Below are 72,089 nucleotides of genomic sequence, written 5' to 3'. Positions count from 1 at the left end.
TAGATATTTCCATGTTTACATATACAGCAGTGGAGATATTTCCATGTTTATACAGAGAGCAGTGGAGATATTTCCATGTTCCTACTGATGACTGTGTAGGTATTTCCATGTTTATACAGATGGCTTTGTAGATATTTCCATGTCTATAGAGATAGCAGTGCAGATATTTCAATGTTTATACAGATAGTGGTGTATACATTTCCATGTTTATACAGATCGTGGTGTAGATATTTCCATGTTTATACAGATACCGGTGTAGATATTTCCATGTTTATACAGACTGCAGTGTAGATATTTCCATGTTTATAGAGATAGCATTGTAGATATTTCCAAGTTTGTACAGATGGATGTGTTGAAGTTTCCATTTATACACAGATTGCCGTGTAGGTATTTCCATGTGTATACAGATGGCATTGTAGATATTTCCAAGTTTATACAGAAGGTGGTGTAGATATTTCCATGTTTATACAGATGACTGTATAGTTATTTCCATGTTTATACAGATGGCTGTGTAGATATTTCCTTGTTTTTTCAGACAGCGGTGTAGATATTTCCATGTTTATACAGGTAGCGGTGTAGATATTTCCATGTTTACATAGATAGTGGTGTAGTTATTTCCATCTTTTCACAGATTGCCATGTAGATATTTCCATGTTTACGCAGATAGCTGTGTAGATATTTCCAAGTTTACACAGATAGCTGTGTAGATATTTCCATATTTACACACATTCCATTGTAGATATTTCCATGTTTATACAGATTGCAGTGTAGATATGTCCATGTTTATACAGAAAACGGTGTAGATATTTTCATGTTTATACAGATAGCGGTGGAGATATTTCCATCTTTATAGAGATTGCGGTATAAATATTTCCATGTTTATACAGATAGCGGTGTAGGTATTTCCAGGTTTACAGAGATAGCAGTGTAGATATTTCCATCTTTGCACAGATTGCTGTGTAGATATTTCCGTTTTTACACAGATAGCTGTGTAGATATTTCCAAGTTTACACAGATAGCTGTGTAGATATTTCCATGTTTACACAGATAGCGTTGTAGATGTTTCCATGTTTATACAGATAGCGGTGTAGATATTTCCATGTTTATACAGATAGCGGTGTAGATATTTCCATGTTTATTCAGATAGGGGTGGAGATATTTCCCTGTTTATGCAGATAGCGATGTAGATATTTCCATGTTTATACAGTTAGCGGTGTAGATATTTCCATGTTTATAGAGATAGCAGTGTAGATATTTCCATGTTTATACAAATGGCTGTGTAGATATTTCCATGTGTGTACAGATGGCGGTGTAGATATTTCCATGTTTATACAGATCGCGCTGTAGATATTTCCATGTTTATACAAATGGCAGTGTAGATATTTCCATGTTTATACATATATCGGTGTAGATATTTCCATGTTTACAGAGATAGCGTTGTAAGTATTTCCATCTTTGCACAGATTGCGGTGTAGGTATTGCCAAATTTACACAGACAGCGGTGTAGTTATTTCCAAGTTTACCCAGATAGCTGTGTAGATATTTCCATGTTTACAGAGATAGAATTGTAGATATTTCCGTGTTTATACAGATTGCGGTGTAGTTATTTCCATGTTGATACAGATAGCGGTGTAGATATTTCCATGTTTATACAGGTAGCGGTGTAGAAATTCCCATGTTTATACAGATCGCTTTGTAGACATTTACATTTTTCTACAGATGTCAGTGTAGATATTTCCAAGTTTATACAGATGCTAGTGTAGATGTTTACATGTTTATACAGATGTCTGTGTACATATTTCCTTGTTTATGCAGATGGCGGTGTAGATATTTCCATGTTTATAGAGAAGGCGGTGTAATTATTTCTATGTTTATAGAGATAGTGGTGTAAACATCTCCATGTTTATAGAGATGGTGGTGTAAGTATTTTCATGTTTTTAGAGATAACGGTGTAGATATTTCCATATTTCTACAGATGACGGTGTAGATATTTCCATGTTTGCACAGATGGCAGTGTAGATATTTCCATGTTTTTAGAGATAGCGGTGTAGCTATTTTCATGTTTATACAGATTGCGGTGGAGATATGTCCATGTTTATACAGATAGCGGAGTAGATATTTCCATGTTTATATAGATAGCGGTGTAGGTATTTCCATGTTTATAAACATAGCAGTGTAGATATTTCCATGTTTATATAGATGGCGATATCGATATTTCCATGTTTATACCGATAGCGGTGTTAGTATTTCCACGTTTATACAGATAGCGATGTATATATTTCCATGTTTATACAGCACGCGGTGCAGATATTTATATGTTTATACAGATGGCATTGTAGATATTTCCTTATTCACACAGATGGCGGTGTAGATGTTTCCATGTTTATACAGATGACTGTATAGGTATTTCCATGTTTTTACAGATGGCAGTGCAGATATTTCCATGTTTATAGAGATAGCGGTGTAGATATTTTCATGTTTATACAGATTGCTGTGGAGATATGTCCATGTTTATACAGATAGCAATGGAGATATTTCCACGTTAATACACATAGCGGTGTAGATATTTCCATGTTTATACAGATAGCGGTGTAGATATTTTCATGTTTATGCAGATGGCTGTGCCGATATTTCCATGTTTATACAGAGTTCTCTGTAGATATTTCCAAGTTTATATACATGACAGTGTAGATATTTCCAGGTTTATAAGGATGACTGTATAGATATTTCCATGTTAATACAGATGGCGGTGTAGATATTTCCATGTTTATAGAGATAGCGGTGTAGATATTTCCATGTTTATTGAGATAGCGGTGTAAATATTTCCATATTTATGCAGATAGTGGTGTAGATATTTCCATGTTTTTACAGATAGCGGTGTAGATATTTCCATCTTTATTCAGAGAGTGCTGTACATATTTCCATGTTTATACAGATCACTGTGTAGATATTTCCATGTTTATACAGATAACGTTGTAGGTATTTCCATCTTTATACAAACGGCGGTGTAGATATTTCCATGTTCCTACACATGACTGTGTAGTTATTTCCATGTTTATACAGACGGCGGTGTAGATATTTCCATATTTATAGAGATAGCAGTGTAGATATATCCAGGTTTATACAGATAGTGGTGTAAATATTTCCATGTTTATACAGATACCGGTGTAGATATTTCCATGTTTATACAGACTGCAGTGTAGGTATTTCTATGTTTATACAGATAGCGGTGTAGATATTTCCATGTTTGTACAGATGGCGGTGTTGATATTTCCATCTGTACACAGATTGCCGTGTAGATATTTCCATCATTATACAGATGGCGTTGTAGATATTTCCATGGATATGCAGATGGCGGTGTGGACATTTCCATGTTTATAGAGATAGCGGTGTAGGTATTTCCATGTTTATATAGCTGGCGTTGTAGATATTTCCATGTTTGTACCGATAGCGGTGTTGGTATTTCCATTTTTATACAGATAGCGATGTAGATATTTTCATGTTCATACAGGTCGTGGTGGAGATATTTATATGTTTACAGATGGCATTGTAGATATATCCTTATTCACACAGATGGCGGTGTAGATGTTTCCATGTTTATATAGATGGCGGAGTAGTTAGTTCCATGTTTATGGAGATGGCAGTGTAGATATTTTCATGCTTATAGAGATGGCGGTGTAGATATTTCCATGTTTATAGAGATAGCAGCGTAGATATTTACACGTTTATACACATGGCTGTGTAGATATTTCCATGTGTATACAGATGGCATTGTAGATATTTCCATATTTATACAGATGACTGTATAGGTATTTCCATGTTTTTACAGATGGCAGTGCAGATATTTCCATGTTTATAGAAATAGCGGTGTAGATATTTCCATGTTTGTACAGATGGCGGTGTAGATATTTCCATGTTTATAGAGATAGCGGTGTAGATATTTTCATGTTTATACAGATACCGCTGTAGATATTTCCATGTTTATACAGATGGCGGTGTAGATATTTCCATGTTTATAGAGATGGTGGTGTAGATATTTCCATGTTTATAGACATAGCGGTGTAGATATATCCATGTTCATAGAGATAGCATCGAGGATATTTCCATGTTTATACAGATAGCAGTGTAGTTATTTCCATTTATATAGAGATAGCGGTTTACATATTTCATATATATACAGATAGCGGTGTAGATATTTCCATCTTTATACAGATTGCGGTGTAGATATTTCCATGTTTATACACATGACTGTGTAGATATTTCCATGTTTATACAGATGGCTTTGTAGATATTTCCATGTTTATAGAGATAGCGGTGCAGATATTTCCATGTTTATACAGATAGCGGTGAAAATATTTCCATGTTTATACAGATCGTGGTGTAGGTATTTCCATGTTTATACAGATACCGGTGTAGATATTTTCATGTTTATACAGACCGCAGTGTAGATGTTTCCATGTTTATAGAGATAGCGGTGTAGATATTTCCATGTTTGAACAGATGGCGGTGTTGGTGTTTCCAACTATACTCAGATTGCCGTGTAGGTATTTCCATGTGTATACAGATGGCATTGTAGATATTTCCATGTTTATACAGTTGGTGGTGTAGATATTTCCATGTTTATACAGATGACTGTATAGGTATTTCCATGTTTTTACAGATGGCATTGTAGATATTTCCATTTTTATAGAGATAGCAGTGTAGATATTTCCATGTTTATACAGATTGTGGTGTAGATATTTCTATGTTTATAGAGGTAGTGGTGTAGATATTTCCATATTTATACAGATAACGGTGTAGAAATTTCCATGTTTATACAGATAGCGATGTAAATATTTCCATGTTTAAACAGATCACGGTGTAGATATTTCCATGTTTATAGAGATAGCGGTGTAGATATTTCCGTGTTTATACAGATAGCGGTTTAGATATTTCCATGTTTATACAGACCGCGATTTAGATATTTCCATGTTTATACAGACCGCGGTGTAGATATTTCCATGTTTATGCAGATAGCGGTGCAGATATTTCCATGTTTGTACAGGTGGCGGTGTAGATGTTTCCATCTATACACAGATTGCCGTGTAGGTATTTCCATGTTTATACAGATGGCATTGTAGATATTTCCGTGTGTATAAATATTGTGGTGTAGATATTTCTATGTTTATAGAGGTAGTGGTGTAGATATTTCCATATTTATACAGATAACGGTGTAGAAATTTCCATGTTTATACAGATAGCGATGTAAATATTTCCATGTTTATACAGATCATGGTGTAGATATTTCCATGTTTATAGAGATAGCGGTGTAGATATTTCCATGTTAATACAGATAGCGGTATAGATATTTCCATGTTTATACAGACCGCGGTGTAGATATTTCCATGTTTATAGAGATAGCTGTGCAGATATTTCCATGTTTGTACAGACGGTGGTGTTGATATTTCCATCTATACACAGATGACCGTGTAGATATTTCCATGTTTATACAGATGGCGGCGCAGATATTTCTATGGATATGTAGATGGTGGTGTAGATATTTCCATGTATATACAGATAGCAGTGTACTTATTTCCATGTTTATGTAGAGACTGGTGGGGATATTTCCATGTATTTACACATGGCTGTGTAGATATTTCCATGTTTATACAGATGGCGGTGTAGATATTTCCATGTTTATACAGATAAGTTTGTAAGTATTTTCATGTTTATACAGATGGCGGTGTAGATATTTCGATGTTGATAGAGATTGCAGTGGAGATATTTCCATGTTTATACAGTTAGCGGTGTAGATATTTCCATGTTTATACAGATCGCGGTGTAGATATTTCCATGTTTATAGAGATGGCGGTGTAGATATTTCCATGTTCATAGAGATAGCGGTGTTGATTTTTCCATGTTTATTGAGATAGCTGTGTGGATATTTCCATGTTTATACAGATAGGGGTGTAGATATTTCCATGTTTATTTAGATTGCGGTGTAGATATTTGCATGTTTATACAGATCACGGTGTAGATATTTCCATGTTTATACAGATCGCGGTGTAGATATTTCCATGTTTATAGAGAAAGCAGTGGAGATATTTCCATGTTTATACACATAGCGGTGTACATATTTCCATGTTTATAGAGACTGCGGTGTAGGTATTTCCTTGTTTATACAGATAGCGGTGCAGATATTTCCATGGTTATACAGATGCCTAGGCAGATATTTCCATATTTATACAGAGGGCTGTGTAGATATTTCCATGCTTATACAGATGGCAGTGTAGATATTTCCATGTTCCTACACATGACTGTGTAGGTATTTCCATGTTCATACAGATGGCTTTGTAGATATTTCCATGTTTATACTGATAGCGGTGTAGTTATTTCCATGTTTATACAGATAGCGGTGTAGATATTTCCATGTTTATACAGACCGCGGTGTAGATATTTCCATGTTTATACAGACCGCGTTGTAGATATTTCCATGTTGATACAGATAGCGGTGTATATATTTCCATGTTTGTACAGATGGCGGTGTTGATATTTCCATCTATACACAGATGACCGTGTAGATATTTCCATGTTTATACAGACGGCGGTGTATATATTTCCGTGTTTATACAGATCGCGGTGTTGGTATTTCCATGTTTATACAGATCATGGTTTAGATATTTCCATGTTTATACACAACGCGGTGTTGATATTATCATGTTTATAGGGATAGCGGTGCAAATATTTCCACGTTTATACTGATAGCCGTGAAGTTATTAGCATGTTTATACAGATAGCGGTGTAGATATTTCCTTGTATAAACAGAAGTCTGTGTATATATTTCCATGTTTAAACAGATGGCGGTGTAGATAATTCCCTGTTTATACAAATAGCGGTGTAGATATTTCCATGTTTTTACACATAGCGGTGTAGATATTTTCATGTATATACAGATGGCTGTGTAGATATTTCCATGTTTATACAGATGGCGGTGTAGATATTTCTATGTTTATAGAGATAGCTGTGTAGATATTTCCATGTTTATACAGATAGCGGTCTAGATATTTCCATGTTTATACAGATCGCGGTGTAGATATTTCCATGTTTATACAGATCGCGGTGTAGATATTTCCATGTTTCTACAGATCGCGGTGTAGATATTTCCATGTTTATACAGATAGCGGTGTAGATATTTCCATGTTTATACAGATGGTGGTGTAGATATTTCCATGTTTATAGAGATGGCGGTGTAGATATTTCCTTGTTTATACAGATAGCGGTGTAGATATTTCAATGTATATACAGATAGCGGTGTAGATATTTCCAAGTTTACACAGATAGCCGTGGAGATATTTCCCTGTTTATACAGATAGCGGTTTAGATATTTCCACGTTTATAGAGATAGCGGTATAGATATTTCCATGTTTATACAGATGGCTGTGTAGATTTTCCATGTGTATAGAGATGGCAGTGTAGATATTTCCATGTTTATACATATAGCGGTGTAGATGTTTCCATGTTTACAGATATAGCGGTAAGGATATTTCCATGTTTGCACAGATTGCGGTGTAGACATTGCAAACTTTACACAGATAGCGGTGTGGATATTTCCAACTTTACACAGATACCTGTGTCGATATTTCCATGTTTACAGAGATATCATTGTAGATATTTCCATGTTTATACACATAGCGGAGTAGTTATTTACATGTTGATACAGATAGTGGTGTAGATATTTTCAGGGTTATACAGATAGTGGTGTAGATATTTCCACGTTTTACAGATAGCTGTGTAGATATTTCCCTGTTTACACAGATAGCGTTATAAATATTTCCATGTTTACATAGATAGCTTTGTAGATATTTCCATGCTTACACAGATTGCGGTGTAGATATTTCCAAGTTTACACAGATAGCTGTGTAGATATTTCCATGTTTACACAGATAGCATTGTAGATATTTCATTGTTTATAGAGATAGCGGTGTAGGTATTTCCATGTTTTTAAAGATACCGGAGTAGGTATTCCCGTGTTTATAAAGATAGCGGTGGAGATATTTCCATGTTTATACAGATAGCGGTGTAAAAATTTCCATGTTTATACAGATAGCGGTGTAGTTATTTCCATGTTTATACAGATAGCGGTGTAGATATTTCCATGTTTATATAGACTGCGGTGTAGATATTTCCACGTTTGCACAGATTCCTGTGTAGATATTTCCATGTTTATACAGATTGCGGTGTAGTTATTTCCATGTTGATACAGATAGCGGAGTAGATATTTCCATGTTTATACAGGTAGGGGTGTAGAAATTCCCATGTATATACAGATCACTTTGTAGATATTTCCATCTTTCCACAGATGTCAGTGTAGACATTTCCAAGTTTATACAGATGTCTGTGTATATATTTCCAAGTTTATGCAGATGGCGGTGTAGATATTTCCCTGTTTATAGAGATGGCGGTGTAGTTATATCTATGTTTATAGAGATGGTGGTGTAAATATTTTCATATTAATAGAGATAGCGGTGTAGATAACTCCATGTTTATACAGATAGCGGTGTTGCTATTCAATGTTTATACAGATAGCGGTGTAGATATTTCCTTGTTTATACAGCTCGCGGTGTAGATATTTCCATCTTTATACAGATGGGAGTGGAGATATTTCCATGTTTATACAGATAGCAGTGTATATATTTCCATGTCTACAGAGATAGCGGTGTAGGTATTTCCATATTTATACAGATTGCGGTGTAGATATTTCCATCTTTATACAGATGGCGGTGTAGATATTTCCATGTTTATACAGATAGAAGTTAAGAAATTTCCATGTTTATACAGATAGTGGTGTAGATATTTCCAAGTTTATTCAGAGGGCGGTGTAGATACATCCATGTTTCTAAAGATGGCGGTGTAGATATTTTCATGTTTATAGAGATGGCGGTGTAGATATTTCCATGTTTATATAGATGGCAGTGTAGGTATTTTCTTGTTTATGTAGATGGCGTTGTAGATACCTCCATGTTTAAAGAGATGGCGGTGTGTATATTTCCATGTTGATGGGGATAGCGGTGTAGATATTTCCATGTTTATAGAGATAGCGGTGTAGTTATTTCCATGTTTATTGAGATATCGGTGTAGATATTTTCAAGTTTACACAGATTGCGCTGGAGATATGTCCATGTTTATACAGATAGCAATGGAGATATTTCCACGATAATACTCATAGCAGTGTAGATATTTCCATGTTTATACAGATAGCGGTGTAGATATTTCCATGTTTATACAGATGGCTGTGCCGATATTTCCATGTTTATACAGAGTTCTCTGTAGATATTTACATGTTTATATAGATGACAGTGTAGATATTGCCAGGTTTATACAGATGACTCTGTAGATATTTCCATGTTAATACAGATGGCGGTGTAGATATTTCCTTGTTTATAGAGACAGTGGTGTAGATATTTCCATGTTTATAGAGATAGCCATGTAGATGTTTCCATGTTTATACTGATAGCGCTGTAGATATTTCCATGTTTATACAGATAGCGGTGTAGATATTTCCATGTTTATACAGATAGCGGTGTAGAAAATTCCATGTATATAAAGATAGCAGTGTAGATATTTCCATATTTATAGTGATATCGGTGTAGATATTTCCATGTTTATATATATAGCAGCATAGATATTTCCATGTTCATGAAGATTGCGGTGTAGGTATTTCCATGTTTATATAGATACCTGTGTAAATATTTCCATGTTTATACAGATCGCAGTGTAGATATTTCCAAGTTTATACAGATGGCGGTGTAAATATTTCCATGTTTATACAGATCGCATTGTAGATATTTCCATGTTTTTACAGATCGAAGTGTAGATATTTCCATGTTTATACAGATGGAGGTGTAGATATTTCCATGTTTATACAGATGACTTTGTAGATATTTCCATGTTTTTCAGATGGCGGTGTTGACATTTCCATGTTTATACAGATAGTGGTGCGGCTATTTCCATGTTTATACAGATAGCGTTGTAGACATTTCGATGTTTATAGAGATAGCGGTGTAGATATTTCCATATTTAAACAGATTGCATTGTATATATTTCCATGTTTATACAGATAGCGTTGTAGGTATTTCCATGTTCATACAGATTGCGGTGTAGGTATTTCCGTGTTTATAGAAATAGCCGTGTAGATATGTCCATGTTTATACAGATAATGTTGTAGGTATTTCCCTGTTTATACAGATAGCGGTGGAGGTATTTCCATGTTTACATAGATAGCGCTGGATATACATCCATGTTTATACAGATGGTGGTGTAGATATTTCAAAGTTTATGAAGAAAGCGGTGTAGATATTTCCATGTTTATACATATAGCGGTGTAGATATTTCCATGTTTATAAACATTGCGGTGTAGGTATTTCCATGTTTATAGAGATAGCAGTGTAGATATTTCCATGTTTATACAGATGGCTGTGTAGATACTTACATGTGTTTAGAGATGGGAGTGTAGATATTTCCATGTTTATACACATGGAGGTGTAGATATTACCATGTTTATAGAGATGACTGTGTAGATATTTCCATGTTTATACAGATTGCGGTGTAGATATTTCCATGTTTATACAGATAGTGGTGTAGACATTTCGATGTTTATAGAGATAGCGGTGTAGATATTTCCATGTTTATACAGATAGCGGTGTAGATATTGCCAGGTTTACAGAGATAGAGCTGTAGATATTTCAGTATTTGCACAGATTGCGGTGTAGATATTTCCATCTTTACACAGATAGCAGAGTACATATCTCCATGTTTACACAGACATCTGTGTAGATATTTCCATGTTTACACAGATAGTGTTGTAGATATTTCCATGTTTATAGAGATAGCGGTGTAGATATTTCCATGTTTATACAGATAGCGGTGTAGATATTTCCATGTTTATACAGATAGCAGTGGAGATATTTCCATGTTTATACAGATTGTGGTGGAGATATTTCCATGTTTATAGAGATAGCGGTGTAGATATTTCCATGTTTATAGAGATAGCAGTGTAGATATTTCGATGTTTATATAGATGGCGGTGCAGGTATTTCCATGTTTATAGAGATGGCGTTGTAGATATTTCTATGTTTATAGAGATAGCGGTGTTGGTATTTCCATGTTTATAGAGATGGCGTTGTAAGTATTTCCATGTTTATAGAGATAGCAGTGAAGATATTTCCATGTTTATACATATAGCGGTGTAGATATTTCCATATTTATAGAGATAGCAGTGTATATATTTCCATGTTTATACAGATAGCGGTGAAGATATATCCATGTTTATACAGATAGCTGTGGAGATATTTCCATTTTTACACAGATCGGGGTGTAGATATTTTCATGTTTATACAGATAGCGTTGTACATATTTCCAAGTTTGTACAGATAGCCATGTAGGTATTTCCATGTTTATGTAGATAGCAGTGTAGATATTTGCATGTTTATACCCATAGCGGTGGATATATTTCCACGTTTACAGAGATTGTGGTGGAGATATTTCCATGTTTATGCTGATGGCTGTGTAGATATTTCCATGTGTATTCAGATGGCAGTGTAGATTTCCCATGTTTATACTGATGGAGGTGTATATATTTCCTTGTTAATAGAGATAGCGGTGGAGATATTTCCATGTTTATACAGATAGCGATGTAGATATTTCCGTGTTTATACAGACAGCAGTGTAGGTATTTCCATGTTTATACAGATAGCGGTGAAGATATTTACATGTTTATAGAGATAGCGGTGTAGATATTTCCATGTTTATACAGATAGCGGTGGAGATATTTCCATGTTTATACAGATAGCGGTGGAGATATTGCCTTATTTATACAGATGGCGGTGTAGATATTTCCGAGTTTCTACACATAGCGGTGTAGATATTTCCATGTTTATACACATAGAAGTAGAGATATTTCCATGTTTATACATATTGCATAGTACGTATTTCCAGGTTTATAGAGATAGCGGTGTAGCTATTTCCATGTTTACACAGACGGCTGTGTAGCTATTTCCATGTGTATACAGATGGCAGTGTAGATATTTCCATGTTTATACAGATGGTGGTGTAGGTATTTCCATGTTTACACAGATGACTGTGAAGATATTTTCATATTTTTACACATGGCGGTGTAGATATTTCATTGTTTATACAGATAGCTGTGTGGCTATTTCCATGTTTATACAGATAGCAGTGGAGCTAATTCCATGTTTATAGAGAAGGCTGTGTAGATATTTTCATGTTTATACAGATGGCAGAGTAGATATTTCCATGTTTATACAGATAGTGGTGTAGATATTTCCATGTTTATACAAATGTCTGTGTTGCTAATTCCATGTTTATACAGATGGCCGTGTATATATTTCCGTGTTTATAGAGATAGCCATGTAGATGTTTCCATGTTTATACAGATAGCGGTGTAGACATTTCCATGTTTATAGAGATAGCAGTGTTGGTATTTCCATGTTTATACAGAAAGCGGTGAAGATATTTCCATGTTTATAGAGATAGCGGTGTAGATATTTCCATGTTTATACAGATAGCGGTGGAGATATTTCCATGTTTATACAGATGGCGGTGGAGATATTTCCATGTTTATACAGATAGCGCTGTAGATATTTCCATTTTTATACAGAAAGCGGTGTAGATATTTCCATGTTTATACAGATAGCGCTGTAGATATTTCCATGTTCATACAGATTGCCGTGTAGGTATTTCCGTGTTTATAGAAATAGCCGTGTAGATATGTCCATGTTTATATAGATAATGTTGTAGATATTTCCCTGTTTATACAGATAGCGGTGGAGGTATTTCCATGTTTATATAGATAGCGCAGGATATACATCCATGTTTATACAGATGGCGGTGTAGATATTTCAAAGTTTATGAAGAAAGCGGTGTAGATATTTCCATGTTTACACAGATAGCGGTGTAGATATTTCCATGTTTATAAACATTGCGGTGTAGGTATTTCCATGTTTATAGAGATAGCGGTGTAGATATTTCCATGTTTATACAGATAGCGGTGTACATATTGCCATGTTTACAGAGATAGAGCTGTAGATATTTCAGTATTTGCACAGATTGCGGTGTAGATATTTCCATCTTTACACAGATAGCGGAGTACATATCTCCATGTTTACACAGACAGCTGTGTAGATATTTCCATGTTTACACAGATAGTGTTGTAGATATTTCCATGTTTATACAGATATATGTCCATGTTTACACAGATTGTGGTGTAGATATTTTCATGTTTATACAGATACCAGTGTAGATATTTCCATGTTTCTACAGACCGCAGTGTAGATATTTCCATTTTTATAGAGATAGCAGTGTAGATATTTCCAAGTTTGTACAGATGGCGGTGTTGATGTTTCCATCTATACAAAGATTGCCCTGTAGGTAATTCCATGTGTATACAGATGGCATTGTAGATATTTCCATGTTTTTACAGATGGCAGTGTAGATATTTCAATGTTTATAGATATGGCGCTGTGTATATTTCCATGTTTATACAGATCGCGGTGTACATATTTCCATGTTTATACAGATTGCGGTGGAGATATTTCCATGTTTTTACAGATATTGGTGTAGATATTTTCATGTTTACACAGATTACGGTGTAGATATTTCCATCTTTCTACAGATGGCATTTTTGATATTTCCATGTTTATACAGATGGCGGTGTAGATATTTCCATGTTTATATAGATGGTGGTGTAGATATTACCATGTTTATACATATGGCGGTATAGATGTTTCCATGTTTATACAGATGGCGGAGTAGTTAGTCCCATGTTTATGGAGATGGCAGTGTAGATATTTTCATGTATATAGAGATTGCGGTGTAGATATTTCCATGTTTATAGAGATAGCAGTGTAGATATTTACATGTTTATACACATGGCTGTGTAGATATTTCCATGTGTATACAGATGGCATTGTAGATATTTCCATGTTTATACAGATGACTATATAGGTATTTCCTTGTTTTTACAGATGGCAGTGCAGATATTTCTATGTTTATAGAGATAGCGGTGTAGATATTTCCATGTTTGTACAGATGGCGGTGTTGATATTTCCATCTATACACAGATGGCCGTGTAGATATTTCCATGTTTATACAGACGGCGGCGTAGATATTTCCATGGACATGCAGATGGCGGTGTAGATATTTCCATGTTTATACAGATAGCGGTGAAGATATTTCCATGTTTACACAGATGGTGGTGTAGATATTTCCGTGTTTATACACATGGCGGTGTAGATACTTCCATCTTTATGGAGATGGCAGTGTAGATAATTTCATGTTTATAGAGATGGCGGTGTAGATATTTCCATGTGTATAGAGATAGCGGTGTAGATATTTCCATCTTTCTACCGATGGCAGTGTAGATAATTCCATGTTTATACAGATGGCGGTGTAGATATTTCCATATTTATACAGATGTCTGTGTAGATATTTCCATGTGTATACATATGGTATTGTAGGTATTTCCATGTTTTTACAGATGGTGCTGTAGATATTTCCATGTTTATTCAGATGACTGTGTAGATATTTCCATGTTTTTACAGATGGCAGTGTAGATATTTCAATGTTTATAGAGATGGAGCTGTAGATATTTCCAAGTCTATACAGATCGCGGTGTAGATATTTCCATGTTTATACAGATATCAGTGTACATATTTCCATGTTTTTACAGATATCGGTGTAGATATTTCCATGTTTACACAGATTGCGGTGTAGATATTTCCATCTTTCTACAGATGGCATTGTAGATATTTCCATGTTTATACAGATGGCGGTGTAGATATTTCCATGTTTATATAGATGGTGGTGTAGATATTACCATGTTTATACAGATAGCGGTGTAGATATTTCCATGTTTATACAGATCGCGGTGAAGATATTTCCATGTTTATACAGATCGCGGTGTAGATATTTCCATGTTTATACAGATCGCAGTGTAGATATTTCCATGTTTATACAGATAGCGGTGTAGATATTTCCATGTTAATACAGATAGCGGTGTAGGTATTTCCATGTTCATAGAGATAGCGGTGTAGGTATTTCCATGTTTATTGCCATAGCGGTGTAGATATTTCCATGTTTATATAGATGGCGTTGTAGATATTTCCATGTTTATACCGATAGCGGTGTTGGTATTTCCACGTTTATACAGATAGTGATGTAGATATTTCCATGTTTATACAGCTCGCGGTGCAGATACTTATATCTTTATACAGATGGCATTGTAGATATTTCCTTATTCACACTGATGGCGGTGTAGATGTTTCCATGTTTATAGAGATGGCGGAGTAGTTAGTTCCATGTTTACGGAGATGGCAGTGTAGATATTTTCATGTTTATAGAGATGGCGGTGTAGATATTTCCATGTTTATAGAGATAGCAGTGTAGATATTTACATGTTTATACAGATGGCTGTGTAGATATTTCCATGTGTATACAGATGGCATTTTAGATATTTCCATGTTTGTACAGATGACTGTATAGGTATTTCCAAGTTTTTACAGATGGCTGTGCCGATATTTCCATGTTTATAGAGATACCGGTGTAGATATTTCCATGTTTGTACAGTTGGCGGTGTTGATATTTCTATCTACACACAGATGGCCGTGTAGATGTTTCCATGTTTATACAGATGGCGTCGTAGATATTTCCATGGACATGCAGATGGCGGTGTAGATATTTCCATGTTTATACAGATAGCGGTGTAGATATTTCCATATTTTCACAGATGGTGGTGTATATATTTCCGTGTTTATACACATGGCGGAGTAGATACTTCCATCTTTATGGAGATGGCAGTGTAGATATTTTCACGTTTATAGAGAAGGCGGTGTAGATATTTCCATGTTTATAGAGATAGCATTGTAGATATTTACATGTTTATACAGATGGCTGTGTAGATATTTCCATGTGTATACAGATGGCATTGTAGATGTTTCCATGTTTATACAGAGGACTGTATAGGTATTTCCATGTTTTTACAGATGGCAGTGCAGATATTTCCATGTTTATAGAGATAGCGGTGTAGATATTTCCATGTTTGTACAGATGGCGGTGTTGATATTTCCATCTATACACAGATGGCCATGTAGATATTTCCATGTTTATACAGATGGCAGCGTAGATATTTCCATGGACATGCAGATGGCGGTGTAGATATTTCCATGTTTATACAGATAGCGGTGTAGATATTTCCATGTTTTCACAGATGGTGGTGTAGATACTTCCGTGTTTATACACATGGCGGAGTAGATACTTCCATCTTTATGGAGATGGCAGTGTAGATATTTTCATGTTTATAGAGACGGGGGTGTAGATATTTCCATATTTATAAAGATCGCGGTGTAGATATTTCCATCTTTCTACAGATGTCAGTGTAGATATTTCCATGTTTATACAGATGGCGGTGTAGATATTTCCATATTTATACAGATGACTGTGTAGATATTTCCATGTTTTTACAGATGGCAGTGTAGATATTTCAATGTTTATAGAGATAGCGCTGTAGATATTTCCATGTTTATACAGATAACGGTGGAGGTATTTCCATGTTTATATAGACAGCAATGGAGATATTTCCACGTTTATACACATAGCGGTGTACATATTTCCATGTTTATAGAGACAGCGGTGTAGGTATTTCCATGTTTATACAGATAGCGGTACAGATATTTCCATGTTTATACAGATGCCTATGCAGACATTTCCATATTTATACAGAGGGCTGTGTAGATATTTCTATGTTTATACAGATGGCAGTGTAGATATTTCCATGTTCCTACACATGACTGTGTAGGTATTTCCATGTTTATACAGATGGCTTTGCAGATATTTCCATGTTTATAGAGATAGCGGTGCAGATATTTCCAAGTTTATACAGATAGCGGTGTATATATTTCCATGTTTATACAGATAGCAGTGTAGATATTTCCACTTTTACAGACATAGCGGTTTAGCTATTTCATATTTATACACATAGCGGTGTAGATATTTCCATGTTTATACAGATTGCGGTGTAGATATTTCCATGTTTATACAGATAGCGGTGTAGATATTTGCACGTTTATACAGCTGGCGGTGTAGATATTTCCATCTTTCAATAAATGGCAGTGTAGATATTTCCATGTTTTTAGAGATGGCGGTGTAGATATTTCCATGTTTATATCGATGGCAGTGTAGATATTCTCTTGTTTATGTAGATGGCGTTGTAGATAGCTCCATGTTTAAAGAGATGGCGGTGTGTATATTTCCATGTTGATGGAGATAGCGGTGTAGATATTTCCATGTTTATAGACATAGCGGTGTAGTTATTTCCATGTTTATATAGATAGCGGTGTAGATATTTCCATGTTTCTACAGATGACTGTGTAGATATTTCCATGTTTGTACAGATGGCAGTGTAGATATTTCCATGTTTATAGAGATAGCGGTGTAGATATTTTCATGTTTATACATATTGCGGTGGAGATATGTCCATGTTTATACAGATAGCAATGGAGATATTTCCACGTTAATACACATAGCGGTGTAGATATTTCCATATTTATACAGATAGCGGTGTAGATATTTACATGTTTTTACAGATGTCTGTGCCGATATTTCCATGTTTATTCAGATTTCTCTGTAGATATTTCCATGTTTATATAGATGACAGTGTAGATATTTCCAGGTTTATACAGATGACTGTGTAGATATTTCCATGTTAATACAGAGGGCGGTGTAGATATTTCCATGTTTATAGGGATAGCGGTGTAGATATTTCCATGTTTATAGAGATAGCGGCTTAAATATTTCCATCTTTATACAGATAGTGGTGTAGATATTTCCATGTTTATACAGATAGCGGTGTAGATACAGCCATGTTTCTGAATATGGCAGTGTAGATATTTTCATGTTTACATAGATGGCGGTGTAGATATTTCCATGTTTACAGAGATTGCGGTGTAGTTATTTCCATATTTATAGTGCAAGTGGTGTAGGTATTTCCATGTTTATAGAGATAGCGGTGTAGACATTTCCATATTTATATAGGTAGCGGTGTAGATATTTCCATGTTTATACAGACGGCGGTGTAGGTATTTCCATGTTTATACAGATGGCGGTGTAGATATTTCCATATTTATACAGATGTCTGTGTAGATATTTCCATGTTTTTACAGACGGCAGTGTAGATATTTCAATGTTTATAGAGATGGCACTGTAGATATTTCCATGTTTGTACAGATAACGGTGGAGATATTTCCATGTTTATACAGACAGCAGTGGAGATATTTCCACGTTTATACAAAGCGGTGTACATATTTCCATGTTTATAGAGACAGCGTTGTAGGTATTTCCATGTTGATACAGATAGCGGTGCAGATATTTCCATGTTTATACAGATGCCTATGCAGATATTTCCATATTTATACAGAGGGCTGTGTAGATATTTCTATGTTTATACAGATGGCAGTGTAGATATTTCCATGTTCCTACACATGACTGTGTAGGTATTTCCATGTTTATACAGATGGCTTTGTAGATATTTCCATGTTTATAGAGATAGCGGTGCAGATATTTCCATGTTTATACAGATAGCGGTGTATATATTTCCATGTTTATACACATAGCAGTGTAGATATTTCCACTTTTACAGAGATAGCGGTTTAGATATTTCATATTTATACAGATAGCGGTGTAGATATTTCCATGTTTATACAGATTGCGGTGTAGATATTTCCATGTTTATACAGATAGCGGTGTAGATATTTCCACGTTTATACAGCTGGCGGTGTAGATATTTCCATCTTTCAATAAATGGCAGTGTAGATATTTCCATGTTTTTAGAGATGGCGGTGTAGATATTTCCATGTTTATATAGATGGCAGTGTAGATATTCTCTTGTTTATGTAGATGGCGTTGTAGATACCTCCATGTTTAAAGAGATGGCGGTGTGTATATTTCCATGTTGATGGAGATAGCGGTGTAGATATTTCCATGTTTATAGAGATAGCGGTGTAGTTATTTCCATGTTTAACGAGATAGCGGTGTAGATATTTCCATGTTTCTACAGATGACTTTGTAGATATTTCCATGTTTGTACAGATGGCAGTGTAGATATTTCCATGTTTATAGAGATAGAGGTGTAGATATTTTTATGTTTATACAGATTGCGGTGGAGATATGTCCATGTTTATACAGATAGCAATGGAGATATTTCGACGTTAATACACATAGCGGTGTAGATATTTCCATGTTTATACAGATAGCGGTGTAGATATTTACATGTTTATACAGATGGCTGTGCCGATATTTCCATGTTTATTCAGAGTTCTCTGTAGATATTTCCATGTTTATATAGATGACAGTGTAGATATTTCCAGGTTTATACAGATGACTGTGTAGATATTTCCATGTTAATACAGATGGCGGTGTAGATATTTCCATGTTTATAGGGATAGCGGTGTAGATATTTCTACGTTTATAGAGATAGCGGTTTAAATATTTCCATCTTTATACAGATAGTGGTGTAGATATTTCCATGTTTATACAGATGGCGGTGTAGATACAGCCATGTTTCTGAATATGGCAGTGTAGATATTTTCATGTTTACATAGATGGCGGTGTAGATATTTCCATGTTTACAGAGATTGCGGTGTACATATTTCCATATTTATAGTGCAAGTGGTGTAGGTATTTCCATGTTTATAGAGATAGCGGTGTAGACATTTCAATATTTATATAGGTAGCGGTGTAGGTATTTCCATGTTTATAAAGATGGCGGTGTAGATATTTCGATGTTTCTAAAGATGGCGGTGTCGATATTTCCTTGTTTATACAGAGAGCGGTGTAGATATTTCCATGTATATACAGATAGCGGTGTAGATATTTCCATGTTTACACAGATAGCGGTGGAGATATTTCCATGATTATACAGATAGCTGTGTAGATATTTCCATGTTTATAGAGATAGCGGTGTAGCTATATCCATGTTTATACAGAAGGCTGTGTAGATATTTCCATGTGTATACAGATGGCGGTGTAGATATTTCCATGTTTATACATATAGCAGTGTAGATATTTCCATGTTTACAGATATAGCGGTAACGATATTTCCATCTTTGCACAGATGGCAGTGTAGACATTGCAAACTTTACACAGATAGCGGGGTAGATATTTCCAAGTTTACACAGATACCTGTGTCGATATTTCCATGTTTACAGAGATATCATTGTAGATATTTCCATGTTTATACAGATAGCGGTGTAGTTATTTACATGTTGATACAGATAGCGGTGTAGATATTTTCAGGGTTATACAGATAGTGGTGTAGATATTTCCACGTTTTACAGATAGCTGTGTAGATATTTCCCTGTTTACACAGATAGCATTGTAAATATTTCCATGTTTACACAGATAGCGTTGTAAATATTTCCATGTTTACACAGATTGCGGTGTAGATATTTCCAAGTTTACACAGATAGCTGTGTAGGTATTTCCATGTTTACACAGATAGCGTTGTAGATATTTTATTGTTTATAGAGATAGCGGTGTAGTTATTTCCATGTTTTTAAAGATACCGGTGTAGGTATTTCCATGTTTAAAAGGTAGCGGTGGAGATATTTCCATGTTTATACAGATAGCGGTGTATAAATTTCCATGTTTATACAGATAGCGGTGTAGTTATTTCCATGTTTATACAGAGAGTGGAGTAGATATTTCCATGTTTATAGAGACTGCGGTGTAGATATTTCCATCTTTGCACAGATTGCTGTGTAGATATTTCCATGTTTATACAGATACCGGTGTAGTTATTTCCATGTTGATACAGATAGTTTTGTAGATATTTCCATGTTTATATAGGTAGCGGTGTAGAAATTCCCATGTTTATACAGATCTCTTTGAAGATATTTCCATCTTTCTACAGATGTCAGTGTAGATATTTCCAAGTTTATAAAGATGTCTGTGTAGATATTTCCTTGCTTATACAGACAGCGGTGCAGATATTTCCATGTTTATAGAGGTAGCGGTGTAGATATTTCCATGTTTACAGAGATAGCGGTGTAGTTATTTCCATCTTTGCACAGATTGCCGTGTAGATATTTCCATGTTTACGCAGATAGCTGTGTAGATATTTCCAAGTTTACACAGATAGCTGTGTAGATATTTCCATGTTTACACACATAGCGTTGTAGATATTTCCATGTTTATACAGATTGTGGTGTAGATATGTTCATGTTTATTCAGAAAGCGGTGTAGATATTTTCATGTTTATACAGATAGCGGTGGAGATATTTCCATGTTTATAGAGACTGCGGTATAGATATTCCCATGTTTATACAGATAGCGGTGTAGATATTTCCATGTTTACAGAGATAGCAGTGTAGATATTTCCATCTTTGCACAGATTGCTGTGTAGATATTTCCATGTTTACACAGATAGCGTTGTAGATATTTCCATGTTTATACAGATAGCGGTGTAGATATTTCCATGTTTATACAGATAGCGGTGTAGATACTTTCATGTTTATACTGATAGCGGTGGAGATATATCCCTGTTTATACAGATAGCGATGTAGATATTTCCTTGTTTGTACAGATAGCGGTGTAGATATTTCCAGGTTCATAGAGTTGGCGGTCTAGTTATTTCTAAGTTTATAGAGATTGCGGTGTAAATATTTCCATGTTTTTAGAGATGGTGGTGTAAGTCTTTTCATGTTTATAGAGATAGCGGTGTAGATATTTCCATGTTTATACAGATAGCGGTGTTGGTATTTACATGTTTATACAGATAGCGGTGTAGATATTTCCATGTTTATACAGCTCACGGTGTAGATATTTCCATCTTTATACAGAAGGCAGTGTAGATATTTCCATGTTTATACAGATAGCGGGGTAGATATTTCCATGTCTATAGAGATAGCGTTGTAGTTATTTCCATATTTATACAGATTGCGGTGTAGATATTTCCATCTTTATACAGAAGGCGCTGTAGATATTTCCATGTTTATACAGATGGCAGTGAAAATATTTCCATGTTTATACAGATAGTGGTGTAGATATTTCCATGTTTATACAGATGGCGGTGTAGATACATCTATGTTTCTGAAGATGGCGGTGTCGATATTTTCATGTTTATAGAGATGGAGGTGTAGATATTTCCATGTATATAGAGATAGCAGTCTAGATATTTTCATGTTTATAGAGAAAGCGTTGTAGATATTTCCATGTTTATAGAGATAGCAGTGTAGATATTTCCATACTTATACAGATAGCGGTGTAGGTATTTCCATGTTTATACAGATTGCGGTGTAGATATTTCCATGTTTCTACAAATAACGGTGTAGATATTTCCTTGTTTATGCAGACAGCGGTGTAGATATTTCCATGTTTATACAGGTAGCGGTGTAGATATTTCCAAGTTTACAGAGATAGCGGTGTAGTTATTTCCTTCTTTGCACACATTGCCGTGTAGATATTTCCATGTTTACGCAGATAGCTGTGTAGATATTTCCGTGTTTATACAGATTGCGGTGTAGTTATTTCCATGTTGATACAGATAGCGGTGTAGATATTTCCATGTTTATACAGGTAGCAGTGTAGAAATTCCCATGTTTATACAGATCGCTTTGTAGACATTTCCATTTTTCTACAAATGTCAGTGTAGATATTTCCAAGTTTACACAGATAGCTGTGGAGATATTTCCATGTTTACACACATACCGTGGTAGATATTTCCATGTTTATACAGATTGCGGTGTAGATATGTCCATGATTATACAGATAGCGGTGTAGATATTTTCATGTTTATACGGATAGCGGTGGAGATATTTCATGTTTATAGAGACAGCGGTATAGATATTTTCATGTTTATACAGACAGCGGTGTAGATATTTCCATGTTTACAGAAATAGCAGTGTAGATATTTCCATCTTTGCACAGATTGCTGTGCAGATATTTCCATTTTTACACACATAGCTGTGTAGATATTTCCAAGTTTACACAGATAGCTGTGTAGATATTTCCATGTTTATACAGATAGCATTGTATATATTTCCATGTTTACACAGATAGCGTTGTAGATATTTCCATGTTTATACAGATAGCGGTGTAGATATTTCCAAGTTTATACAGATGGCAGTGTTGATATTTCCATGTTTATACAGATGTCTGTGTAGATATTTCCATGTTTATGCAGATGGCGGTGTAGATATTTCCATGTTTATAGGGATGGCGGTGTAGATATTTCTATGTTTATAGAGATAGCGGTGTAAATATTTCCATGCTTATAGAGATGGTGGTGTAGGTATTTTCATGTTTATAGAGATAGCGGTGTAGATATTTCCATGTTTATACAGATAACGGTGTCGGTATTTCCATGTTTATACAGATAGCGGTGTAGATATTATCATGTTTATAAAGCTCGCGGTGTAGATATTTCCATGTTTATACAGATGGCAGTGTAGATATTTCCATGTTTTTACAGATAGCGGTGTAGGTATTTACATGTCTATAGAGGTAGCGGCGTAGGTATTTCCATATTTATACAGATTGCGGTGTAGATATTTCCATCTTCATACAGATGGCGGTGTAGATATTTCCATGTTTATACACATGGCAGTGAAGATATTTCCATGTTTATACAGATAGTGGTGTACATATTTCCATGTTTATACAGATGGCGGTGTAGATACATCCATGTTTCTGAAGATGGCGGTGTAGATATTTTCATGTTTATAGAGATGGCGGTGTAGATATTTCCATGTATATAGAGATTGCAGTGTAGATATTTCCATGTTTATAGAGAAAGCGGTGTAGGTATTTCCACGTTTATAGAGATAGTGGTGTGGATATTTCCATATTTATACAGATAGCGGTGTAGGTATTTCCATGTTTATACAGATGGCGGTGTAGATATTTCCTTGCTTATACAGATAGCGGTGTAGATATTTCCATGTTTATACAGATATCGGTGTAGATATTTCCAGGATTATACAGAGAGCGGTGTAGATATTTCCACGTTTTACAGATAGTGGTGTAGATATTTCCATCTTTATACAGATAGCGGTGCAGATATTTCCATGTTTACACAAATAGCCGTGTAGATATTTCTATGTATACACAGATAGAGTTGCAGATATTTCCATGTTTATAAAGCTAGCGGTGCAGATATTTCCATCTTTATACAGATAGCGGTGTGGGTATATCCATGTTTATACAGATAGCAGTATAGATATTTCCATGTTTATAGAGATGACTGTCTAGATATTTCCATGTTTATACAGCTTTCCGTGTAGATATTTCCATGTTTATACAGATAGCCGTGTAGATATTTCCATGTTTATACAGATAGCTGTGTAGATATTTCCATGTTTATACACACAGCAATGTAGATATTTCTATGTTTATAGAGATAGCGGTGTAGATATTTTCATGTTCATACAAACAACAGTGTATATTTTTTCATGTTTATGGAGATAGCGGTGTAGATATTTCCAGTTTTATAGACATAGCGGTGTAAATATTTCCAAGTTTTAACAGATAGCGGTGTAAATATTTCCATGATTATACAGATAGCGGTGTAAATATTTTCATGTTTATAGACATAGCGGTGTAGATATTTCCATGTTTTTAGAGATAGCGGTGTAAATATTTACATGTTTATACAGACAGCCGTGTAAATGTTTACACGTTTATAGGGATAGCGGTGTAGATATTCCCACGTTTATACACATAGCGGTGTAGATATTTCCCCGTTTATAGAGATAGCGGTGTAGATATTTCCACGTTTATACAGATAGCAGTGAAGATAATTCCAATTTTATACAGATTGCGGTGTAGAAATTTCCAAGATTATACACATAGCAGTGCAGATATTTCCACGTTTATACACATACCGGTGTAGATATTTCCATGTTTATACAGATAGCGGTGTAGATATTTCCACGTTTGTAGAGATAGCGATGTAGATATTTCCACGTCTATACAGATAGCGGTGTAGGTATTTCCACGTTAATACAGATAACGGTGTAGATATTTCCAGGTTTATAGAGACAGCGGTGTAGATATTTCCATGTTTCTACAGATAGCGGTGTAGATATTTCCATGTTTATAGAGACAGCGGTGTAGATATTTCCATGTTTATACAGATTGCGGTGAAGATAGTTCCATGTTTATACAGTCAGTGGTGTAGATATTTCCATGTTTAAACAGATAGCCGTGTATATATTTCCATGTTTATACAGACAGCGGTGTAGATATTTCCATATTTTACAGATAGTGGTGTAGATATTTCCATGTTTATAGAGATAGCGGTGTAGATATTTCCATGTTTATAGAGATAGCTTTGTAAATATTTCCATGTTTATACAGATAGCGGTGTAAGTATTTCCATGTTTATAGAGATAGCGGTGTAGATATTTCCATGTTTATACACATAGCGGTGTAGATATTTCGACATTTATGCTTATAGCGGTTTAGATATTTCCAGGTTTATAGAGTTAGCGGTGTAGATATTCCCACGTTTATAGAGATAGCGGTGTAGATATTTCCATGTTTTTAGAGATAGCGGTGTATATATTTCCACGTTTATAGAGATAGCGGTGTAGATATTTCCATGTTTCTAGAGACAGCGGTGTAGATATTTCCATGTTCATAGAGATAGCGGTGTAGATATTTCCATGTTTATAGAGTCAGTTATATAGATATTTGCGTGTTTATAGAGATAGCATTGTAGATATTTCCATGTTTATAGATACAGTGGTGTAGATATTTTCATGTTTATACAGATAGAGGTGTAGATATTTCCATGTTTATAGAGACAGCAGTGTAGATATTTCCATGTTTATACAGATAGCGGTGTAGATATTTCCATGTTTATAGAGATAGCGGTGTAGATATTTCCATGTTTATAGAGATAGCGGTGTAGATATTTCCATGTTTATAGAGACGGCGGTGTAAATAGTTCCATGTTTATACAGATAGCGTTGTAAATGTTTACACATTTACAGAGATAGCGGTGTAGATATTTCCACGTTTACAGAGATTTTAAGAAAAGTTATTTTATGAAGACCAAACAAGTCATTGGGGTACCTACCTTATGTCTTTTTTTACATTGAGGCTGTTAAAAATACCCCTACCCTAACCAAAACCCTGACAAATAGAGCCAGGAAAGGCCATGCAATAAAGGATTCTTGGGCTTGTATGCCTGATAACAAAAACTTATCACAGAAGGCTGCAAAAAACACAATCTTGCACAAAGCCCATTGCAACTTTGCACACAACAATGCTTTTGAAGGATATTTGCCCAACAACTGCCTGTCCAACCTGGGCCTGGCATCACCTTTGTTATTGATCTTTGTAGCCAAGGATAGTCATTTCCAAATGATCATATAATCTTCCTCATTTTTTCTTTTGTCTTCCTTTACCTCCGTGAATATGCATATAGTTTACTCTGGCTTGCCTGTTTCTATTGCAAGGCTCTGTTTCCAAACGAATATCTTTTTCTTGTGGAGAGCCTCTCTCTGTTTGTTATTTAGGTTGATAAGAGAAATGTGAACATTTGAGAGCTCAGGTAAAAGGCCTTAGTCTACAGTGAAACTTTTTTGCACCCTTAGATGCTTACTTCCACTACAACTTGCAGGTGGGCCTTGAAAAGTTCTTGGAATAAGTTTGAGCTTTGGTCTTCTCCGATTCATTTAGCATAGCTTCTCAAAATGTGGTCCCTGGACCCACAGCATCAGCATCACCTGGAGATTGTTAGAAATGCAAATCATCGGGCCTCATTCCAGACCCTCAGCTGGAAACTCTAGGGGCATGGCCAGACCCTCTGTAGCTGAACAAGCCATCCAGGTGGTTTTGATGCAGCTAAAGTTTTGGAACAACTAATGTAGCCCCATTTGGAAAACTTGGCTCTACAGGCCTCCCTAGCTGGTAAGCTGCTAGCATTTTTTGTTTGTTTGTTTCTTTGTTTTGATACAGGGTCTTGCTCTGTTGACCAGACCGTGACCTCCTGGGTTCAAGCGAGGACTCAGCCTCCTGAGTAGCCGGGACTACAGGTATGTGCCACCACCATGCCCAACTACTTTTTGTATTTTTTTTTTTTTTTTGTAGGGATGGGGTTTTAGCCCAGGCTAGTCTCAAACTCCTGGACTCAAGCAATCTGCCCACTTTGGCCTCACGAAGTGCTGGGATTATAGGCATGGGCCACCACTCCTGGCCCAAAGTTCATATTTTAACTCCTAACCTAAATTATTTTAAAAACAAAATTCTCCTTGGACTCAAACCAGGTCAGAGTGACATGATCATGTGCCTGTTTTGTGCAGGGTGAAGTGAGATTATTATCTAGGAAATAGCTGAAATGTCCTGAGGGTGACAAAGAGGAGCTGTGTTTTCAGCCAAATATCAGAACCAGGGCCACTGCCTGCCACTGAACCCCAGCGGGGACCCCTACTTTGTGTTTATCTGTGGTGGCTACGCTTGCCCACCTGGGTGGGAACCCCGAGAATGACTCCAGACTTTTCCAGGGACTGCATGCCAGGGTATTTTTACAATTTATGTGTAGACTTTGTTCGGGTGGAAAAGTTATTTTATGAAGACGAAACAAGCAATTGGGGTACCTACCTTATGGCATTTTTTACATTGAGAGTGTTAAAAATACCCCTCCCCTAACCAAAACCCTGACAAATAGAGCCAGGGAAGGCCATGCAAAAAGGATTCTTGGGCTTGTATGCCTGATAACAAAAACTTATCACAGAAGACTGCAAAAAACACAATCTTGCACAAAGCCCATTGCAACTTTGCACACAACAATGCTTCTGAAGGATATTTGCCCAACAACTGCCTGTCCAACCTGGGCCTGGCATCACCTTTGTTATTGATCTTTGTAGCCAAGGATAATCATTTCCAAATGATCATATAATCTTCCTCATTTTTTCTTTCGTCTTCCTTTACCTCCGTGAATATGCATATAGTTTACTCTGGCTTGCCTGTTTCTATTGCAAGGCTCTGTTTCCAAACGAATATCTTTTTCTTGTGGAGAGCCTCTCTCTGTTTGTTATTTAGGTTGATAAGAGAAATGTGAACATTTGAGAGCTCAGGTAAAAGGCCTTAGTCTACAGTGAAACTTTTTTGCACCCTTAGATGCTTACTTCCACTACAACTTGCAGGTGGGCCTTGAAAAGTTCTTGGAATAAGTGAGCTTTGGTCTTCTCCGATTCATTTAGCATAGCTTCTCAAAATGTGGTCCCTGGACCCACAGCATCAGCATCACCTGGAGATTGTTAGAAATGCAAATCATCGGGCCTCATTCCAGACCCTCAGCTGGAAACTCTAGGGGCATGGCCAGACCCTCTGTAGCTGAACAAGCCATCCAGGTGGTTTTGATGCAGCTAAAGTTCTGGAACAACTAATGTAGCCCCATTTGGAAAACTTGCCTCTACAGGCCTCCCTAGCTGGTAAGCTGCTAGCATTTTTTGTTTGTTTGTTTCTTTGTTTTGATACAGGGTCTTGCTCTGTTGACCAGACCGTGACCTCCTGGGTTGAAGTGAGGACTCAGCCTCCTGAGTAGCCGGGACTACAGGTATGTGCCACCACCATGCCCAACTACTTTTTGTATTTTTTTTTTTTTTTGTAGGGATGGGGTTTTAGCCCAGGCTAATCTCAAACTCCTGGACTCAAGCAATCTGCCCACTTTGGCCTCACGAACTGCTGGGATTATAGGCATGAGCCACTGTGCCCAGCCCTGCCAGCTTTGTATAAGCTGAGGAGTTTTTAAAAATACCTAGACTCAGGGCAAACCCCAGACACTTAAGTCAGATTCTCTGGGAGGTGAAGCCCAGGCACTGGTATTTTTAAAGTCTCTACACATGGTTCTAATGTGCTGCTAAGTTAGAGAACCGCTGATCTAGACCAGGCCTTTTCAAACTTAATGTGCACGTGAATTACCTGGACCTTTTTAAAATGCAGATTCAGTCTGCATAGGCCTGGGGTGGAGCCTGAGCTTCTGCATTTTTAACAAGTCTCTATAGGATGCTGCTGCATCTGGGCTGCTAACTACACTTGGAGATAGGAGGTTCTGGAGAGCAGAGGAAAGAGCATGAACCATAACCTAGGGGCTGGTAGTCCTGACTTCTGAGCCAAGGTTTGCCTTTATGTGGCTGGCAACTTGCTTGGACTCCTACCTCAATTCTTTGGGCCCAAGGTTTGTCCTGCCTCAGGAGGATGTCAAGAAAATTGAGTGAGTAATGGAGAATTGTTTCTTAAAGTGTGTGCAGATGCTCCATGAATTTAGAGAGTATGTGGATGCACATTAGTGAATTTTAATAGTTGTGACCCTCTTGTTATGAGTACTTAGAACAAGTAATAATGGCTTTTGATGTATAGTAGTAAGAAAGCTTCCTTTTAAAAGGCGTGTATTTCAGTTTCAAAAGTGGGTCTATTTAAAAATATATGAAATAAATAATAGTAGAGGTAATTGACAGATCAAAATTAGGAAGGCAGGATGAGAATGACTCAAGTTTGGGAAATGCTGAGAAAGCAGATGCCCAAGGGCTATGAAAACTTAAAAAAATAGGTAGCACTTGATTTTGATTGGCTGAATGAGATGATGTGTTTGATTATTTATGGGGTTGGCATTTGGCAACATGCACTGGGTGGCTGGGATCACTGTTTATTAAAAAATATTTGAGTCTCCACTTTGCACTAGATACTCTTTTAGTCTCTTGGAAAAGGGATTGGGGGGCAGGCAGGATAAAAACAAATCATTTATGCCCACAAGAAAATTGCAGGAAGATAAAAGTCATGAAATAAACTCTATGCTTCTAATTTAATATTTTTGATAGATTATGAGAAAAAAGTTTTGCTCACTATCAGCTAGGAAAGCTGTCTTAGCACAACCATTCATTCTTGCACAAATCAAAATCAAGACGAGCCAGATTTAATTTAATATTTTTTCACAGATTATGAGAAAAAAGTTCTAATTTAATTTTTTTATAGATTATGAGAAAAAAGTTTCGCTCTCTATCAGCTAGGAAAGCTGTCTTAGCACAACCATTCATTCTTGCACAAATCAAAATCAAGATGAGCCAGAAGGCTCCATTCTGACAGCTTCTAATGGAGAAGCTACATTTACTGGACATGGGGAAAGTTGCTGGGCTCTAAGGACTGTGCATTTCTTGAACTAGATAAATGGTCTTGGTGTAGCATAATACCAAAACTTCTTGTCGCAGCCTGTAAGGACAGAACTCAATCAGCCTGAAAAGGAAGTCAGTGACTCCGACTCAACACAGGAATGTTCTGTGATTCCTAAAGAAGGATGTAGGAGTGTGGCACAATTCAACCACAGTCTGTGGCCCTGTGCCTCTGCCTTGACATGAGTGGGATTTCCCAGCTGGTCATTTTCTTCTTATCTAAGACATTGGGAACAAATTACTTGACCTCCTCTGGGCTTCAGTACTCCCACTCATCAAATTAGAGGACTGGGCAGTCGCTAGGCTCTCTTTAGGCATCATATTTTACTTTCTGTGATTTTAAATTTGAGAAGGGGTGTCTAAGGGAGAATACATAGGGGAGGGGGAAAGGCTTAGTAAAAGTGTAGTTAGACACTGAATTTTTAAGAATTGCATTTTGTAATAATACCTTTACCTAATCAGGACTGACAATCTTACCTGATGACAGCACATGGAGGAATGGCTGCATTCAAAAATAAAAATGAAATAAAACAAGACCTTATTTGAACTTAGCAATAATGCTGATTCCTCTTTTTGATTTGAGGAGATAATAGCTGTTGTAAATGCTTGAATTGGGTCTGCCCAGGCAAAACAGAGTCAAGAGTCCATGTCGGATGAATTTTAACAATGTAGACAATAGAAAGGATTGCTTAAACTGCCCCTTTTTTACCAAAACACATTTACAAATGAAAGAACAACACTTCCATTTTTTAAAAACATTTTTTGAGATGAAGTCTTGCTTTGTCACCCAGAGTGGAGTGCAGTGGTGCGATCTTGGCTCACTGCAAACTTTGCCTCCCGGGTTCAAGTGATTCTCCTGCCTCATCCTCCCGAGTAGCTGGGACTACAGGCGCCCACCACCATTCCTAGCTAATTTTTGTATTTTTAGTAGAGACAGGGTTTCACCATGTTGGCCAGGCTGGTCTCGAACTCCTGACCCCAGGTGATCTGCCGACCTCGGCCTCTGAAAGTGCTGGGATTACAGGCGTGAGCCAACAGGCGTGGCCAAAAAATTTCCATTTTTAATTGCAGGGTCTGGGGAATTAAAATGCATCCGTAATTTCTTGCATCTCTCCGCTCGGGCTTGCATGAATGCAGAGGGATGGGGAGGACTTCTTGAGGCAAGCATCCCCCTCTTGTCGCCTGCCATCTGGAGAGAGAGGGCTGTGATTTATCTCACTTTAATCAGGAAGGACCCGATGGGTAGATGGAGAGGTCTGACGGCTTTGTTGCTCCATGTGGGAAAGAAACGGACAGAGTGAATTTGTGTATGATCCCTAAGGAGAAAGCGTCTTTGTGCTCTATTTCATTTTGACCTGGAGCCCCTGAAAGCAAGCTAGTTACAAGTTGAAATAGGCCGTTACTAAAGTGTGATTTTGTTTGTGTATGAGCCTTGATTACAAAGGGGAAAAAAACCCGCTTAATTTACATACACCACATGTAGCGCAGGATCCCCTGGGCTGTCTTTTCAGGTATCAGGAAACTTTGATGAAAGTCGCTTGCCTCATCTAGGACTCATTTGATATTGTTTAGCAGAGCCTGGTATTAACATTTCCTTCCAACTGTTTACTGGAATCTGTGTGTTCCCTTCAAGTGATGCATACTAGGTGCACAGGCTTCCTGCCACTGTCATCCTAATCTTTCCATGCAGACAGGAGCAGAGGGGAGAGCGCTGAGCCAGGCCCCAGCTTGCTTTTCTTTCCTGACACAGCCCGGCTCCGCTGCCCTTCTCAGCTCTTGCTCTAGGTGGTGCTGTTTGACCATTTTCTTCATGTGACCCTCCACTCGGTAATATAAATTCATTCGGAGGATGACCTGATATCAAAAAAAATTCCTTTTGATTAGTAGAATCAACTTGTTCCTTCACACGATACTCTTCCCACTGAGACACATGGAGACAATTCTGACTCCAGGTTTGCAACCTTGAGATTTCTCTCAGATGCAATAAAAAAAACAAAAAAGCATTTTGAGTGGCACAGTGATGCCTAGTGCATGATCATGTTTGTCTGCTCAAACATTAAAGGGAAACTTGTGGGTTTGAGGATGCCCAGCAGCACGACAGCTGCCAATGTAAATGAGCCGTATAGAGAGAGAGGGGGCGGGAGGGGACTACAAACTTCAGAATATGAGCTGTTCGTTTATAAGTTAAAAAAAAAAAGTCAAAAGGGAGCCCAGGATGGTGCAAGAAAGAGGAGAAAGGAAGATTTTCCTTGCAGCTAATCAGGAGAGTTCATAAGGGCTGATTACATGAGTGGAAGCCTTAAGTTCTTTTTTTAAAAAAATGTGAAAATTTGCATGTATGTATGTATGTATGTATAGCTTCGTGTATTACCATTATTATTGCAAACAGCAAATGGATTTACTTCCTTTATCTCATGGGCTCCTTCCCACTCACTTCTGGCAGCACATTTTCCTTTCTCCTTCATCCCAGAACACCAAAGAACAGATGGGCTTCCTAACCCTGGCTCCAGGGGACTTTATACAATGTAAACAGTGCACCTCTAACATGGTTCACTGCTTAGAGAACGTGTGTCCCATTTTAAAACTGTGACTCCTTTATATTTTGCAGTGCTTATTTTAATAAGAGACATTGGACTTGTGACTTATTTTTCATGGAGGAGTGAGCTTAATGGTTGAAAGTAATCGATAAACTTGTTTTTCCTCTGATGCCATCAGCCAAGATCCTATGGCAATAGTAAGAGGATGACACTGGGCTGGCACCCCCTCCATAACATATTTGGACCATGTTTTCCCCCCAGAATGCACATGCAATAGCTTTGGTTTGGTAAGAGAGAGATGGTGTACTTGGTTTCCTTCTGTCACACTTTTGGTGAAATGAATTAGACTTTTAAATCAGGAAATTCAGCGAGATGAGTTAGATTTTTACACAAGAGCAGTGGAGGACTTCCAGCTGGTTGGGGGAATGATACGGAAATATCTTGCTAAATCAGGGTCTGGTGGAATGCTGCTCCCCTGGCAGGCTCCTCTTCACAGGGAGCAATCTGTGGGTTGCTTATAGAACCGAGCGAGCAGGAGGCATAGCATGGTCTTGCTCAGGGGAAGACCCGGTGTTCAGATGTTTGTCATTAGGAACTGGGTGTGGGCTTTTTCAAGTTAAACTGAAGCAGCAGTTCTATTAGGAAGAGCCTCCCAGATCAGCATCTTCTGTTTCTGGATACTCTCCCTTTGAAAAGCCAGATTTCAGCAAAAAGCTTTGCTAATGGTGAAATTGCACAACTGAAACCCTATGGGAGCAATGGGAAAGATGGAGAAAGAGGTGGTTATATCATGTACTTCAACCGTTTATTTAGAGGCTGTTGACGTTAGAATAACAAGCCAAGACAAACAAAAATACTCATTTTGGATGAAAATATTGTCTTTTCATGTTATTATAGATAGCTGAGTCCTAAGACTTCTACAGAAACACATTTTCCTAATGAGTGGCTGATTTTTCTGGTTGTGCAAGTAATGTCCAAATTATTGTACAAATTTTTGGCTCAGGAGCAAACATTGTATTGCATATTGAGCTAATCACTTGCCCTTTCTAAGGTAAGCCCTTACCTCTGCTTTCCCTTCATCTTGTCATTTCTGTTTGTTGGGTACAGGTTTCCTGTTGGTTCTTTCTGTTGGCTCTGATGTAACATGAATGAAGTTCTTAACATCCTTTCAGACATAAACACAACTTAACTCATTGTTTCTGAGTTCATATAGAGGTTTTCTTGCCCCTGAGACTTTCGTGTCAGACAGCTGGATGTTGCTGTGTTCAAGGCTCTATCTGTTGATTTTGTATCCTACAACTTTACTGATTTCACCTATCAGTTCAGTTCTAACAGTTTTCAAATTTTATTTATTTGTTTTTGTTTTTTAAATATTGTATGTTTCATTTTAGAGTCAGGAGGGTAGATGTACAGGTTTCTTAAACAGGTATATTGCATGGTGCTGAGGTTTGGGCTTCTAATGATCCCACCACCCAAGCAGTGAGCATAGTAATCGATAGGTAGTTTTTCAACCCTTGCTCCCACCATCCTTCCCTCCCACCTTTGGAGTCCCCCAGTGTCTATTGTTCCCTTCTTTGTGTTGAGTTCTAACCTTTTTTTAGTGAAGTTTGTAGGGTTTTCTATATATAACAAGATCATGCCGTCAGTAGAGACAGTTTCACTTCTTCCTTTCCTATTAGGATGCCTTTTATTTCTTTCTTTTGCCTAATTACCCTGAGAAGTGGTGTCTGTGGGCATCCTTGTCTTGTTCCTGATGGTAGAGGAAAAGTTTCAACTTTTCACCATTGATCATGGTGTTAGCTATGGGTTTGTCATATATGGCCTTTATTTTGTTGGGATACAGTCCCTCAATACGTGATCTGTTGGGTGTTTTTTTTTTCACCATGAAAGGGTTTCGAATTTTGTCAAAAACTTTTTCTATATCTATTGTGATGGCCATATAGGTTCTATCCTTTATTTTTCTAATATGGTATATTGTATGTATTGATTTGCTTATGTTGAACCATGACATGATCATGGTGAATGATTCTTTCAATGTGCTATTGAATTTGGTTTGCTAGGATTTTGTTGAGGATTTTTGCATCTATGTAGATCAAGGATATTGGCCTGTCATTTTCCTTTCTTGTAGTGTTCTTGTCTGGCTTTGGAATCAGGGTAATGCTGGCCCTGTAAGATGAGTTTGGAAGTATTCCCTCCACTTCAGCTTTTTGGAAGAGTTTGAGAAGGACTGGTATTAGTTCTTCTTAAAATATTTGGTAGAATTAATCTGGGAAGCCATCTGGTTTTGGGTTTTTCATTGATAGGAGACATTTTCTTACGGATTCAAACTCCTTGCTTGCTATTAGTCTGTTCAGATTTTTAAATTTCTTCATGAGTCAATCTTGGTAGGTTTTATGTGTCTGGGAATTTATCCATTTCTTCTAGATGATCCAATTAGTTAGTGTGTAATTATACCTAGCAGTTTCTTAGGATCCTTTGTATTTCTGTGATATTGGCTATGATGTTTCATCTTTCATTTCTGATTTTATGCTGTATTGAAAACATGAGGCATAGCAGGTAGGGGGCACTGGTCAGGACTTGGGGTATAAACTGGCAGATGTTAAGGTGGGTGATTCTGGTTAACTCAGAAACTCCGAAGTCCCGTGTGGAAGAATTAACTGCCTGTACTCACCTAGTAATGTATATCCTTGGTCAAAAAAGATCCAGCTGAGAATGTTGGATGAAGGGACCAAATCAATATTCATCATTATATTGAAAACAAGTCAGATTGGCTGTGGTCTTTTGACAGCAGGTCAGTGGCTAAGTCTATTTGAACAAAGTTAGGGCAGGTTCAAGGGAGAATCCTGAGATCGGTATTCTTTGTTCCATACAAACTTGCCTTTCAGTTTCTTCTCCCCATGCCTCCAGGATGTCCCTGCACGGCCCGTAGGGCCCCCTCCTTCAGTACCTTGCCTTACGAAGGGGAGAAAATGAGTTTTCCAATGTTAGCATATATTTAGCCTTCCAAAATTTTCTATTTCTATTTTAGGGGAGCTCTAGGAAAACAGCAGATTACTCTAAATCCCCAGGTAAAAATCTGAAATGGTGGAATTTCATATGACCAGGAGACATATTTTGGGGCAAGTGGGCTTTTCACAATCACTTGGACATGAAGGCATCTGCTTCTTCTATGCCTAAAATAGGCCTTCAATTTAGTAGTTTAATTCCTCTCCCTCTTTTTCAAATTTCAAGACAATACATGTAGTGACTGAACAATTTGGATCCAAGTTTCACTATTTAACTGCCAGTGTGACCTTGGGCGAGTCACTTAATCTTTTCAAGGCTCAATTTCATCATGTAAAGTAGAAGTACAAACAATCCCTGACTTAGAATATTTTGACTTATGATTTTTCAACTTTAAGATAGCTTGAAAGCAATACACATTCAGCAGAAGCTGTACTTTGAGTACTCATACAACCATTCTGTTTTCCACTTTCAGTACAGTATTCATTATATTACATGAGATATTCAAAGCTCACTTTATTATAAAATGGGCTTTCTGTTAGATGATTTTGCCTAACTGTAGGTTAATGTGAGTGTTTAAGGTAGGCCGAGCTAAGCTATGATGTTTAGTAGGTTAAGTGTATTAAATGCATTTTCAGCTTACAATATTTTCATAAGTTTATTGGAATATAACCCCATTGTAAATTGAGGGGTATTTGTAATAATGATATCTCTTCAAGGAGACTTTGTGAGCCTCTCATAGGAAAATGCGTACACAGATGCATATAAATATATAAACTTTCTGTTCCATACATATGATATTCTTTAAGGATATTCAAAAATCTGGAAACAGTTGCCTCCAGGGAGATAAATGGTAGTGGGTTGGGAAACTTTTAACTGTATACGCTTTTGTACATTTTGCATTTTGAATCAGATGAATGTATAATCTACATAAAATATTAAGATTAAAACATCACCGAATAACTTATCAGGAGTTTGGTGAACATAAGGGAAGGCCTCCTATGGTGGCTGTATTTTATTCAGTGTTGGTCACTGTTGGGCACTTCATAGAGCTTATTTCATTTCATCCTCACAAGCGCCGTAGGAGGAAGGGGCCCCAGAGGGATTCATGGTTAGAATAGCAGAGTAGGAGCATTTGGCAGCTATATTCTGTGTAGGTGATAACTTTAAAGATATTTCTGTTATAAAATGTTTCAAACATACAAAAAATATAGAGAAGCAGTTTTCTATAGTTATTAAATATTCTTAATGGGTAGTCACAGAAATTATCATCCAAAGTGGGATATTCTTGAGAGAAAAAGGAGGTTCTATTTATAATTATGGTGGGATAACAAACTAAAGATGAACAGCTCTGGACAAACTGGGTTGTATGGTTCCTGGAAAACAAGGATTACTGTAAATGTGAGTCCCGCCTTGTGCTTCTCTCTGTCCCACCAAGAAAATATGATCTTGATACAGATGTTCATTGTGTCAAGGCAACCATGGCAACCATGATCTAGATACACTGTTCAAGTTTTATGCTGATCCTACATATATATGTCTCAGGAACTTTCCAGAGTTTCCTTTGAGTGCTTCTAAATTTTGCATAAATGGTATGTTGTCCCTTGTCTCTTTTTAAAACCAGTAAGCCATTTTCCCTTCTTTTCCTGGAAAATTAAAGGAACAAAGACCAGGAAATAACAATGTATTAGCTAAGGTTCTGTTGATTGAAAGCAACAGAACCTAATTCTGGCTAGCTTAAACCATGCTAGGATTTAATGAAGAATACTGCAGAATCTTAGATATCTTATGACTGGGAAAGAGGAGGTTCAGGCAGTTCCTGGGATGTCAGCAACAGGTAGCTGTCAATTAACTGCCCCCACACCACCCACTGCTGCCGTCATCAATATAGCACACCACGATGGCTCCCAGCCTCTGTACGTCTGGGTTCCGGTGTTCAAATTCTAGAGACAGCAAGAGAAATCCCATTGAGTCAGGGATCCTTCCCTGGGTCACACTCCCTGCATATGGTCAGAAATGCAGGATTATGTACTAAAGACACAGCTAAAGAGGACCCACTTCACTGTTTTGGGACCATTTGCAGGGGAGGCAAAATTGTGAGCTACTCACTTAAAGAGGTGATAACCATAAGTTTGCAGGAAAAAAAAATTGGAGAACAGAAGGATAACACTATCCTACGGTTTCTTCTGAAAATGGACGAAGGGAACAGCATTTCCATTTGGAAATTCTCTCCTGGCATTTCAATATTTATGGATTCTGAATTCTGAGAAAAATCAGTTGAGAAATTAGGAAAATGGGAAGGAACATTCTAATTTTCCTGTGAAAATTACAGCTTAATAGTCAGTATAGAGACCTTACTGGCTTGAAGAAATGCACTGACTTCAAGTCAAGCAAGATGAGGAAGCACTGACATGTGGAGATGAAAGTTAAGGTGAACAGGACAGGAGCAGTAAAGGAGCCTCAGTCAGACTTTCTTGTATCTGTTGCTGTGTTACAAGTGTGTGTTCATGGCCTTGTCCACTGCTAACAGTGAACCATTTCTGCAAATAAATATTAATGTGTTCCTAGGCATAGTATATGTTTTACAAATCCTATGAGAGGTTTTCTAAGAAATGCCAAGTTTTAGAAACAAAATATACCCTTAAATCGGCAATTTTGACAGTTGCTTCTTTCTAGTGCTATTCATCTTGCCAGGAGATCAGAATGTTATGTTATTTAAATGGTATTGGAGGGGATGATTGATGCCTTGTATAACAATGTCATGTAAACAACGATTAAAGCATTAAGTATTTGTGGTGTTACCTTTCAATCTTTAAAGGACTTTTCTTTAGCATTTATTTTGTGATAACATTCATTTCTTTTTAATGTTTTCTCTATTAATGCTATTGGATTTTATAATCTTGTTACAATATGTTGGCTCATAATAATAATAAATCATAATTTGTTATCATATCTCTTTAAAACAGAAGACTACTAAAACTTTTCATATAATCCTGTTACAGAAAAAAACGACTATTTGCTTGTTATTATAGTCATTTATTATTTTTCAAAAACTTGTAAGTGAAGTGTTATGAAAATCATATGAATTTGGGAATTCCCAAGCATTCTCAGAAATTCTATTTCCTTGTTCCCAAATCCCAATGATTAATATCTGCCAGGAGTCGGAAAACAGTGAAAGGAAGTAACATCCTATGTTGGATACCTGGTAGGGTTAGTGAAGAAACGTTATTGCTGAGCTCTGTGTTACGCTCACGAATGATGCCATTGAGGAAGTCACGCTTGTTGAAAGGAACGCAGATACACAAAGAGTTTTGCTGCTGTCTGTTGGATAAGAACCCCCTGGTCGATTTCAGCTCCTACTGCAAGTTACAAAAATCAATCCAATGATAAATGAAAAGTGCCCAGTGTGCTGGGAAATAACTTATTTTTTGGCTTCAGAGGAAATTTTAGAAACAGTGCCAAGTGAAACGTAAAAACAAACTACGAAGACGTTCATGAATTTCCCTCTGAAGCTGACAGCCGTATTTTAGCAGATGGAACTCCTACTATTAGCCCAACTCTTGGGTTGAAACAGTGTGTCCAGGAAACCCTATGTTAAAATGCAATGTGTTGGGGATATTGTTCCTCTATTTGCTTGAGTTAATTTTCAAATTAGTGTACTCTTGCTTAGCTGTGCTCTGAGGGAATGAACAAAAGATTGGTAAACTCTGATGGAGAACACTGGTCAGACAGGGCACATAGAATCCCTGGGGATGGTGGTTCCTGGCAAATGGGGGAGGAGGCCCTGAGCCAGGCTTGGGCTGGGCTGGAGGAACATGAAGATGGGATCTACTCACAACCCCCAAAACTGAGGGGTCCTGGTAACACATTATTTCACCCTCAGCCATGCAAATTTATTATTTTTATGGATAAGATAGTTTTAAAAAACTAATTTACATTGAAATGTTAAAATATTTATATAGAGATTAGAAATATTTATATAGAGATTATTGGGAATCCCCTCCTAAAGCCAAACATAAAAACTACCAAAAAAAAAAATTCTGTGTAGGCTAAGATTGCAAATGACTGATGGAATGTCATTTAAATTAAACATGGAAAATATATTTCCTCTTTAATAAAGATCTAAATTCTATTCTTTTTAGGAGCCTTCAGAAATGAAATTCAACTATTAAAAAAAGTATAGAGAAGCCTTTAGAAAAGAAACTTTTCTTTTGCTGTATTATATATTAAAGAACTTTGATGAGAATAGTTCTAAAGTGTTTAATAATCGATTCCACTGATGTTTCTAGGTATTGTGGGGAACACCTAGAAATTAAATCTTCATCTTTGGCAGATCAGAGGCCTATTATTTTTAGGTAAAACAATTAAAATCTGCTTTTAATAAATCACAAATTTTGCAAGTTAGCCATTAATAGTAAGTGCTTTTCAAAGTTTGGCCCAATACATGAAAAAGCCAGAAAAACATACCTGCATTAGTTTTGCCCATCACCTTCTTATGCTGGCCTCAGGAGATTTATTAACAGCATTCAATATTTTAGGTAGACTGGATGTGGTGGCTCATGCATGTAATCCCAGCACTTTGGGAGGCTGAGGTGGGAGGATGGCTTGAGACCAGGAGTTCAAGACCAGCCTGGTCAACCTAGTGAGCCCCTCGGTCTCTCTGAAAAGAAAAAAAATTTAGGTATCCTGTGGCTACCTCCAAAAACAAACTCCAGAGGAACTGAATTTTCTTTTTTATTTCATGTGTTGGGATAATGGCTTCTTTTGCAGTTACTTACGAAGAATTTAAGGGTCAGTAAAAATATTTTTTCATCCTTAATAACATGAATTCTCTAATTTGTGTGTGATATAATGCTAGATATTGTGCCAAAAGTGTTACATAGACATAATCCATGCCCATTTTCAAAGATAATACTAATATAGAGAATAAGAATCATTATTATTGTAGTAATTATTATTTTAGTAATAGTAGTAATAATCAAAACAATTACATCAAACACTTATTAAACCCTTATTATGAGATAGGTACTGTGTAAGCAATTTCCACATATTAGCTCCTTCAATGTGATCACTAACCCCATGAGGTAGGTAGCATTATGTCCATTTTATAGATGCAGAAACTGAGCTTTGAAGAGGGAAAGCAACTTGCCCAAGGCCATGCAGGCAGTCATTGATAAGGGTGGGGAGCGAGAAGTTGAAGTCTGAGATGTAAGTTCACAGACACGAGTACACAAACACGTACAAGATACTCGTATGACATGTGGGGTTGCTTGAAATATGTAATTGACTTTCCCCAGCACAAGAAAGTGTTTGGACAGATTTCAAAGGGATCTAACACTTCCTCAGAGGACTGCCCTACGACATTTTTCCGTGTGCTTTTCTGCCTCTTGTCCTATACTTTTGGCATTTCTTCTGCTCTTAGAGGCAATGAGTCAACAGCATATTTTTAGCACCTCCTGTGTGCATAGAAGTGGCCCCTGACTCAATGGGAGTGTATAACTACCATGGGCCAAATCAGTGTGCTTTCCTGTTAGCCAGGGGATTATAGAAGAACACGCTCCCCTGATTCCAACAGAACTTGCTGCCACTCTGATGTCTTCATTGTAAGGCCTCTAAATGAATGTTCAAGAAATTCATGTTAAAGGCACGTGTCATATGTGTAACTTGTAAACATTTGTGTACTTGTCTCTGTGTCCTTACACCTCAGGCTTCAACTCTTGTTTTTACCTTTATCAATGACTACCTGTGTGCTGTGTGGCTTTGGACCAATTGCTCACCCCCTCTAAAGCTCAGTTTCTGCATCTGTAAAATGGATATAATGCCGTATATACATAGATATAGATATACATACACCAATATATATACACACATATATATGTGTGTATATACATATATATATAATATACAAACTGAAATATATAGTTATATAAATATTTCAGTTTAAGTTTCAAAAATCACTGGAGGGTATTTTTATAATACCCTTCAGCAATTTTACCTGCTGCCTTTGCACATTCTGGTGAATTTCTAAATGGATGTCTGATAGAGATTAATCTTTTAATGCATCATAAATAAAAAAGAAAATCACAGAATGATGTAGCTGGAGAGGACCTTGGGGATCTAGTGTTTCATGAAAGATTAATGTCCTTGATCTGTTTGTAAGTGTTTTGGAAAAATCTTCCATGGTCAAATAAAACTTGGCAATGTTGGATTAAAGTTAAATAGGTTTTTTTTTTCCTGCAGAACTTCATAGTCTTTAATATGCTAATATGTTTTGTGAATCTACAAGGAATGAAGTGTTTCAATGCTTATTTTACCCAGATTCTCATTTTGGTACAGGCTGGTCAAGCTGAGTCAGCTAGTATATTCTCTAGATGGAGATGATGGCTGATGCCTTTTTGAGAGCAAGAGAGTCCCCAGGGGAAGCAAGGGTATATCAGTTGCTCCATTTCATGCCAAGGATCCTCAGTCTTTAGAGGCTCAGAGAAGGCTGAAAGGCTACTCTAGGCTATCAGGGCTACCATTCATTGTGACCCATGCTACAGAGAAGCTTTGAGCTCAGTGCAAAGGAGTGACCAGCCCTTGAGAATCAGGAAAATTTATTTATTCCTGACCTAGTCCACTGAGGACATACAAGGAATGGGGCAGGGGAGTGTCACCAGCTATGGTTACAAGCTAGTCTGATTCTCTTTCATTAAGAAAACTGGTCCCTGTGAGTTTAGATTGGGAAGCACCAGGTTAAAAAATTTTTAGGCCAGGAGTGGTGGCCACTGTACTCCAGCCTGGGTGACAGAGTGAGAATCTGTCTTAAAAAAAAAAAAAGTTAAGTGATGTCTTCTGTTGAGGACCTCTCAGAACTTTTAATATGAAAGTGTGCATTGTGAAGAATGGGAGTAGAGTGTACAGGAGTTTTAAAAGCTACTTGGTCATGAAACTCTTGCTTTGTGCAGGATTCGAGGGGCACTAACATTCTGAGGAAAATATTTTGGGAAACATTGATCTAATCCAAACTTCTCATTTTACCAGCAAACAACTGTGGGGCCCTCTAAGTTTCCTTTCTCCATCATTGTGACAAATTCATTGGAATTAATTCAATCAAACCTGGGGTCAGCTTTGAAGAGATTTATTTAGCAGATAAATCTGTTTTGTACATTTTGAGGGAGTTCTGAGTTTCCATAGTCAAAAACCACAAATCAATTTAACCAACCTTTATGGAATATCACCTATGGCCCAAAGACCCTTTAGCTACAGTGATGGTCTACAAAAATATAAACTGTAATTCTTGCAATACAGGAGATTAGTAATAATGGTAAATATAATGATGATGACACCATGAATAGCTAACATTTATTGAATGCCTTTCTATTAGTCAGGCACTTTACTAAGTATTTCAATCCTCCCAACAATTTATGAGGTAGGGATTATAATAATTCCCATCTTATAGTGAGGACACTGAGGTTAGGAAATTATCCTAGCCTAAACGTTAAGTGTAAGCATGTATAGAAAGGTGTTATCAGCCTATAAGACATTCCTTTATGAGTGATACAAAGTCCTATATAAATTCAGAGAAAAGAAAAGTGGTTTTAGAAGTCCTTGATCAGTGAGTGTGAAGCATGTGGTGTCCCGGTTACTGTTTGTTTGCCCATCTGTCCTCCCTCTGGGGATCAGCACCCCCTTACTTTGGAAGAATTGTTTTCCTTTTCACTGTAAGGTTCTTTCTGGCTATGCGATGGGGCACATTGCCTCAAACTAGCCCTGTTCCAGTCTTTGAGAACCTTGAAATTGGAACCAAGGGAAGAGGATTGCCTCTTGAATGGTAATTCTCTAAAATCTAGTCTGAGGTGCTGGTGCCTAATCCCTGGGTCTGTGGAAGGAGCTGGGCTGTGAGAGGGGAGAATGATGTCGATGTCAAGAGAGAGGCAGGTGCTAGGAGCAGAGAGATGGAGGCCTGGAGGGTTTCTGGGCTTCTCTGAGGCTTAGGGTTTGGATCATTGTCTTCAGTACTGGAACAAAGGATTTACCATACCTGCTCTTCTGGGAATGAAACTGTCCTGCTTTGCAAAATAAAGTGTCATTAGAAAGAGATCTTAAAAACCCCACACCATAGACAGGTGCACAGATCCGTAGAAGTGTTAAAGTTCTGTCTGTTGGATGCTAAGCCAAGACTTTTAAGTATGTTCTAAAAAGAAACTGGTGTGTGTAGGCTGTGCACTCCCAGGGAGATAAAAAGTTAGGAACTTTATGGGTTGGGCTTGGTGGCTCCCACCTGTAATCCCAGCACTGTGGGAGGCTAAAGTGGGCAGATTGATTGAGCTGAGGAGTTCGCGACCAGCCTAGGCAACATGGTGAAACCCCATGTCTACAAAAGCTACAAAAATTAGCTGGGCGTGCTGGCATGTACCTGTAGGCGGGAGGATCGCTTGAGCCCAAGAGGGAGAGGGTGCAGTGAGCCATGATTGTGCCACTGCACTCCACCTGGGTGACAGGAATTTTATGGGGAATGGGATCTTGGAGACTGAGTAGAGACTAGAGGAAAAAAAAAACTACCTCCCCAACTGGCCACACTATCCTTTAAAAAAAGTTAATTGACAAATTAAAATTGTATGTATTTACGGAGGTATAATGTGATGTTATGATATATGTATACATTGTGGAATAATTAAATCCAGAGAATTAATAGATTCATCACCTCAAAACCTATCTTTTTTGTGGTGAGAACATTTGAAATTTATTGTCTTAGCAATTTTGAAATACACAATACTTCATTGTAAACTACAGTCACCATGCTGTGCTGTAGATCTCAACAAAATGTATTCTTCCTGTCTCAACTAAAACATTGTACTCTTTGACAACATTTCCCCATTCCTCTCACCCCCTCCAAAAACACCCATTCTTTATGTTGAAGAGAATGGCTAAAAAGTCCCAGCAGGTTTCAACTGACAGCTTCAGTGGTTGTCCCATCACACTTCAATGTTATTAATAGAAAGGGGAGGGGCAATACATAATTCGGACAGGCAGAAAGTACCATTGTAACCACTTTCCTGACTTCACAGAAAAAGTCCTCTTGTTTTCCTCTGTAAAATGGGAACTGCGTGAATACCATTCTTCTTTTCTTCAGCCTCCAAAGAAAAAACAGATGCAAAGCCTTTTATCAATTGCAAAACAGTATACAATGTGTGTTATTACTCACAGTTGTCTTACTGTGACCAAACACTTTATAAGCCTGTGGCAAGTCAGCCTTACTCTCAGGAAGTGGACAATATTTGGGGAAGGAGAAGCAGCAGGATCTTTCAGGACAGTAGCCTTGGTGGGTCCAAAAATTCCTTGAGCGAAATGGGAGACAAAACTTTCTTCCTGCTTTGGGGTTTATCCTGTTAGTCTTGTCTCTCTTCACTCCTATTTTCTATGGAGAATTTCCTGGTTTTGGAGTTTGGGTGCGTTTTATGGAGAGGAGGAAGAACATCTTTAGCTCCAGCAGAATGAAAGGATACATGCAAAGGAACCTAGCACAGTATGTGGTACCCAGTTCCCCTTTAACTTGGCTTTATTCATTCACTCCTGGTAGGGCATTAATAAGGGATTTAGCCCCCTCCTATTGAAAACGATTAATTCAGGGAAGAATTCAGGCAGTGTGGACAGATACAGTGTAGGCCAAGCCTGTTTCTAAGGCAGGAGCTGGGTAGGGAGGGTGAGAAGGGCGAGAAGAATAGGGAAATTTGTGTCGTCTGTGTTGCTGCTGTTGCAACCACCACAACAAACAAACAAGTGAAAAAAAAAAAAAAAAAGAATTGTCCATACCGGAAAGTGTGCTGTTTTGGAGGAGGCTGGGGAAAGTGTGGATGGCTCGAGTGGGTCCTGTTGGATTGAAGTCTGACAGTGGTGATTCCCTTCAACAAATGGTCGGGGTGGGAGGGTACACACACACACACACACACACACACACACACCCCACATGCAGCGCCCAGCCTCCGATTTCAGCGCTGGCAGGAGATAACCATTCTTAGCTCGCCTTTCCAGGGTTATTTTTGGCTGAGGCTGTTCGCTGATGGCAAAAGGTTTCAGCCCCCTCCCAAATCCCTCCCCGTGCTTGTTCTAAAGAGAAACTGGTGCGTGTAGGCTGCGCACTCCCAGGGAGACAGGGAGACGGGCCTGGCGCCGGAGAGGAACCCGGACTCTGCCCAAAGTCTCGCCGCCCGCCGGCTGTTTTCTGGCGGAGGGTGTGCCCCGGAGGGCGGCGATCGCGCGTGAAGGCTGGGGCCAGGCACGGGTGCAGGCGTCACCGGGGTCAGGCTAGCAGGCCCTGGAATCAGGCTTTTGGGACACCCCGAAAGTGAGTCCAACTTGGGGAGAAACTGAGGACACCTCGGGCGGTCTGGCAGCGGAGAAGGTGGGCGGGAGAAAACTTTACAGGAAGGCAGAAGCAATCTCCGCCGACGGAGTCATCGAGCAGCCGCACTGAGAGGAGGGGCGGGCAGTCCCCAGGCGGGTGGGTGCAGGGCGCAGGGTGCTGACCTGCCAGAGAGGGGGCCTGGGCGCGAGGCGGAGTCCCAGTGCGCGGCCAGGTGGGCGGAGGCCCCCGGCAGGCTGCAGATTGCCTCCGGCCCCGGAAGCCTCAGCAGGAACGGCCAGGAGGCGCCACGGAGGGGAGCCCCATCCCGGTGCTGACAGTGCCCACCGCGCCCTACGAGGACCGGCGGCCGGCCGGCGGCGGGGGTCTGCGGCGACCTACCGGCCTCTTCGAGGGCCAGCGCAACTACCTGCCCAAATTCAACCAGAGCGTGCTATAGTCCATCGACCTGCGCGACCGCCGGGGCTGCACCACGGTGGTGGGCAGCGACGGCAGGTACTTTAGCAGGACGGCCATCGAGATCGTGGGGCAGATGGCTGCGGCCAACGGGGTGAGTGTCCGGATGCCCCTCGCTTCCCGCCGCGCTGCCGCCATGCCCTCTCCTAGCCCTTGTCCCCCTGCTGCCTCCGGGCCCAGCTGGGAGGCCCCTGCCCGGACCAGGCTTTGCCTCCTCACTCCCGCGTCCTCACCCTCCAGCGCCCCACTCCCGCCGCGCTCGCAGCCTCCCCGGCGCACCCCGGACACTGGGTTCTATTAGTACCCACCGCCCCCAAAAGCCTTGAGGGGTGTCCGTCGTTCCTGGAGCCACTCCGGGTGCCCTGGACTCTTCTCCGACTCTGCACACATCCCGCACCTGCTCATTTTTCTTTCGGACATTCTCTTACCCGGCCCTGTAGATTCCAAGGCAGCTCCCAGTTTTCCATATTGTTCCCAACGCGTTCACTGCCCACAGTCCCCACACAAACTTCTTTCCCAGGCTCACAACATAGTCCCTCTGCCCCGTGCCCTTTTTGCAATAATCTGCCAGTCCCCTAAGTCTTAGCTCTGCCTATTTAACAGTAGTGGTGTCTCAGAACACACACACACACACACACACACACACACACACACACACACACACACACACATGATCCCTGACATATTTGGCAAGAGTAGGTCCTGAAGGTTTTTAATATTTTGGTTCTTTAACCCAGTGGAATTACTGAATGATTTATTTAATTAGGGTAGGGATGGAGTGGATCCATTTGTTTGATGCTAAACAGCCTGAGCTCGCAGTTCCCAGGGGGCATATCTCTAAATGGTCTGAAATGAGATTTGCAGTGGTTTTCTTAATGCAATTCCCAACTTCTCTCCAAATGCCTTTTGACATTTGACAACATTTCATGCCTCTTCCCCTTTCGCTTTTCATCCTTGTTTTCTCTCCCTTCTCCCACGACCTCGGTAGTCTTCTGCAATCCAGATTCTCAGACTTCGGGTTTTTCTCCCTCTGCCCCTTTCCTCTCTGTCCTATAACTAGAAGCACCTTTTGGCATAGACCCGTATCCCAGTTTCCTCTTTCCCAGGTCCAGCAGCATCTCAAGGACATCTACAAGAGGGATACCTAACTTCAGGGGTCTCTGAATGATATGTGGGAAACATCGTCTAAAAAGGTAATTTGATCCTTATTCATGCAACCAGACCCACACTCATAGAACTTGTCTTTAAGGGGAGTGTCTTGCAGATGTATAAATGAGTGTTAACATCTTTAAAAGCAAAACTGAACATTTCCCTGGCATTTGTATTCCCTCCTTCCTTCCCAACCCTTTCCTTTTCATTTTCTCATTTATTATTAAAAACATTTTTAAAGGATCTCCATGCTTCATATTTATCTACTATAATTCCTCCTTCTCGGTGTTGCAGGGATAGGGAAAGAGGATTTTTTAAAAAACACAATAAAAAGCAATTGGGAGAAACAGGGCCAGTGGTGTTGGGGTGGGTAGTGGAATTGTGATTTTTGACTCCAGTAGACAATGATGCTGGATATATGGGGTTTGATTTCTCTCTGGCTCCTCACTTGAGATTGATGAAGTTTGGCTAGAATCAGGGAGTTGAAGAGAGGTTGACAAATGGTCTTTCACTCTTCTCTGACAGGCTGTTCCTGTGGAGTGATGGAGAATAATGAGCCTTGGGAGAGCTATGGGAGCTCTCACACTCCTTCCCGAGCCAATTTTTTAGGGAGTGAGAGAAACATGGCCTGTCCAATACTTGTTGTGGGTCAGGATATTTTTGAAGCTACGGTTGTTGATTTGCATGGGAAAATTATTATGTCTTATTATTTCTTGTCCCACTTTACCATAAGGGCTCCTCAGCTTCTTACTTCAATGGGTCTTCCATGACAAACACACTTTATTAGCTCTAAGAGTGGAATTTATTTTAACAGATAATTAGCATAGGTCAATATATGCTTAAAATAGAGTCAAATTAAACGCACTAGCTGTTATAAAGGACAGCTGACAAAATCCACATAGAAGCATCGACTCTTAAATAATCTGAAAGTACTACTACTAAGAGGGGCGGGCATGGGTGAAGGGAATGGTGGACATGTTTCAGAATTTCAAACGCCAACTTTAACCAATCATTTCCTCATTTTGTTCACCTTCTTGGGGGCTTATGCTAAAGTGAAGTGAATAGCCATAAGGCTGGCTTCAGGAGAAAGGTGGTCTAAAAGAACTGGATAATTCTAAGCAAAATTGGTCTCGAATGATTGAAAATTGATGAGAATGTGCTTGTCTCCTGATTTGGCATCCTGAGTTAGACTCAGGAATACTGAACATGGATCCCAAAGGCTTTGGTCTTTTTTGATATCCTATTGGATAATCATAAGCAGGCTAGAAAAATAGGAAACTAGAAATTTTTCTCTTTGAACTGACAAATCTGACCAGTGGGCTGCATTCTCTATATCTGAAATATCTTGGTTTTGATTGAAAAAGTTAATTTTACAAAGCAATTTTATTTTTTTAAATTAAATTTCATTTTTTTTTGACACAGGGTCTCACTTTGTTGCCCAGGCTGGAGTGCAATGGTACAGTCTTGGCTCACTGTAGCCTTGACCTCCCCAGATTCAGGTGATCTTCCCACCTCAGCCTCCTGAGTAGCTGGGGCTATAGGTGCACGCCACTACGCACAGCTGATTTTTGTGTTTTTACTACTCCTAGGGTTTCTCTGTGTTGCCCAGTCTAGTCTCAAACTCCTGATCTCAAGAGATCTGCCTGCCTTGGCCTCCTAAAGTGTCATGAACCACCATGCCCAGCCTACAAAGCAATGTTCTAGGAAAAACTACAGTTACTCTTTGATTATGTAATTGCTGGAGAAGAAAAGCATGGCATTTCTAAAATGATGAACTATATTACTTATATTTTAATATCTCATAAAGTTTGAAATAGACATTTCAAACATAAACATGTATAAAAATTTTTATAAATTATAAAATCAAAAACATTTTACAATTATTTTATTATAAAATTATTATAGAATCAAAAACATTATAAATTTAAACAACTTTTTAAAAAATTTATTTTGTGATTTCCCATGGAGTGATGGAGAATAATGAGCCTTGGGAGAGCTATGGCAGCTCTCATACTCCTTCCTGGGCCAACTTTTTTAGGAAATGGGAGAAATATACCCTGTTCAATGTTTATTGTGGGTCAGGATATTTTTGAAGCTATAGTTGTTGATTTGCTTCAAACTTTAAAAAAATTATTATAAAATTATGGGATGTAAAAAAATTTATTATAAAACTTTGAAATTTTCAAACTTTCAGAAAAGCAGAGAGATGAGATTAATGGCACTCACAGGCAAGCATAGAACATAGATTGTAAACATTTTGCTATATTTGTGTCATGACTATTTTTTGCTTGTGTTTGAAAGTATATTAAAGAAAATGATATTTTACCCCTAAATTCTTTAGTACAGATTTCTAAAAAAATAAGAACATTTTCCTGTATAGTTACAAAATCATCTTTTCAAACAAAATAAAAAATGGCTTTTTTATATCATTTATTACCCAGTCCACATTCAGATTCCCTCAATTATTATGAAATGTCCTTTTATTTTTTGAGACAAAGTCTTGCTCTTTCACACAGCCTGAAGTGCAGTGAAACAATCATAGCTCATTGCAGCCTCAAACTCCTGGGCTCAAGTGATCTTCCTGCCTCAGCTTCCTGAGTAGCTAGGACTAGAGGTGCACACCACCATGCCCAGCTAATTTATTGTTTTTGTAGAGATGGAGGTCTTACTACGTTGCCCAGGCTGGTCTCAAACTCCTGGCCTCAAGTGATCCTTCCAGCTTGGTCTCCCTGAAATACCTTTTGTGGCTGGTTTGTTCAAATTAGTTTCTTCTAATCAAGGGACACACATTGCATTTGATTATTTAGCTCAAGACTGTTTTAACCTGGAAAATACACATACTCTTTGTTTATGTATTTATTTAGTGAAATTGACTTGTTGAAAAACTAGTCAGTTGTCCTGTAGAATATTTCCCCTTCTGGAATTTTCTGGTTGCTTTTTATGGTGTCATTTAACTTTTCACTCTGTTTTTTCCTGGTTAACTGGAAGTTAGTTCTAAAGGCTTTTAGGCCTGCTATAACAAAATACCAAAAACTGGATGACTTATAAAGAACAGAAATTTATTTCTCACAGTCCTAGAGGCTAGCAAGTTTAAAATCAAGGAGCATGTGGTTTTGATATCTGGTTAGGACCAACTTTCTGGTTCATAGATTGGCCTTCTTGCTGGGCCCTCACATAGTGGGAGAGACTAGCTAGCTCTCTGGGGCCTCTTTTATAAGGGCACTAATTCCAATCATGAAGCCTCTGTCCTTATGATCTAATGACCCCCTAAAGGCCCCACCTTTTAATACCAGCACCTTTGGGGTTAAGATGTCAACATATTAATTTGGGGAAGACATACACGTTCAGCCCATTGCAAGGTTTAGTTAGATTCAGGTTCAACTTCTTTTTTTAAAGACTATTTCATAGGCAATAATGTGTATTCACATCCCATCATTAGTGATGGTGAGATGATCGCAAGGTTAGGGTGATCACTGCCTATCTCCTCTGCTATATTCCCCCTTGGGTCAAGCCAGTAGTCTGTGACGTGAACTTTGTACCATGTGTATATTCAGTTATATTGTGTATCAAGAGTTACTTGATTGTTTTAACATTTATTAATGATCCTTGCTTGAGTTGATTATTTCATTAGGGGTTTCAAAATGGTGAATTTCTAATTCTCTAATTCTATCGACATGTTTTAGCTGGCATTTTTCTATAAGCAGACCATTTTCTTCACAACTGGGTTATTTGGCTACCCTGAAACATAGTTCCTTCCGGGAAGGCAGAACATATGTTTATTTCTGTCTTTTAAAAATTACTGGTGTTTGGAGTGAAGATTAGGTGAGCTAACTACCTCCACAGGTGACAAATGAATTTTGTTTTGTCTCACTTTTGCTTTTTTGAATATCACTGTGGCTGCTTGGATTTTTATATTTAATTTGAATGGATTAGGGAATAAATGAGAAGATAGGTTTTATCTGTTTCTGTAGTTTTTATGTGGCTGTGTGAACTTACTTTTAAAAATTCCCAGAAATATTTTAATTCCCCTTTAAAGATATAAACTATGTCATACTATAAAGCAAAAGAAAAACCAATCATGTGAAGAGTAAACAATACCGTTTAAACGAATTGTGGTTAAGCTTAGTTTGTACCTAATTAGTTTTTTATTTTCTTTCTACTTTTATCTGCTTCAGAGCCTCTTCAGTGGTTTAGATCTTCTATGTGTCAAATTATTCTAATCTCTTAAAAAGTTTAAGAGCTAAAATACATCACAATGACTACAAGAATGCCTTTGTCCTTTTCTGGGTAAGTACACCTAAGGCAACTTCTTTTTCTCTTCTTTGTTCTCTTCTTCTTTCTTATTCTTAAATCATCTTCAATATTGGACAGATGACAGCACTATGCCTGCCTCAAGATGTTTCTGACTTTTTCTTTTTCTTTTTTTTTTTTTTTTTTGAGATGGAGTCTTGCTCTGTCACCCAGGCTAGAGTGCAGTGGCACAATCTTGGCTCACTACAACTTCTGCCTCCTGGGTTCCAGTGATTCTCCCAACTCAGCCTCCTGAGTAGCTGTGGTTACAGGCATGCACCACCACACCTAGCTAATTTTTTGTATTTTTACTAGAGACGGGGTTTCACCATGTCGGCCAGGCTAGTCTTAAGCTCCTGACCTCAAGGGATCTGCCTGCCTTGGCCTCCCAAAGTGCTGGGATTACACGTGTGAGCCACTGCACCCGGCCGTTTCTGACTTTTTCTAAAGTCTTCTTTCTCTGGAGATGACATTATATAATAGCACTGTTCAATAGAAGTTTCTTTGATGATGGAACTGTTCTATAATCTGCATTGTCCCAGCCACTAGCCATATGTGACTACTGTAACACTTGAAATGTGGCTAGAGCAACTGAAGAACTGAATTTTGCATTTTACTGAATTTTAATTAATTAAAATAGAAATGCATATAACCATAAGTGGTTAGTAGCTACCATACTGGACAGCAAAGATCTATAATTCAGCATTTAAAATCGATTTTGTTTTGTTTTCAAAAATGGAGTCAGACTGTTACAACCCAAAAGAACTGTAGGTTAAATTAAGGTAAATCCCCAAATACTACATACACATTTGGGAAATCCAAACCAGATTTTTTCATGTGATAACCACACCCTCTTTTGACTTTAGCCTTGGAGGTAATGGAGTATGGCAGAAAAAACCCTGTATCAGCAGCTGGAAGACTCACCTTCTTTTCCTAGCTCTGCCATATATTGACCAAAAGAGTCAAAGTCCATTCAGATGGTTGAAGGGCCTTGGAATTTTGTTTTTGGTTTTCACATACAAGTTGGAGGGCAGATGCGTTAGCCTCTTGAAATACCCAGAAACCACTTGTTTCCTCATCTAAAAATCAGGTATGACAGGATCATTTAATTATCCTGGAAATCAGATGAAGCACTGCATATGAAAGCACTTTGTAACATCGATAGCACTGGGAAATGTAAAGACCTTTTACTGAAATATAAAGGTGTATGGTCAACTGAATATATCTCAGATAGTTAGGATTTGACTGTATATATTGAATATAACCTGTAGTGGGCCCCTTGGTAAACAGCTTACAGTTTTGTTGCAAGTTTTAGCCAAGAGAAAATTTATTTGTTGACTAGTCATGCCCTTTATTGGCCACATGATGAGCAGCCAAGATATTAACACACAGTGCACCTTGCAGAATTCAAGAATGTCTCAGTGTCTTGTGAACTAGGAAGCTGAAATGCAGTGGTATGCAGAAGGCTGGCTCAGTAGGAGCCTTGGGAGTGTCCTCCAGATAGATGTTTGTGCAGGTTGTGTTTGATTCCAGTTGGCCATGAAAAGCTGGTTGCTCTAAAGAATGAGAATATACTTGGTTTTGCATTTACTAGAACTATCTGGGGAACAAATCTTGGGGTGGAAGAAAGAAGGGAGGGAGGGAAAGCTGTGCTTCAATACCTAGGGCTTCTTTCCTGGAATGGATCTGAGAATCTGGGATTGGGTGGCTAATATCTCATCTCTAGAAGGGAGAAAGAACTGGGTGGTGATGGCTTTGTATTTTCTATTGGAGTTCACTAGAGAATAGGTGAATGGAATGGGCTGCTATGATCCAGACATTAGGGAGGACAGGTTTGTGATACATTAGAAAACTTGAATGAGCCCTTCTATGATTCTCTCTTCCCTCTTTCTGCTTCCCGTTCTTAATCACCATCCGCAGGTTGTGGAATTAGCAAATCTATTATGTGAGCAATAGCAAACTTACAGGAGCCCTTGGCTCCATCTATCTCCCTGTTTGTGTCAGTTCCTTCTGGATGCTTTTAGTCTGTGGTCTTCATTCACTCTTTTTCTGGGGAAGTAAAAGGAGTGGGACAGATTATGAGAACAGCTGGGTCCTCCCAGTTGCTGGGGTGGTTATTTTAAGCTTTGTTTAATGTGTCCAGAGACCCAGATGGCATTTTTAACTAAGCTGCTTTATTAAATCTTGTGATAAAGCATAGTGATGTTTATTGAAAAGGCAGACACGCATCAGCAACATTATGCGTGGAACTTGCTCTAAGAATTTTCTATAAAACATCTGTTCTCTTTGAGCCTTTTGTGAACTCTGGAAGTTTGCTAGTTTCTATACAGACTTGAGGACAAGAAGTTGGAACCCACTTTTGGAGATGTCCAAGCATAGGTATTGGAATCATTAATCCTAACCCTCTCAGTTTTAAGGCCCCGGATACCCTTCTGTTAGACAACAGTAACATGAGCAGGCACTGTAATAACCTTTAAACAAGATGATTTGGAAATAATGGACAAGAAAAATTAGTATAAATTGTTTGGGGATTTTAAAATTAAAGATAAAAAGCTAGGGCTTCAATGACCTGTGCCAGCCTATAGCCTTAAGAGTCAATTTGCAAACACTCAAGATTTGGCCAATATGCCTCTACTACTTCTACTTAACACAGTCAAAGGGAAATTTTTAGATTCTTTCATCTGATTTGACTCTCTTAGTTACGAATAAGAGGATATCTAGAATATATATGTGACTTGTTAAAATGAAAATCCACCTTCTCTGAGTCTTCAAATATCTTTCATATCTTACATTTTTTAGTCACATCAACTTTTGAAGTCATGTCCGTAGTTGTATGAAAAGAAAAATTTCAGGAACATTCAACCTCAAAAGTTCTTTTTCTTAGTCTGAAGTCGTAGAAGCATTTGACTTTTACTTTCTCTTTTTAAGTTTGTACTAGTAGGTATTTTGTATAAATATAATATTTAATTATTGCCTTTGTATTCTTTTTCTCTAGTAAACATCCTGGTTTTTAGCTATCAATATGTAGTTTTACATTTAGGGATTTCTAATGGAAAGAGAAAGGAATCTGAAATCAGAGGACGAGAGTTTATTCTACTTGACCAAACACATACACAATACTGGAAGGAGAGTTTTACAACAAATATTTAATATGTATGACATGTAAAACGTTTTTTGAAATCAAGAAAATTCAAACAATTCAATACAAATATCATCAATAATAACACATGAACAGGTGGCCAACCTTATTAATAACCAGAGAAATATAAATTAAAACAATCCATCAACTTGTAAAAAAGATGAAATTACCCAGAGTTGGTGTAGGTGATGGAAAATGGTCATGTTTGTATACTGTTCATAGAAGTTAAATTGACATAACTTTTTGGTCAGGCAATTTGGAAGTATATATCTAAATTAATAGAGTAGTTTTCTAATAACCTGGGAATCTCTTAATCTAAGAATCTTTGCTGTAGATTTTTCTAGAACAAATGTACAAACATCTGTGTACAAGGGTACTCACTGCAGCATTTTGCTAAGGAAAAACTCAGAAAAAATCTATATGTTCAACAGAGAACAGGTACATAATTTATGACACAACTGCACAATATACACCACTAAAATAAAGGATATAAATTTATATGTAGTATGAAAAAGATGTGAATGATAACTTGTTGGTGAGAAACAGCAATGACTGGAATATTGTGTGTCACGTAATCCTGCTTTTCTGTATATAATGTAGGCATAGAAAATAGGATTGAAAGGACATACTCTAGTCAACAGTGTATATAGCTTGGGTGGAGGGGGTGTATAATGGGGAAGGAGAGTCCCTTTTCCTATCTATTCCATATACATCTCTGGATTTAAAAGATCATACATGCATATGCATTACCTTCAAAATTAAAATGATAAAGACAAAAGGAGAAGCTTTGGATTTGAATCATGATACTACTGTTTGCAACTTCTATGACCGTGGGGAAGTCGCCTAGCCTCCTGGGGTTTATTTCCTCATTTATAAAAATAGGGAAAGTAATAATACTTGTCTACATATCTTCTAGGGTTGTTGGGAGGATTGAATGTGATAATGGGTTACAGCATTATGAATTATTTATTCATAGAACACAATTATTATAAAAATAGTTTGCTCTGATTAAAATAAAAGAAGGACGAGCTCGTGTGTGTTTTTCAGTCCCAGTAGCTTTACTAACCAGAAAGCGCCTGCTGATGTGGTGATCACAGTTGCTTTGGTGCAGCTTCCTGTTGACTTTTGGCAATTCTCCACGCTGCTAGCTAAGGCTGAGGTGGCGACTGTGGAAGGTGTGATCTCCTCCCCCTCCCAGCACACATTTGTGTGCATACTCACACTCAGGCACACACAAACACACACATGCACACTCTATCACAGTACATGAGGTGGCAGCAGCTGCTCCGGCATAGACTTTCACACAACATAAAGGGCTTTTTTGGTGTGGCCTGTGCATTATTTCCTGTTAAGCATGAGCTGAGTCAGTGCCATGCTTTTCCATCTGAAACCTTTCTGAGGCTCAGGCTGTGTTAAGAGCAAACCCTCTCCCCTCCATGCCCACCCCATGGCCCTCTACTGAAGCCAGATCATAATCTGCTCATTTCATGAGGATTTTCAAACCGAATGGACTGGGCCATGTGAGAGATCACTGAAAGGAACAGACGAAGCAGAGGCTAAGAGACTCCACGCTAATCTGCTGAGTCATCTGAAAATGCACAGCTGTGGCAGCTCACGGTGCTTTAAAGTACTTTGGCAGGATGTTTGTTCAGGGGGCCTGTTCCTGCAGCCCTGCTGAATGTTTGGTTAGGAGGCATAATCATTTTTTGGATAGGATCTCCCAAATGTAAGGTGATAGATGCTAATGTGGAATATGATACAGAAGATCCAGCTTGGATGTCATAAATAACAATAAATTGTTTAATCTTGCTGAGTTGTAAATCTATGATTGCCAGAGGTCTTTAGTTCACTGGAACATAGTATGGGGGCAGGGGCACTTAGCAAATAGGCAGTTATTATTTTCCAACCAGACAGAAACTGGTCTGATGAAATTTATCTAAAAAGGCATACACATGTATTTTAATTAATTGTGACAATTACTCAGAGAAAACACATGGCCCTAAAGAGGCTGAGGGGTTTTTTTGTTCTACCTATAAATGTATATGTATATTCACCTATATTCTACCTATGTATAAGTAAGAGAATGAGTTTTTTTTGGGGGATATATATTTATACGTATCTATACAGACAGATATACACATACTTAATTTCTGTGTACCTATTAAGGTGCGGTGACAGATGGAAAGTATTTTTAAGCATTTAGATAGCTTATTCTATAGCATATGTGTGCATATAGCCCTCCCATAAAGCTTTGTCTCTTTTCTGGATATATTTAACAAGAGGCTAGAACAGAGTCCAAAATGTCAGAAATGTTTGAACATTCCATAGAAATGAAGGAGGTGTTTCCAAATGACCTATGTTTCTATGGCAAAAAATAGAACTTGTGCTGCGTTGGATGGGTCAGGAGTAAGGAATATAAACAGTGTAAGTATGGCTATTCCAGGCAGAAATCTACCTTGTAAGAACAGCTTTGTGCAGTGAGCTCGACAACATTGATCAGTTAGCAGTCCAGTTCAGTACAACATTGATCAGGTAGCAAGACGGTTCGGCAGTGCCAGTCGGAGACACAGATGGTGACAATCAAAGAAGATGCAGGTCAGGACAAGGATGCAGACATGTACCTGTCACTACCATGGACTTCAGCAGCTTCTTAGTGAGCAGGTTTATGATCAAAGAAGAAAGACATCGTTGATATGTAAGCATGTTACAATTAATTTCCTGTTTAGTTACTAGCAAACTACATCCAGTTTTTAGCTTTTAGGTTTTTTTTTCTTTTTTCTTTTTTGAAACAGGTTCTTGTTCTGTCATCCAGGTTGGAGTGCAGTCGTTATCCAAGCTCACCGCAGCCTTAAAATCCTGGGCTCCGTAGATCCTCCCACCTCAGCCTCCCAAGAAGCTGGGACTACAGGTGCACACGACCATGGCCAGCTAATATTTCCAATTTTTTTGTAGAGATGAGGCCTTGGTGTATTGCCCAGGCTGCTCTTGAGCTCCTGGCAGTGTAGATATTTCCATGTTTATACAGATGATGGTGTAGATATTTCCATGTTTATACAGATGAGTGTGTAGAAATTTCAATGTTTTTAAAGATGGCGGTGTAGATATTTCCATGTTTATAGAGATGGGGGTGTAGATATTTCCATCTTTATAGAGATAGCGGTGTAGATATTTCCACGTTTTTAAAGATAGCGGTGTAGATATTTCAATTTTTATACAGGTAGCGGTGTAGATATTTCCATGTTTACAGAGATGGTGGTGTAGATATTTCCATGTTTATACGGATAGCGGTGTTGATATTTTCATGTTTATACAGATAGCGGTGTAGGTATTTCCATGCTAATACAGATAGCGGTGTAGATATTTCCATGTTTATACAGATGGCTGTGTAGATATTTCCATGTTTATATAGATGGCAGTGTAGATATTTCCATGTTTATGCAGATGGTGGTGTTGATATTTCCGTGTTTACAGAGATAGCGGTGTAGATATTTCCATCTTTGCACAGATTGCGGTGTAGGTATTTCCATCTTTACACAGATAGTGGTGTAGATATTTCCGAGTTTACAAAGATAGCTGTGTAGATATTTCCATGTTTACACAGATGGCGTTGTAGATATTTGCATGTTTACACAGATAGCGTTGTAGATATTTCCATGTTTATACAGATAGCGGTGTAGATATTTGCATGTTTATACAGCTCCCGGTGTAGATATTTCCATCTTTATACTGATGGCAGTGTAGATATTTCCATGTTTATACAGATAGTGGTGTAGATATTTCCATGTTTATACAGATGGAGGTGTAGATAGTTCCATGTTACTGGAGATAGCGGTGTCCATATTTTAATGTTTATAGAGATGGCGGTGTAGATATTTCCATGTTTATAGAGATGGCGGTGTAGATATTTCCATGTTTATACAGACGGCTGTGTAGATAATTTCATGTTTATACACATGGCAGTGTAGTTATTTCCATGTTTATAGAGATGGTGGTGTAGATATTTCCATGTTTATATAGATGATTCTGTAGCTATTTGCATGTTTATACAGATGGCGGTGTAGATATTTCCATGTTTATATAGATTGCGGTGTAGATATTTCCATGTTTATAGAGATAACCGTGTAGGTATTTCCATGGTTATAGAGATAGCGTTGTTGATATTTCCATATTCATACAGATAGCGGTGTAGATATTTCCATGTTTATACAGATGGTGGTGTAGGTATTTCCTTGTTTATACAGATAGCGGTGTAGATATTTCCATATTTATGCAGATAGCGGTGTAGTTATTTCCATGTTTACAGAGATAGCGGTGTAGATATTTCCATCTTTGCACCGATTGCGGTGTAGATATTTCCATCTTTACACAGATAGCTGTGTAGATATTTCCAAGTTTACGCAGATAGCTGTGTAGATATTTCCATGTTTTCACAGATAGCGTTGTGGATATTTCCATGTTTATACAGATAGCATTGTATATATTTCCAAGTTTATACAAATAGCGGTGTAGATGATTTCCATGTTTATACAGGTAGCGGTGCAGATATGTCCATGTATATACAGATAGCGGTGGAGATATTTCGACGTTTATACAGATATCGATGTAGATATTTCCACGTTTATACAGATAGCGTACATATTTCCACGTTTATACAGATAGCGGTGTAGATATTTCCACGTTTATACAGACAGCGGTGTAGATATTTCCACATTTTACAGATAGCGATGTAGATATTTACATGTTTATACAGATAGCGGTGTAGATATTTCCGTGTTTACAGAGATAGCGGTGTAGATATTTCCATGTTTGCACAGATTGCGTTGTGGATATTTCCATCTTTACACTGATAGCTGTGTAGATATTTCCAAGTTTTCACAGATAGCTGTGTAGATATTGCCATGTTTACACAGATAGCGTTGTAAATATTTCCCTGCTTATACAGATAGCGGTGTAGATTTTTCCATGTTTATACAGATAGCGGTGTTGGTATTTCCATGTTCATACAGATAGTTGTATAGATATTTCTATGTTTATACAGCTCGCGGTGTGGATATTTCCATCTTTATACAGATGTCCGTGTAGATATTTCCATGTTTATACAGATAGTGTGTAGATATTTCCATGTTTATACAGACGGCGGTGTAGATAGTTCCATGTTACTGGAGATGACGGTGTACATATTTTCATGTACATAGTGATGGCGGTGTAGATATTTCCATGTTTATAGAGATTGCGTTGTAGATATTTCTGTGATTATATAGATAGCAGTGTAGGCATTTCCATGTTTATGGAGATAGGGGTGTATACATTTCCATGTTTATAGAGATGGCTGTGTAGATATTTCCATGTGTATACAGATGGCAGTGTAGATATTCCAAGTTTATGAAGATGGTGGTGTAAATATTTCCATGATTATACAGATGACTGTGTAGATATTTGCATGTTTATACAGATGGCGATGTAGATATTTCCATGTTTATAGAGATAACAGTGTAGATATTTCCGTGTTTATAAAGATATCGGTGTAGACATTTCCATGTTTGTAGAGATAGCGGTTTAGATAATTTCATATTTATACAGATAGCGGTGAAGATATTTCCATGTTTATGCAGATGGCCATATAGGTATTTCCATGTTTATACAGATGGTGGTGTAGATATTTCCTTTTTTATACAGATAGTGGTGTAGTTATTTCCATGTTTATACAGATAGCGGTGTAGATATTTCCATGTTTACAGAGATAGCGGTGTAGATATTTCCATCTTTGCCCAGATTGCGGTGTAGATATTTCCCTCTTTACACAGATATTTGTGTAGATATTTCCAAGTTTACACAGATAGCTGTGTAGATGTTTCCAAGTTTACACAGATAGCGTTGTAGATATTTCCATGTTTATACAGATAGCAGTGTAGATATTTCCATGTTTATACATATAGCGGTGTTCGCATTTCCATGTTTATACAAATATCGGTGTAGGTATTTCCATGTTTATACAGCTCGCGGTGTAGATATTTCCATCTTTATACAGATGGCAGTGTAGATATTTCCATGTTTATACAGATAGTGGTGTAGATATTTTCAAGTTTACACAGATAGCATTGTAGATATTTCCATGTTTATACAGATAGCATTATATATATTTCCATCTTTATACAGATAGCGGTGTAGCTATTTCCATGTTTATACTGATAGCGGTGCAGATATGTCCATGTTTATACAGATAGCGGTGGAGATATTTCCACGTTTATACAGATATCGATGTAAATATTTCCACGTTTATACAGATAGTGTTGTAGATATTTCCACGTTTATACAGATAGCAGTGTAGATATTTCCACGTTATACAGACAGCGATGAAGATATACACTTTTTTATACAGATAGCGGTGTAGATATTTCCATGTTTACAGAGATACCGGTTTAGATATTTCCATCTTTGCACAGATTGCTATGTGGATATTTCCATCTTTACACTGATAGGTGTGTAGATATTTCCAGGTTTACAAAGATAGCTGTGTAGATATTTCCATGTTAACACAGATAGCGTTGTAAATATTTCCATGTTTATTCAGATAGCGGTGTAGATTTTTCCATGTTTATACAGATACCGGTGTTAGTATTTCCATGTTTATACAGATAGCGGTATAGATATTTCCGTGTTTATACACCTCGCAGTGTAGATATTTCCATCTTTATACAGATGGCATTGTAGATATTTCCATGTTTATATAGATAGTGGTGTAGATATTTCCATGCTTATGCAGATGGTGGTGTAGATAGTTCCATGTTTCTGGATACGGCGGTGTAGATATTTTCATGTTTATAGAGATGGCGGTTTAGATATTTCCATGTTTGTAGAGATTGTGGTGTAGACATTTCCATGTTTATAGAGATAACGGTGTAGGTATTTCAATGTTTATAGAGTTAGCGGAGTAGATATTTCCATGTTTATGAAGATAGCATTGTAGATATTTCCATGTTTATTGACATAGCGGTGTAGATATTTCCATATTCATACAGATAGCGGTGTAGATATTTCCATGTTTATACAGATGATGGTGTAGATATTTCCTTGTTTATACAGATAGCGGTGTAGATATTTCCATGTTTATGCAGATAGCGGTGTAGATATTTCCATATTGACACTGATGGCTGTGTAGGTATTTCCAAGGGTATACAGATGGCAGTGAAGATATTTCCACGTTTATAGATATGGTGGTGTAGATATTTCCATTTTTATACAGATGACTGTGTAGATATTTGCATGTTTATACAGTTTGCGGTGTAGATATTTGCGTGTTTATAGAGATAGCGCTGTAGGCATTTCCATGTTTATACAGATAGCGGTGTAGATATTTCCATGTTTACAGAGATAGCGTTGTAGATATTTACATCTTTGCACAGATTGCGGTGCAGATTTTCCATCTTTACACAGATAGCTGTTTAGATGTTTCCAAGTTTCACAGATAGCTGTGTAGATATTTCCATGTTTATACAGGTAGCGGTGAAGATATTTCCATGTTTCTACAGATAGCGGTGTTCGCATTTCCATGTTTATACAGATAGCGGTGTACATATTTCCATGTTTATGCAGCTCGCAGTGTAGATATTTCCATCTTTATGCAGATCGCAGTGAAGATATTTCCATGTTTCTACAGATAGTGGTGGAGATATTTCCATGTTTATACAGATGACGGTGTAGATAGTTCCATGTTTGTAGAGATGGCGGTGTAGATATTTTCAGGTTTATAGAGATGGCGGTATAGACGTTTCCATGTATATAGAGATTGCAGTGTAGATATTTCCATGTTTATAGAGATAGCGGTGTAGGTATTTCCATGTTTATAGAGATAGCGGAGTAGATATTTCTATGTTTATACAGATGGCTGTGTAGATATTTCCATGTGTATACAGATGACAATGTAGATATTTACATGTTTATAGAGATTGTGGTGTAGATATTTCCATGTTTATATAGATGACTCTGTAGATATTTGCATGTTTATACAGATAGCGGTATAGATATTTCCATGTTTATAACGATGGCGGTGAAGATATTTCCATGTTTATACAGTTGGTGGTGTAGATATTTCCTTGTTTATACAGATGGCAGTGTAGATATTTCCATGTTTATACAGATAGCGGTGTAGATATTTCCATATTCATACAGATAGCGGTGTAGATATTTCCATGTTTATAACGATGGTGGTGAAGATATTTCCATGTTTATACAGATAGCGGTGTAGATATTTCCATGTTTATAACGATGGCGGTGGAGATATTTCCATGTTTACAGAGATAGCGTTGTAGATATTCCCATCTTTGCAGAGATTTCAGTGTAGATTTTTCCATCTTTACACAGATAGCTGTGTAGATATTTCCAAGTTTACACAGATAGCTGTGTAGGTATTTCCATGTTTACACAGATAGCGTTTTAGATATTTCCTAGTTTATACAGATACCGGTGTCGATATTTCCATGTTTATACAGATAGCGGTGTTGGTATTTCCATGTGTATACAGATAGAGGTATAGATATTCCATGTTTATACAGCTCGTGGTGTAGATATTTCCATGTTTATACAGATGGCAGTGTAGATATTTCCATGTTTATACAGATAGTGGTGTAGATATTTCGATGTTTATACAGATGGCGGTGTAGATATTTCCATATTTCTGCAGACGGCGGTGTAGATATTTTCATGTTTATAGAGATGGCGGTGTAGGTATTTCCATCTTTATAGAGATTGCGGTGTAGATATTTCCATGTTTACACAGACGGCTGTGTAGGTATTTCCATGTGTATACAGATGGCAGTGTAGATATTTCCATATTGATAGAGATGGTGGTGTAGATATTTCCAAGTTTATACAGGTGAATGTTTAGATATTTGCATGTTTATACAGATGGCGGTGTAGATATTTCCATGTTTCTAGAGATAGCGGTGTAGGTATTTCCATGTTTTACAGATAGTCGTGTAGATAATTTCAGATTTATACAGGTAGCAGTGTAGATATTTCCATGTTTATACAGATCGTTTTGTAGATATTTCCATCTTTCCACAGATGGCAGTGTAGATATTTCCATGCTTATACAGATGGCGGTGTAGATATTTAAATGTTTACAGAGATAGCGGCGTAGATATTTCCATGTGTATAGAGATGGCTGTGTAGGTATTTCCATGTTTATACAGATAGCGGTGTAGATATTTCCACGTTTTACAGATAGTGCTGTAGATATATCCGTGTTTATACAGATAGCGGTGTAGATATTTCCATATTTATTCAGCTCACGGTGTAGTTATTTCCATCTTTATACAGATGGCAGTGTACATATTTCCATGTTTATACAGATAGTGGTGTAGATATTTCCATGTTTATAGAGATTTCGGTGTAGATATTTCAGTGTTTATACAGATGGCTGTGTAGATATTTCCATGTGTATACAGATGGCAGTGTAGTTATTTCCATGTTTTTAGAGATGGTGGTGTAGATATTTCCATCTTTATACAGATGACTGTGTAGATATTAGCATGTTTATGCAGATGGCGATGTTGATATTTCCATGTTTATAGAGATAACAGTGTAGATATTTCCATGTTTATAAAGATATCGGTGTAGATATTTCCATGTTTACAGAGATAGCAGTGTAGATATTTCCATATTTATACAGTTAGCGCAATAGTTATTTCCATGTTTATGCTGACGGCGGTGTAGATATTTCTATGTTTATACAGATGGTGGTGTAGATATTTCCTTGATTATACAGATATTGTTGTACATATTTCCATGTTTATACCGATGTCGGTTTAGAAATTTCCATGTTTACAGAGATAGCGGTGTAGATATTTCCATGTTTATACACATTGCGGAGTAGATATTTCCATGTTTATACAGATAGCGGTGTAGGTATTTCCAAGTTTATACAGATCGCAGTGTAGGTATTTCCATCATTCCACCGATAGCAGTGAAGATATTTCCATGTTTATACAGATGGCGTTGTAGATATTTCCATGTTTATACAGATAGCGTTGTATATATTTCCATGTTCATGCAGATGGCAGTGTAGATATTTCCATATTTATAGAGATGGCAGTGTAGATATTTCTATGTTTATAGAGATAGCAGTGTAGGTATTTCCATGTGTATAGAGATGGCGGTGCAGGTATTTCCATGTTTATAGAGATAGTGGTGAAGATATTTCCATGTTTACACAGATAGCGGTGTAGATATTTCCGTGTTTATACAGATAGCGTTGTTGGTATTTCCCTGTTTACAGAGATAGCGTTGTTGGTATTTCCATGTTTATAGACATAGCGGTGTATATATTTCCATGTTTACAGAGATGGTGGTGTAGATATTTCCATCTTTGCGCAGATTGCACTGTAGATATATCCATCTTTACACAGATAGCGGTGTAGATATTTACATGTTTACAGAGATAGCGTTGTAGATATTTACATCTTTGCACAGATTGCAGTGCAGATTTTCCATCTTTACACAGATAGCTGTTTAGATGTTTCCAAGTTTCACAGATAGCTGTGTAGATATTTCCATGTTAACACAGATAGCGTTGTAGATATTTCCATGTTTATACAGGTAGCGGTGAAGATATTTCCATGTTTCTACAGATAGCGTTGTTCGCATTTCCATGTTTATACAGATAGCGGTGTACATATTTCCATGTTTATGCAGCTCGCGGTGTAGATATTTCCATCTTTATGCAGATCGCAGTGAAGATATTTCCATGTTTCTACAGATAGTGGTGGAGATATTTCCATGTTTATACAGATGACGGTGTAGATAGTTCCATGTTTGTAGAGATGGCGGTGTAGATATTTTCAGGTTTATAGAGATGGCGGTATAGACGTTTCCATGTATATAGAGATTGCAGTGTAGATATTTCCATGTTTATAGAGATAGCGGTGTAGGTATTTCCATGTTTATAGAGATAGCGGAGTAGATATTTCTATGTTTATACAGATGGCTGTGTAGATATTTCCATGTGTATACAGATGGCAATGTAGATATTTACATGATTATAGAGATTGTGGTGTAGATATTTCCATGTTTATATAGATGACTCTGTAGATATTTGCATGTTTATACAGATAGCGGTATAGATATTTCCATGTTTATAACGATGGCGGTGAAGATATTTCCATGTTTATACAGATGGTGGTGTAGATATTTCCTTGTTTATACAGATGGCAGTGTAGATATTTCCATGTTTATAGAGATAGCGGTGTAGATATTTCCATATTCATACAGATAGCGGTGTAGATATTTCCATGTTTATAACGATGGCGGTGAAGATATTTCCATGTTTATACAGATAGCGGTGTAGATATTTCCATGTTTATAACGATGGCGGTGGAGATATTTCCATGTTTACAGAGATAGCGTTGTAGATATTTCCATCTTTGCAGAGATTTCAGTGTAGATATTTCCATCTTTACACAGATAGCTGTGTAGATATTTCCAAGTTTACACAGATAGCTGTGTAGGTATTTCCATGTTTACACAGATAGCGTTTTAGATATTTCCTAGTTTATACAGATACCGGTGTCGATATTTCCATGTTTATACAGATAGCGGTGTTGGTATTTCCATGTGTATACAGATAGAGGTATAGATATTCCATGTTTATACAGCTCGTGGTGTAGATATTTCCATGTTTATACAGATGGCAGTGTAGATATTTCCATGTTTATACAGATAGTGGTGTAGATATTTCGATGTTTATACAGATGGCGGTGTAGATATTTCCATATTTCTGCAGACGGCGGTGTAGATATTTTCATGTTTATAGAGATGGCGGTGTAGATATTTCCATCTTTATAGAGATTGCGGTGTAGATATTTCCATGTTTACACAGACGGCTGTGTAGGTATTTCCATGTGTATACAGATGGCAGTGTAGATATTTCCATATTGATAGAGATGGTGGTGTAGATATTTCCAAGTTTATACAGGTGAATGTTTAGATATTTGCATGTTTATACAGATGGCGGTGTAGATATTTCCATGTTTCTAGAGATAGCGGTGTAGGTATTTCCATGTTTTACAGATAGTCGTGTAGATAATTTCAGATTTATACAGGTAGCGGTGTAGATATTTCCATGTTTATACAGATCGTTTTGTAGATATTTCCATCTTTCCACAGATGGCAGTGTAGATATTTCCATGCTTATACAGATGGCGGTGTAGATATTTAAATGTTTACAGAGATAGCGGCGTAGATATTTCCATGTGTATAGAGATGGCTGTGTAGGTATTTCCATGTTTATACAGATAGCGGTGTAGATATTTCCACGTTTTACAGATAGTGCTGTAGATATATCCGTGTTTATACAGATAGCGGTGTAGATATTTCCATATTTATTCAGCTCCCGGTGTAGTTATTTCCATCTTTATACAGATGGCAGTGTACATATTTCCATGTTTATACAGATAGTGGTGTAGATATTTCCATGTTTATAGAGATTTCGGTGTAGATATTTCAGTGTTTATACAGATGGCTGTGTAGATATTTCCATGTGTATACAGATGGCAGTGTAGTTATTTCCATGTTTTTAGAGATGGTGGTGTAGATATTTCCATCTTTATACAGATGACTGTGTAGATATTAGCATGTTTATGCAGATGGCGATGTTGATATTTCCATGTTTATAGAGATAACAGTGTAGATATTTCCATGTTTATAAAGATAGCGGTGTAGATATTTCCATGTTTACAGAGATAGCAGTGTAGATATTTCCATATTTATACAGTTAGCACAATAGTTATTTCCATGTTTATGCTGACGGCGGTGTAGATATTTCTATGTTTATACAGATGGTGGTGTAGATAATTCCTTGATTATACAGATATAGTTGTACATATTTCCATGTTTATACCGATGTCGGTTTAGAAATTTCCATGTTTACAGAGATAGCGGTGTAGATATTTCCATGTTTATACACATTGCGGAGTAGATATTTCCATGTTTATACAGATAGCGGTGTAGATATTTCCAAGTTTATACAGATCGCAGTGTAGGTATTTCCATCATTCCACCGATAGCAGTGAAGATATTTCCATGTTTATACAGATGGCGTTGTAGATATTTCCATGTTTATACAGATAGCGTTGTATATATTTCCATGTTCATGCAGATGGCAGTGTAGATATTTCCATATTTATAGAGATGGCAGTGTAGATATTTCTATGTTTATAGAGATAGCAGTGTAGGTATTTCCATGTGTATAGAGATGGCGGTGCAGGTATTTCCATGTTTATAGAGATAGTGGTGAAGATATTTCCATGTTTACACAGATAGCGGTGTAGATATTTCCGTGTTTATACAGATAGCGTTGTTGGTATTTCCCTGTTTACAGAGATAGCGTTGTTGGTATTTCCATGTTTATAGACATAGCGGTGTATATATTTCCATGTTTACAGAGATGGTGGTGTAGATATTTCCATCTTTGCGCAGATTGCACTGTAGATATATCCATCTTTACACAGATAGCGGTGTAGATATTTACATGTTTACAGAGATAGCGTTGTAGATATTTACATCTTTGCACAGATTGCGGTGCAGATTTTCTATCTTTACACAGATAGCTGTTTAGATGTTTCCAAGTTTCACAGATAGCTGTGTAGATATTTCCATGTTAACACAGATAGCGTTGTAGATATTTCCATGTTTATACAGGTAGCGGTGAAGATATTTCCATGTTTCTACAGATAGCGGTGTTCGCATTTCCATGTTTATACAGATAGCGGTGTACACATTTCCATGTTTATGCAGCTCGCGGTGTAGATATTTCCATCTTTATGCAGATCGCAGTGAAGATATTTCCATGTTTCTACAGATAGTGGTGGAGATATTTCCATGTTTATACAGATGACGGTGTAGATAGTTCCATGTTTGTAGAGATGGCGGTGTAGATATTTTCAGGTTTATAGAGATGGCGGTATAGACGTTTCCATGTATATAGAGATTGCAGTGTAGATATTTCCATGTTTATAGAGATAGCGGTGTAGGTATTTCCATGTTTATAGAGATAGCGGAGTAGATATTTCCATGTTTATACAGATGGCTGTGTAGATATTTCCATGTGTATACAGATGGCAATGTAGATATTTACATGTTTATAGAGATTGTGGTGTAGATATTTCCATGTTTATATAGATGACTCTGTAGATATTCGCATGTTTATACAGATAGCGGTATAGATATTTCCATGTTTATAACGATGGCGGTGAAGATATTTCCATGTTTATACAGATGGTGGTGTAGATATTTCCTTGTTTATACAGATGGCAGTGTAGATATTTCCATGTTTATAGAGATAGCGGTGTAGATATTTCCATATTCATACAGATAGCGGTGTAGATATTTCCATGTTTATAACGATGGCCGTGAAGATATTTCCATGTTTATACAGATAACGGTGTAGATATTTCCATGTTTATAACGATGGCGGTGGAGATATTTCCATGTTTACAGAGATAGCGTTGTAGATATTTCCATCTTTGCAGAGATTTCAGTGTAGATATTTCCATCTTTACACAGATAGCTGTGTAGATATTTCCAAGTTTACACAGATAGCTGTGTAGGTATTTCCATGTTTACACAGATAGCGTTTTAGATATTTCCTAGTTTATACAGATACCGGTGTCGATATTTCCATGTTTATACAGATAGCGGTGTTGGTATTTCTATGTGTATACAGATAGAGGTATAGATATTCCATGTTTATACAGCTCGTGGTGTAGATATTTCCATGTTTATACAGATGGCAGTGTAGATATTTCCATGTTTATACAGATAGTGGTGTAGATATTTCGATGTTCATACAGATGGCGGTGTAGATATTTCCATATTTCTGGAGACGGCGGTGTAGATATTTTCATGTTTATAGAGATGGCGGTGTAGATATTTCCATCTTTATAGAGATTGCGTTGTAGATATTTCCATGTTTATACAGATAGCGTTGTATATATTTCCATATTTATGCAGATGGCAGTGTAGATATTTCCATATTTATAGAGATGGCAGTGTAGATATTTCTATGTTTATAGAGATAGCAGTGTAGGTATTTCCATGTGTATAGAGATGGCGGTGCAGGTATTTCCATGTTTATAGAGATAGTGGTGAAGATATTTCCATGTTTACACAGATAGCGGTGTAGATATTTCCGTGTTTATACAGATAGCGTTGTTGGTATTTCCCTGTTTACAGAGATAGCGGTGTTGGTATTTCCATGTTTATAGAGATAGCGGTGTATATATTTCCATGTTTACAGAGATGGTGGTGTAGATATTTCCATCTTTGCGCAGATTGCACTGAAGATATATCCATCTTTACACAGATAGCTGTGTAGATATTTCCATTTTTACACAGATAGCTGTGTAGATATTTCCATGTTTACACAGATAGCGTTTTAGATATTTCCTTGTTTATACAGATACCGGTGTAGATATTTCCATGTTTATACATATAGCGGTGTTGGTATTTCCATGATTATACAGATAGCAGTATAGTTATTTCCATATTTATACAGCTCGCGGTGTAGATATTTCCGTCTTTATGCAGATGGCAGTGTAGATATTTCCATGTTTATACAGATAGTGGTGTCGATAATTCCATGTTTATACAGATGGCGGTGTAGATAGTTCTATATTTCTGGAGATGGCGGTGTAGATATTTTCAAGTTTATAGAGATGGCGGTGTAGATATTTCCATGTTTATAGAGATTTCGGTGTAGATATTTCCATGTTTATAGAGATAGCGGTGAAGGTATTTCCATGTTTATAGAGATAGCGGTGTAGATATTTCTATGTTTATACAGATGGCTGTGTACATATTTCCATGTGTATATAGATGGCAGTGTAGGTATTTCTATGTTTATAGAGATGGTGGTGTAGATATTTCCATGTTTATACAGATGACTGTGTAGATATTTGCATGTTAATACAGACGGCGGCATAGATATTTCCATGTTTATACAGATGGTGGTGTAGATATTTCCTTGTTTTTACAGATAGCGGTGTAGGTATTTCCATGTTTATACAGATAGCGGTGTAGATATTTCCATGTTTATAGAGATAGCGGTGTAGATATTTCCATCTTTGCACAGATTGCGGTGTAGATATTTCCATCTTTACAGAGATATCTGTGTAGATATTTCCAAGTTTACGCAGATAGCTGTGTAGATATTTCCATGTTTATACTGATAGCGGCGGACATATTTCCATGTTTATACAGACAGCGATGTAGATATTTCCATGTTTACAGAGATGGCGGTGTAGATATTTCCATGTTTATAGAGATGGCGGTGTAGATATTTCCATGTTTATAGAGATAACGGTGTAGGTACTTCAATGTTTATCGAGATAGCAAAGTAGATATTTCCATGTTTACACTAATGACTGTGTAGGTATTTCCATTGATATACAGATGGCAGTGAAGATATTTCCACGTTTATAGAGATGGTTGTAGATATTTCCATGTTTATACAGATGAGTGTGAATATATTTGCATGTTTATACAGATGGCGGTGTAGATATTTCCATGTTTTAGAGATAGCATTGTAGGTATTTCCATGTTTATACAGATAGCGGGGTAGATATTTCCATGTTTATACAGATATCGGTGTAGATATTTCCATGTTTATACAGACAGTGGTGGAGATATTTCCTTGTTTATACAGATCGTGGTGTAGATATTTCCATGCTTCTAGAGATCGCGTTGTAGATATTTCCATCTTTCCACAGATGCCAGTGTCTATATTTCCTTGTTTATACAGATGGCGGTGTAGATATTTCCATGTTTATACAGATAGCGGTGTAGACATTTCCATGTTCATGAAGATGGCGGTGTAGATATTTCCATGTTTACAGAGATGGCGGGGTATATATTTCTATGTTTATAGGGATAGCGGTGTAAATATTTCCATGTTT

At 37.5% G+C, this 72,089-nt stretch overlaps 1 long non-coding RNA gene across 1 annotated transcript; it reads left to right on the top strand.

Moving 5' to 3' along the window:
* The first annotated feature begins 27,009 nt into the window (after positions 1 to 27,009).
* On the top strand, positions 27,010 to 57,999 carry LOC134808077 (uncharacterized). The gene is made up of 3 exons (XR_010150273.1): positions 27,010 to 27,089; positions 28,536 to 28,612; positions 57,933 to 57,999. It is a non-coding gene; the product is annotated as an uncharacterized LOC134808077 (long non-coding RNA).
* Positions 58,000 to 72,089: the final 14,090 nt, after the last annotated feature.

The sequence above is a fragment of the Pan troglodytes genome, chromosome 13 (assembly GCF_028858775.2).
Source record: "Pan troglodytes isolate AG18354 chromosome 13, NHGRI_mPanTro3-v2.0_pri, whole genome shotgun sequence".
Classification (NCBI taxonomy): Eukaryota; Metazoa; Chordata; class Mammalia; order Primates; family Hominidae; genus Pan; species Pan troglodytes.
Note: the sequence above shows the minus strand (reverse complement) of the source record. Positions and strands in the feature narration are given on the sequence as shown.